Source organism: Oncorhynchus nerka, linkage group LG3 (assembly GCF_034236695.1).
Source record: "Oncorhynchus nerka isolate Pitt River linkage group LG3, Oner_Uvic_2.0, whole genome shotgun sequence".
NCBI classification, from domain to species: Eukaryota; Metazoa; Chordata; class Actinopteri; order Salmoniformes; family Salmonidae; genus Oncorhynchus; species Oncorhynchus nerka.
Genome location: NC_088398.1, coordinates 9,679,655 through 9,740,222, shown reverse-complemented (window position 1 = coordinate 9,740,222; position 60,568 = coordinate 9,679,655). Strand labels below are relative to the sequence as shown.

Sequence of the window (60,568 nt, the reverse complement as noted above, 5' to 3'; positions counted from 1 at the left end):
TGCCCTGGCAAGTATTCTTATACTTGCACGTGTAACCTAAAACATTATCCCAGTTTGATTGGGTGCTTGTGTACTCATTCCCATATCAGCTAAAAAATATAAGCCTATAAGGTCTCTGCAATAACTGTTCTCCTCTCTCCAGACCCCAGCTTTCTGTCAGTGAGTGAAGAGGTGAAGTTGAGGGAAGTGGTATCTGCCTCATGCTCGGTGTCTCACTCCTGCCCATCTTATCCCCCTCTCCTCACCTGGAACCACTCCAGAACACGCAGTGTCCAATCACAGCAGCTGACCAACGGCCAGTGGGAAGTGACATCATCCCTGACCTTTAACCCCACCATCAGTGATAACAGCCAGCCTCTGGTCTGCACAGCAGCATTCAGGGGAGGGAAGACAGTAAACAGGTCTAAAACTCTCAATGTCAAATTTAAAGTGGAACAATCCTGTGAGTTAACAACAATGTTTGGAAGATTTATACTTCCATTTCTGTGAAAACATAATGCTTCTGTGCAGATTTAGTGGTACTGAGTGTGAGTAATAGCCCTGACTAAAGTTAACATGGGGATAGGTACAGTAACAATCTTATAATATTTTATACTAATTATAAGAGATTTGACCTTTAGCTTCTGAAAACCTTTCAGTTTGGCAATGTAAAAAAAAATATTGTCAAAGATATTACACTTTAGGGGCTTAACCCTCAAGGGAAGAGCTAAAATCAGTCAGAGACAAAATACGGGAAGTCCAAAAATAAAGAAAAATTAAGAAACGGGTAGTGTAAGCAGGATGGTAATATTTCCTTTATATATCAATGCACTTTGTCTCTGTAGGAGGGTGGATATGAGACTATAGCAAGAAAGATAAAAGCAAGCAAGTAATTGGATTTTAGACATTGAATGTCTTGATTGTAATGTTAGAAATTCAATGGAGAGTAATTCTTTCCCTTTTCCTGCAGGTCCAGCACTAAGAGGAAGGGATGGGGATTGAAAAATTACCATGGCATTTTCTTACTCACTTCTTTTGGCTTGGAGGTAAGACAGTCACTTAACAGCACTATCAACAAGGCAGGTCATACAGGCCATAGTTTTGTCGAACCTTGACTACTGTTCAATCGTGTCGTCAGGTGCCACAAAGAGGGACTTAGGAAAATTGCAATTGGCTCAGAACAGTTTAGCACGGCTGGCCCTTGGATGTACACAGAGTGCTAACATTAATAATATGCATGTCAATCTCGCCTGGCTCAAAGTGGAGGAGAGATTGACTTCATCACTACTTGTATTTTTGAGACACCCATGCATACCTCACAAGACATGTCAGTAGAGGTCTCTTCACAGTCCCCAAGTACAGAACAGACTATGGGAAGCGCACAGTACAATCTAGAGCTATGACTATATGGAACTTTATTCCACATCAAGTAACTCATGCAAGCAGTAAAATTAGATTTTATTAAAATTACAAATACACAGCGGGGTCTGTGAACCAATACAAAACATAGGCACAGACGCATGCACACAAACACACGATAACATACGCACTATACACATGGATTGTGTGTTGTAGATATGTGGTAGTAGAGTAGGGGCCTTAGCACACCCACTTAAAAATAAAAAAGATTTCACAACATATTATGTATAAACTGCCTTTATTTTGCTGGACTCCTGGAAGAGCAGCTGCTGCCTTGTCAAAACAAATATGTACTGTCTGTAGTAAATCATTTGAATTTGATAGAATTTGTTCAAACTTACCAGCGTGGTCAGTTTAATGTCTAACTGCTCTTACTAAATTGTTTCCTACTGCTATTTCAGTGATGGGAGTTGATGCCTCGTCATGGACTGCTGAGGTGCCCAAGTCCGTCTCCGGCCTACGGGGCTCATGCATCGTGATTCCCTGCTCATTCAACTACCCAGAACCAGAGAAGAAGCCCTCCGAATTCACTGGCATCTGGTTCAAAGGCACCCATGATACTATATACCACCCAGACAGCTCCAACATCATCAAAGACTACAGGGGTCGTACAGAGCTGGTGGGAGACCTCCGGCAGAAGAACTGCTCTCTCAGAATCGACCCCCTCCATGACAGTGACAAAGGATCCTTTACTTTCAGGATTGAAATGGAAGACCATAACAAGTATTCATACAAAGAGGACACAGTCTCCATTACAGTGAGCAGTAAGTCCCCAGAGGAAGAATTGACAAGGAGAAATTAAAATGTTGTATTATTGTATCCCATTATTTACCCTAATGATAGCTATAGCTTCTTGTTGATTTAAATTATAGTCCTGAAAGCACAGACCCAATAACTGGTGGATGCATGCCTCAAAGGAACTGCAATAACTGTTATCTTCTCTTTGCTGATATCAGGCTCTCCAGACCCCCCCTCTCTGTCAGTGAGGGAGGAGGTGAAGGTGGGGGAAGTGGTTTCTGCCTCCTGCTCTATGTCTCACTCCTGCCCATCTGATTCCCCTCTCCTAACCTGGAGCCACTCCGGAACACACAGTGTCCAATCACAGCAGCTGACCAATGTCCAGTGGGAAGTGACGTCATCCCTGACCTTTAGCCCCAGCAGCACTGATCACAACCAGCCTCTGGTCTGCACAGCAGCATACAGGGGAGGGAAGACAGTGAAAAGTTTGAAAACTCTCAATGTCAAATGTAAGTGGACCACACCTGTGTGTTAACAACACTGTTTGGTAGATTTACACGTTCACTTCTGTGAAAACAGAGGCTATGTTTGAAATACCCATACTAACATACTGTATACTACATACTATATACTATTAGTTAATTTTAATATAATGTAAACAAACAGTATCAATTCAGTTGAGCATACTAGCGTTTCGACCTGTCTACCAGAAATGTATTATGTTGCTATGCAACCTCTGTTAAGTTCATGTTGTAAGTATCCCTATATTCCTGTTATTAACCTGTTGCGACGAGCAATCCCGTATCCGGGATCCTATTTATAGCCTCAAGCTCATTACAATAACGCAACGTTAACTATTCATGAAAATCGCAAATGAAATGAAATAAATATATTAGCTCTCAAGCATAGCCTTTTGTTAACAACACTGTCATCTCAGATTTTCAAAATATGCTTTTGAACCACAGCTAAACAAGCATTTGTGTAAGAGTATTGATAGCCTAGCATAGCATTAAGCCTAGCATTCAGCATGCAACATTTTCACAAAAACAAGAAAAGCATTCAAATAAAATCATTTACCTTTGAAGAACTTCAGATGTTTTCAATGAGGAGACTCTCAGTTAGATAGCAAATGTTCAGTTTTTCCAAAAATATTATTTGTGTAAGACAAATCGCTCCGTTTTGTTCATCACGTTTGGCTACGAAAAAAACCTGTATCCAGGAGTGTAATTATCTCCGCAAGCTCATTAGCATAACGCAACGTTAACTATTCATGAAAATCGCAAATGAAATTAAATAAATATATTAGCTCTCAAGCTTAGCCTTTTGTTAACCTCTTGATTCTAGCCATCCCGGATCCGGGATCGTGAATACAGCCTCAAGCTCATTACCATAACGCAACGTTAACTATTCATGAAAATCACAAATGAAATGAAATAAATATGCTTTGTATCCGTTCTCGTTGGACTTGGGCTGCATATTTTCTGCCATTTGGGAAGCCACTGGACCTAAGGAAGGCTTTTGATACTGTTAACCTCTTCAGTCGACCCTCTACTTTTTTGAACATTCTGTTAAAAATCGCGCAACATTTCAGCGCCCTGCTACTCATGCCAGGAATATAGTATATGCATTTGCTTAGTCTGTGTGGATAGAAAACACTCAGACGTTTAAAAAACTGGTTAAATCACTGCTGTGGCTTTACCAGAACGGCATTTACATCGAAAAGCACAGGAAAAACTGATCACTGAAAATGGGGAAAATATATCCATGCGCTACTTGAACCCATTGATAAACGTGAACCACAATTAATTGACTGAGGTTGCAGTACCTACAGCTTCCACAGGGTGTCTAGAGTCTTGTCATTTCCTTCAAGTTTTTCTTGGTCAAACACATACAGGACACCGTATCTAATCCGGTCTAGGACCGGATATTTTCGTTGAGTTTCTAGCCGGACATTTTTCCAGACGGACAGCTAATGATCTTTACATCGCCTCCTGATGAATTTTATTGCTTATTAACGTTTACTAATACCTAAAGTTGCATTACAAACGTATTTCGAAGTGTTTTGTGAAAGTTTATCGTCGACTTTTGAATTTTAAAAAATGACGTTACGTTTTGAAACTATGTTTTTTTCGTTTATCACACAGTCTACATATAACGATATCTAGGCTTTATATGGACCGATTTAATCGAAATAAAGACCCAAATAGTGTTTATGGGACATCTAGGAGTGCCAACAAAGAAGATGGTGAAAGGTAATGAATGTTTTCTATTTTATTGTGCGGTTTGTGTAACGCCGAAATGCTAATTATTTTGTTTACGTCCCCTGTGGGTCTTTTGGGGTGTTGCATGCTATCAGATAATAGCTTCTCATGCTTTCGCCGAAAAGCATTTTAAAAATCTGACTTGTTGCCTGGATTCACAACGAGTGTAGCTTTAATTCGATACCCTGCATGTGTATTTTAATGAACTTTTGAGTTTTAACTAATACTATTAGCATTTAGCGTAGCGCATTTGCATTTCCAGAGCTCTAGTTGGGACGCAAGCGTCCCGAGTAGAAGCAACAGGTTAACCATGAGATTCTCATCACAAAATTGTCCAAGTTCAACTTTTCCCCTAATGCCTTGAGATGGATGAAATCATACCTTGAAGGCAGAACTCAGTGTGTCAGAGTGAGCAATGAGCTGTCGCCCACTCGTAGCTATGATGTGGGCGTGCCCCAAGGGTCAATACTGGGGCCCCTCCTGTTCAGCCTGTACATTAATGATCTGCCTTCTGTCTGTACTGGGTCTGAAGTTCAAATGTATGCAGATGATACAGTGATATATGTGCATGCAAAGAGCAAACAACAAGCTGCACAAGAACTCACTACTGTAATGGTCCAGATTACAAAGTGGCTCAGTGACTCGTGTTTGCATCTCAATGTGAAAAAAACTGTTTGCATGTTCTTCACAAAGAGGGCAACAGATGCTACTGAGCCAGATGTCTATGTGTCAGGGGAGAAGCTCCAGGTGGTATCCGATTTTAATTACCTTGGCATCATACTTGATTCCAACCTCTCTTTTAAAAAGCATGTGAAAAAGGTAATTCAAATAACTAAATTCAATCTAGCTAATTTCCGATTTATACGAAATTGTTTTTTAATTTTTAAATTTTATTTCACCTTTATTTAACCAGGTAGGCTAGTTGAGAACAAGTTCTCATTTGCAACTGCGACCTGGCCAAGATAAAGCATAGCAGTGTGAACAGACAACACAGAGTTACACATGGAGTAAACAATTAACAAGTCAATAACACAGTAGAAAAACATGGGCAGTCTATATACAATGTGTGCAAAAGGCATGAGGAGGTAGGCGAATAATACAATTTTGCAGATTAACACTGGAGTGATAAATGATCAGGTGGTCATGTACAGGTAGAGATATTGGTGTGCAAAAGAGCAGAAAAGTAAATAAATAAAAAAACAGTATAAAAACAGTATGGGAATGAGGTAGGTGAAAATGGGTGGGCTATTTACCAATAGACTATGTACAGCTGCAGCGATCGGTTAGCTGCTCGGATAGCTGATGTTTGAAGTTGGTGAGGGAGATAAAAGTCTCCAACTTCAGCGATTTTTGCAGTTCGTTCCAGTCACAGGCAGCAGAGTACTGGAACGAAAGGCGGCCAAATGAGGTGTTGGCTTTAGGGATGATCAGTGAGATACACCTGCTGGAGCGCGTGCTACGGATGGGTGTTGCCATCGTGACCAGTGAACTGAGATAAGGCGGAGCTTTACCTAGCATGGACTTGTAGATGACCTGGAGCCAGTGGGTCTGGCGACGAATATGTAGCGAGGGCCAGTCGACTAGAGCATACAAGTCGCAGTGGTGGGTGGTATAAGGTGCTTTGGTGACAAAACGGTGACAAAACGGATGGCACTGTGATAGACTGCATCCAGTTTGCTGAGAGGTAGCAAAACTGTACTTCAAATCTATGATACTCCCCCACTTAACATACTGCTTGACTAGTTGGGCCCAAGCTTGCTGTACAACATTAAAACCTATTCAGTCTGTCTACAAACAGGCTCTCAAAGTGCTTGATAGGAAGCCCAATAGCCATCATCATTGTCACATCCTTAGAAAGCATGAGCTCTTGAGTTGGGAAAATCTTGTGCAATACACCGACGCATGTCTTGTATTCAAGATCCTTAATGGCCTGGCTCCCCCTCCACTCAATATTTTTGTTAAACAGAAAACCCAGACATATGGCAGCAGATCCACAAGGTCTGCCATGAGAGGTGACTGTAGTGGGCTCCGCCTGCACTTCAGACATCTCCATGGTAACCTGTCTGTGCATTGTGGACTCGGAGCCCCCCGGCTCTGTGGAGTGGTCTCTTCCAGATGGACCCCTGCCCAACCGGTCCAGTACCAGAGTGGAGAGGCATGGGTCAGTTACCATGGTGACCCTACAGAGGGCACTAGGCTTCTCCGAGACCGTCCACTGCCATGCCAGCAACACACAGGGCAATATCACCTTGTCCTTCACTGTGTCCACAAATGGTAAAGGAAACAGTGGGGGAAGTGCATCATAAATGAAGTATTACATACAGTATTAACATCATAAAGGATATCATTGGTACATTAATAAAACAAATGTATTTATTTTTGGACAGATAAGATGTCGATGCTCTACGTTTCAATTGGTATTGCTGCATTAGTGGTGGTAGTAATACTAATTTCCATGTCAGCATGCCTTTTGAACAGGAAGGGGTAAGTTACTATTTTATTTATTTTTGGAGGGAGCTACACAGATTTGTGTTTGTTTTTAGCTGTTTTGTTCTGTTTGTATAAATTGGCAAATTTTTCTCATAAGTGGGAGGAGTCATAGGGACCTGTCAGTAACCTGCAAGCAGGAAGTGCAAACAGCCAAGTGTGCTTCCTCAGATCCCTCAACATCAAGGTATTTTTCTACAGGCTGTTCTATCTGTGATCATAATGTATACATCCTGCTGAGTTGTTAAAGCCCATTAGCCTACATTTACTCTTGTAGTGTCTTATCAAATGACGGGAATACATCTGAGAGTTGTCCTAACTCTATCCACAGGAAAGAGCAGAAAGACACCAGCAGTGAAATCCACACAAACTACTACACCAACGATCACGTATATGGAAACATGGAGGTATGTACTGTGGTTCTACTGCAGACATTTACAGCTGCTGTAGAGATCGGAGAAAAGTTTGCTCTAAATTCAAAGGATATAAAAATAATAGAGGTGTTGTTGATGATATTTCTGATCTGGTTTCCTGTAGATTGAAGAGGATGGGGACCCATACGAGTGTGATGGTGGAGACGAAGCAGTCTATGGTAACATGTGAACACAACAGGAAGCATGTGGAAGTCAGCTGGCCCAGAGGCCATGGTGTTCAGTCTCTCAAAGGTTCCGGTAAAATATTAACATTTTAACCCAATGTAGCAGAACATATTATATATATTATGTATATATATATATATATATATATATATATATATTATATAATATGTTCTGCTACATTGGGTTAAAATGTTAATATTTTAAAACCAAACTGTTTATCATATATATATATATGTATAATATATTATATTTGTTAGCTTGATGTAGGTTTATGGTACTATTGGCTAAAGAAAATGGTACATTCTTATTTGGGCTGTGGCTTTGTGTTATATCTTTTACAAGGCTTATGTTTATTATCTATGGCTTGGATAATTTAGAAAGGTTTTTACTAAATGTCAATTATACACAAAATACTAACCAGTACTTAACAATAGCTTGTTTCACACTTCCCCAGTTGTCTATTGCAATTGTGTGTTGAGGCGGCAGGTAGCCTAGTGGTTAGAGCTTTGGGCCAGTAACCAAAAGGCTGCTAGATTGAATCCCTGAGCTGACAAGATAAAAATCTGTCGTTCTTCCTCTGAACAAGGCAGTTAAACCCACTGTTCCTAGGCCGTCATTGTAAATAATACTTTGTTCTTAAACTGACTTGCCTAGTTAAATAAAGGTTAAAATAAAATAAACATTTCAAATCTGAGGATAGAATACGTGTGTGTGAGCTTTCATTGTTTCTAAACTTGGGGTTGCTCTTTTATTTTTTGAGATTTTCAGCATCTATTTATTTCCCTAGGGTTTGAGCTATTTCAAAATACTGATTTTGTCAATATACATTACCGGTCAAAAGTTTTAGAACACTTTCTTTATTTTTACTATTTTCTACATTGTAGAATAATAGCGAAGACATCAAAACTACGAAATAACACATATGGAACCATGTAAAACCATAAAAGGGTGAAACAAATCAAAATATATTTTTAATTTGAGATTCTTCAAATAGCCATCCTTTGCCTTGATGACAGGTTGGCATTCTCTCAACCATCTTCATGTGGTAGTCACCTGGAATGCATTTCAATCAAAACAGGTGTTAATTTCTTTCCTTCTTAACTTGTTTGGGATAGGGGGCAGCATTTTCCCTTTTGGGTGAATAGCGTGCCCAGAGTGAACTGCCTCCTACTATTATTAATTTTGGATGAAAAACACTCTGAAGTTTCTAAACTGTTTGAATGATGTCTGTGAGTATAACAGAACTCATATGGCAGGCAAAAACCTGAGAAAAAATCCAAACAGGAAGTGGGAAGTCTGAGGTTTGTAGTATTTGAATTCACCCCTATCGAATACACAGTGGTATATGGGTTATTTTGCACTTCCTAAGGCTTCCACTAGATGTCAACCGCCTTTAGAACGTTGTCTTAGGCTGCTCATGTGAAGGGGGGCCGGATGAGAGCTGTTTGACTAAGGGGTCTGCCTACAGCCTCATTCTCAGTCAAGCGCTTTCACTTGAGAGGCAGCTCTCATTCCATTGCTTTTCTACAGACAATGGAATTCTCCAGTTGGAACATTATTGAACTTTTATGATAAAAACATCCTAAAGATTGATTCTATACTTAGTTTGACAAGTTTCTTAGACCTGTAATACAACTTTTTTAACGTTTCGTCCGAATGGACCAGATCGCCCTTTTGGATTTGTTTACCAAACACCCTAACAAAATAGCTATTGGACGTAAATGCACATAAATGATGGACATTATCGAACAAAACAAGCATTTATTGTGGAACTGCGATTCCTGGGAGTGCATTCTGATGAAGATCATCAAAGGTAAGTGAATATTTATAATGCTATTTATGAATAATGTTGACTACCCAACATGGCAGATATTTCCCTGGCTGGTTTGGGCTCTGAGTGCCGTTCTCAGATTATGCTTTTTCCGTAAAGTTTTTTAAAAATCTGACACAGCGGTTGCATTAAGGATAACTGTGTCTAAAGTTCCATGTATAATAGTTGTATTGTTATTGTTACGGATACAGTTATCCTGTGTGTGTGTGTATCCTGTGTGTGTGTTTCTTTTCTCTCCTTCTCCCCTCACAGGTGAAAATCATCACTCCCCAATCAGTCAACAATCAATCAGCAATCAGAAGACACACCTCCTCCTATTTCCTACCCTATCACAGTTCCTTCCCCATGGTTTAAAAACCCCATCATTTGTTTGCTCTAGAGCTCAATCTCTAGCTCAATCTCTCTGTAAATGCCATGTCTGTAGGTCTCTGTGTTTCACTCTCGCTTTGTGTCTTAACCTCTCTTTTGTTAAAGCACCTCCATAGCACTTTGTCATCACCTGTGAGTATTGTTTTTGGTTATGGTGTTTGTTTGTTGCTGGTGGGAAAAGGGGGAAACCAAGACAAGTCGCCCATGGGCATACACTACCCGTAGGTGAACTTTGTTAAATACACTAGTTAGAACTGGGCGGACCACCCACTGTATTTTTGGTTAGTTAGTTAGCTGTTGTTAAAGTAGGCTAGTCTAGCTTAGGGGTGTTTTTGAATACTTATTGTTTCTTTCCTTGGGTCCAGCTCAGCCCCTTTTCCTGCTCCCCCCATTACTGTGTGTTTATAAATAAACCTAGAGTTTGACGGTAGATTTCTGTTGTCGTGGTTATTTCGTTCACACTTTTACTTTGTCACAATAATAATTTGCATGAGTTATGTTACGGGTCTCATTACCATCCCCCCTAGACTGTCGGGCCAAAAGGGATTCGTAACATAAGTGGGGCCTCGTCCGGGATCTGTCATAACTAACACCCATGCCGCTCATGTAGATTGTTGTAGTGGTATAGTTCAGTGTTGAGCGTCATAGCTGAAGTAGCATTAGTGTTTGCTATTTTCTTTGGCACTTGTGAAGTAGTGTAACATGACTACTTTTGATTTGAGATCCTTTTTGGATAACCCTTCGTGGGAGGTTGTTGACAAATGTCGTAGAGTTGATTCAATGACCTTGGCTGACCATTATTCAGTATCGATTCCGCAGAGTTTAGTTAAGGCGGAGGTTAAACAGCTAGTATTAAATGTATTGTTGGAAGAGCAGGTGCTTGTGTTACCGCTGCCTGAGCCTACTACCCCTGTAGCGGATGTTGCTGCTCCTTTAAGCCCATTGGTGTCTGATAATGAGGGCGAGGCTAAAACACCAGCCACATTGTCCCGTTTTGATCCACTCTCCTCACTGTCAAATGGTGATGCCAGGAGGGATGTCCGTTTAGCACAGTTCCAACTGGAGGTGGAAGAGAGAGCCCAAATTAGGCAAGAGACTCTCCAGATGGAGATATGTAAAATAGAGGCAGAAAAAGAACGAGAACAACGGCATTTGGAGATGTGTAAAATTGAGGCAGACAGAGAACAAAGGCAGTTGGAGTTCAAAATGCGCCAGATGGAACTGGAGGCAGAGACAGCGAGGCTAGCCTCCGGTCCTACTGTGCCTGTTTGTGAGCTGTCCTCACCTACTGTGTCCTCAAACACGTTTGACATTAGTAGGCAGATTGCCTTAGTACCTTTGTTCAGAGAGTCAGAGGTTGACTCCTATTTTTGTGTATTTGAGCGTATAGCCGTAGCATTGAAATGGCCTGAAGAGGTATGGTGCCTATTACTTCAGTGTAAATTAACTGGTAAAGCCCAAGAGGTTTTGTCAGCGCTACCTCTGGAGGACAGTTTGAATTACGAAGTGGTCAAAGCTACTGTTCTTCGTGCCTATGAGCTTGTGCCTGAGGCATATCGACAGAGATTTAGGTCTCATAGAAAGTCTTCTAGTAAGACTTATGTGGAATTTGCTAGAGACAAGGGAAATCTGTTTGATAAATGGCATGCTGCTAGTAAGGTAACTGATTTCAACTCTCTCCGGGAGTTAATCTTGTTGGAAGAGTTTAAAAATTGCTTACCCGAACGCATTGTAGTTTACCTAAACGAACAGAAAGTATCCTCCCTGGCAGAAGCGTCTGTGTTGGCAGACGAGTTTGTGTTGACGCACAAGAGTGTGTTTTCGGCTCAAACTGAGAGTAGAGCCACTGAGTTTCCTACCTTTAGCCCTAGTCGGCCAGCAGTAGTATATCAAGCACGCCAGAAGAATGAGCGTCCCTGTTTCTATTGTCATAAAGTAGGACATATGATTAATGATTGCTTCCTGCTTAAACGCAAACAAGGGATGCCTCTTCGTGCCAAGCCACCAACAGGTGTTGCTCTAATTCGTACGGTTGTGAGGTCTGCAACAAAACAGGTGCCTCAGGGTAACTGTAGTTTGAAAGTCTCAATCCCCGACCGCAGTTATGAACCATTCATTTTCGGGGGGTTTGTGTCCCTAACGAATGACGAAGCGTCTCAACGACCGGTTAAAATCCTTAGAGATACTGGTGCGGCGCAGTCGTTTATATTGTCTGATGTGTTGCCCTTATCTGACGATACATACTGTGGTTCCAGTGTGTTAGTGCAGGGTATTGAAATGGGTTTTGTCCCAGTGCCATTGCACTTTGTGAAAGTGCACTCTGAGTTAATCAGTGGAATATTCAGAGTGGGGGTACGCCCTATGTTGCCAGTGAAAGGTGTGACCTTTATAATGGGTAACGATATTGACGGAGGAAAGGTAGTACCCGTATTGGAAGTATTGGATAAAAGTGACCACTCTCTCTATAATGAGCTGGCACAGAGTTATCCACATGTGTTCCCCGCTTGTGCTGTCACTCGTGCTCAGGCACGACAAGAGGGTGACGAGATAGATTTGTCGAACACTGTTCTGTTCAAAGAGGTTGGTCATGGACAGGTGCGCCCTGTTGATGCCAAGGTCTTGGCCATAACTGCATTCCCTGCACCTACCACCAGACAAGAGCTGCGCCGCTTTTTAGGGATGGTTGGCTACTACCGTAGCTTCTGTAAAAATTTATCTGCGGTAGTTGCTCCATTGACCGATTTGCTTAGTCCGGCTAGATCATTTGTGTGGTCCCCTGATTGTAAGAGAGCTTTTGAATCAGCGAAAGCACTCTTATGTAGTACACCTGTACTTGCTGCTCCAGATTTTGAACAACCGTTCAAACTTGAGGTAGATGCTAGTGCCAGAGGTGCTGGTGCTGTTCTACTGCAGCAGGACGAGAGTGGAGTGGATCATCCCGTTTGTTATTTTTCACGTAAATTTAATAAATGTCAAACAAACTATGCGACAATAGAACAAGAAGCTCTTGCTTTGTTGTTGGCTCTGCAATACTTTGAAGTATATATTGGTTCCAGTGCCCTACCCGTGATTGTATATACTGACCATAACCCCTTAGTTTTTCTCCACCGAATGTACAACCAGAACCAGCGCCTTATGCGTTGGGCGCTGATTGTACAAAATTATAATTTGGAGATCCGCCACAAAAAGGGTTCTGATAATGTGTTGGCAGATGCTTTGTCTCGTGTGTGAATATGATTTCTGTATGTTTTGCAATTTTGTTGCTTTGATGTGAGTATTCATTGAAATACTGTAGTCGCAACCCCTAGGGTTGCTCTTTTAAGGGTGGGAGTGTTACGGATACAGTTATCCTGTGTGTGTGTGTATCCTGTGTGTGTGTTTCTTTTCTCTCCTTCTCCCCTCACAGGTGAAAATCATCACTCCCCAATCAGTCAACAATCAATCATCAATCAGAAGACACACCTCCTCCTATTTCCTACCCTATCACAGTTCCTTCTCCATGGTTTAAAAACCCCATCATTTGTTTGCTCTAGAGCTCAATCTCTAGCTCAATCTCTCTGTAAATGCCATGTCTGTAGGTCTCTGTGTCACTCTCGCTTTGTGTCTTAACCTCTCTTTTGTTAAAGCACCTCCATAGCACTTTGTCATCACCTGTGAGTATTGTTTTTGGTTATGGTGTTTGTTTGTTGCTGGTGGGAAAAGGGGGAAACCAAGACAAGTCGCCCATGGGCATACACTACCCGTAGGTGAACTTTGTTAAATACACTAGTTAGAACTGGGCGGACCACCCACTGTATTTTTGGTTAGTTAGTTAGCTGTTGTTAAAGTAGGCTAGTCTAGCTTAGGGGTGTTTTTGAATACTTATTGTTTCTTTCCTTGGGTCCAGCTCAGCCCCTTTTCCTGCTCCCCCCCATTACCGTGTGTTTATAAATAAACCTAGAGTTTGACGGTAGATTTCTGTTGTCGTGGTTATTTCATTCACACTTTTACATTGTCACAATAATAATTTGCATGAGTTATGTTACGGGTCTCATTACCATCCCCCTTAGACTGTCGGGCCAAAAGGGATTCGTAACAGTTATCAACATTTATTATGAGTATTTCTGTGAGTTCATGTGGCTCTCTGCAATATCACTGCATGTTTTGGAACATATACAGAAGATAGCCCTATTTTGGTAAAAGACGAAGTCCATATTATGGCAACAACAGCTCAAATAAGCAAAGAGAAACGACAGTCCATCGATACTTTAAGACATGAAGGTCAGTCAATACAGAACATTTCAAGAACTTTGGACATTTCTTCAAGTGCAGTCGCAAAAACCATCAAGCACTATGATGAAACTGGCTCTCATGAGGACCGCCAAAGGAATAGAAGACCCAGAGTTATCTCTTTTGCAGAGGATAAGTTCAGTAGAGTTACCAGCCTCAGAAATTGTAGCCCAAATAAATGCTTCACAGAGTTCAAGTACCAGACACATCTCATCATCAACTGTTCAGAGGAGACTGCATGAATCAGGCCTTCAGTGTCGAATTGCTGCAAAGAAACCACTACTAAAGGACAGCAATAATAAGAAGAGACTTGCTTGGGCCAAGGAACATGATGGACATTAGACATTAATGTCAATGGACATTAGACCAGTGGAAATCTGTCCTTTGGTCTGGAGTCCAAATTGGAGATTTTTGGTTCCAACCACCACATCTTTGTGAGATGCAGTGTGGTTGAACGGATGATCTCCGCATGTGTATTTCCTACCGTAAAGCATGGAGGAGGAGGTGTGATGGTGTGGGGGTGCTTTTCTGGTGACACTGTCTGATTTATTTAGAATTCTAGGCACACTTAACCAGCATGGCTACCACAGCATTCTGCAGCGCTACGCCATCCCATCAGGTTTGGGCTTAGTGGGACTATAATTTGTTTTTCAACAGGACAATGACCCAACACACCTCCAGGCTGTGTAAGGGCTATTTTACTAAGAAGGCGAGTGATGGAGTGTTGCAACAGATGTCCTGGCCTCCACAATCCCCCGACCTCAACTAAATTGAGATGGTTTGGGATGAGTCAGACCACAGAGTGAAGAAAAAGCAGCCAACAAGTGCTAAGCATATGTGGGAACTCCTTCAAGACTGTTGGAAAATCATTCCAGGTGAAACTGGTTGAGAGAATGCCAAGAGTGTGTAAAGCTGTCATCAAGGCAAAGGGTGGCTATTTGAAGAATCTCAAATTTAAAATATATTTAGATTTGTTTAACACTTTTTGGGTTACTACATGATTATATGTATATGTTATTGTATCGTTTTGATATCTTCACTATTATTCTGCAATGTAGAAAATAGTCAAAATAAAGAACCATTGAATGAGTAGGTTGTTCTAAAACTTTTGACAGGTAGTGTACTGTAGCTTTAGTTAGTGTACTGTAGCTTTTTTACCCTCTCTATAAGAACATACCAGTAACAGGCATGATTAAGATTATGATTATGAAGAATTTGTGTTAGGTTATGATTGTAGCTCTGAATACATGATCAAATCTGAATAAATAAACATTTTATTTTGGAACAAATCCTTCATATGATTTGAAACGCATAGAAATTGATTCAGTGTATTGAATTGTGGGCTTGGTGTGTTCTCCTACCTACGTCATTGAGAGGATGAGAAACATAGAGATAGTATCAAATTATTTTAATCATTTATATTTTAATACTATTCTAGTATTCTTTTCACAATTCCTAATTATATGGTGAGAAAGGCCTCCCCATACTCATTCCTGGCAGAGCAGGACATTGTGTTCTTATCCTCAAACTCCCCCTCCACTAAAACTGTAGAGGTTGAACACATTGTGAAATTGTTGACTAACGTTACAGACGCACTTGTCCAACTGATCTGTCTTTGCAGTGGGGTGGGCATCCACAACAAACTGACAAGTCAAATGTCTGCTTTTCTTGGTTCAGCCCAAGTAATTCGCATACACTTCTGGAGGGTCTGTTGGGAGAATACCATACCATTAGTTTACAGCCACAAAGCATATTTTTTACGGACCACTTACAGAAGTGCAATGAGCTCCAATAACTCTGGACCTACCCCCAATTACTGTTATGTTCAGGAAATACCCCTGTTAATTAACTTGTCATGACAAGAAAAACTAGTGAGAAACATTAATGTTCCAAGTGTATCCATTACTATGAGGCGACTCTTAAATGACTACCTGGCTAAAGGAGAAGCTGAGTAATACAAGTTGTAAAGTCTTGGTCCGTATAATCTACTGTGATTGTCCATTCTCTGGAGCACCCATGTCCCTCTTTGCTGATGGCAGTGCAGTAGAGGGCTTCGGTGAGTCTGGTCAAAGTTTATTGGTCATGTACATACAGTTGAAGTCGGAAGTTTACATACACTTAGGTTGGAGTTAAAACTCACTTTTCAACCACTCCACAAATTTCTTGTTAACAAATAATAGTTTTGAAATGTCGGTTAGGACATCTACTTTGTGCATGACACAAGTCCTTTTTACAACAATTGTTTACAGACAGATTATTTCACTGTATCACAATTCCAGTGGGTCAGAAGTTTACATACACTGAGTTGACTGTGCCTTTAAACAGCTTGGAAAATTCCAGAAAATTACGTCATGGCTTTAGAAGCTATAGAAGTCTGGTTCATCATTGGGAGCAATTTCCAAATGCCTGAAGGTACCACATTCATCTGTATAAAAAATAATGTGCAAGTATAAACACCATGGGACCACGCAGCCGTCATACTGCTCAGGAAGGAGACGCGTTCTATCTCCTAGAGATGAATGCACTTTGGTATGAAAAGTGCAAATCAATCCCAGAACAACAGCAAAGGACCTTGTGAAGATGCTGGAGGAAACAGATGCTGTCCCAGATGCTTCACGGGGGTGGCAGCATGTTTTGGGGGTGCTTTGCTGCAGGAGGGACTGGTGCACTTCAAAAAATAGGTAGAACCATGAGGTAGGAAAATTATGTGGATATATTGAAGCAACATCTCAAGACACAAGTCAGGAGTTAAAGCTTGGTCGTAAATGGGTCTTCCAAATGGACAATGACACCGAGCATACTTACAAAGTTGTGGCAAAATGGCTTAAGGACAACAAAGTCAAGGTATTGCAGTGGCCATCACAAAGCCCTGACTTCAATCCCATAGAAAATTTGTGGGCAGAACTGAAAAGAGTGTGCGAGCAAGGATGCCTACAAACCTGACTCAGTTACACCATCTCTGTCAAGAGGAATGGACCAAAATTCACCCACTTATTGTGGGAAGCTTGTGGAAGGCTACCTGAAATGTTTGACCCAAGATAAACAATTTAAAGGCAATGCTATTGTCACAACTTCTGCCGAAGTCATTCCCTCTCCTTGTTCGGCGGTCGACATCACCGATCTTCTAGCCATCCCTGATCCATTTTTCATTGGTTTTGTCTTGCCTTTCTTCACACCTGGTTCCAATCCCATCAGTTACATGTGTATTTAACCCTCTGTTTCCCTTTATGTCCTTGTTGGAGATTGTTTGATTGTATGTTAGTGCTAGTATGTGTTGGTGCGTGGTGGGTTTTGTACCCATTTTATAATTTTTTCTTTATTTTGGTTTTTGGAGTTTGTGAGTTCTTATTAAATGACTCCATTTATACCAAGTTCATTCTCCTGCACCTGACTTCCCTGCCACCAACACGCACACCTTACAGCTACCAAATACTAATTGAGTGTATGTAAACTTCTGACACACTGGGAATGTGATGAAAGAAATAAAAGCTGAAATAAACCATTCTCTCTACAATTATTCTGACATTTCACATTCTTAAAATAAAGTGGTGATCCTAACTGACCTAAAACAGGGAATTTTTTACTTAGATTAAAAATCAGGAATTGTGAAAAACTGAGTATAAACGTATTTGGCTAAGGTGAATGCAAACTTCCGACTTCAACTGTAGTTTAGCAGATGTTATAGCGGGTGCAGCGAAATCCTAATAATACCTAGCTCCTAACACAAAATGTCAAACAGTACCCAAATCATCAAAAAGTACAATAAAAAATAAAGAATTGTCAGATTCCAATTAACAACAAAAATAGCACTGTCCCAGTAATCCAATTGCAATCTATACTTATATACACAGGATGACGTAACACAAGATATACTAAGAATGATTTGTACAGCAGTAGATATATTAGAGTGAACTATGTCAATAATCCAGTGTATAAATGTGCTGTGGTATAAACAGCCTGACTAAAATGCAATGTACAGTAGTAATATTAGATGAGCTATACTGAGAATACAATATTTAAATACACACAATATTTAAGTACAACACCCCATGGCAAAATGGATAGAATTGCAGGAAATTAGCTTCCGGACCAGAGTCCAGCATATAAATATATGTCATGGCTGTTGAAGTAACTGGACCAAGGTGCAGCGTGGTGAGTGTACATTTTCTCTTTTATTTGAAATGACACAGACAAAACAATAAACAATACAAATCGTGAAGCTTCAGGCTATGTGCCATCAAACAACGTTAACTTCCCACAAACACAGGTGGGAAAAAGAGTACCTAAGTATGGTTCCCAATCTGAGACAACGATAGACAGCTGCCCCTGATTGAGAACCATACCCAGACAAAACATAGAAATAGAACATCATAGAAACACAAAACATAGAATGCACACCCCAACTCACGCCCTGACCAAACCAAAATAGAGACATAAAAAGGATCTCTTAGGTCAGGGCGTGACATTATATATACATATATTAAGCTTGTGTTTGAATATATTTATTTCATTTCATTTGCGATTTTCATGAATAGGAAAAGTTACTAGGGGTATTTATGTGCGCTGCGTTATGCTAATTCGTTTGAGGCTATGATTACGATCCCAGATCTGGGATTGCTAGTTTCAAGAACAACCCAACTATTTGTCCAACCAAAATTTAGAATGACATTCCTCGGTGATTCAAATTGGTCTTATCACTCAAAGTAAAAAAATCAATTTAACACACATTATATTAGCAGAATTTACATTAATATTAACATTCAGTATAATTATCCCATAATTCTACTATTAACTTTTTAATCATGATTATAATACAGATCAGTATCTCAATGCATTCTTAATCTAAATTACTATAATTTTACATGGTGTAGACCTCTACAATCAACCTGATACCACAAAAGTCTAAAACAATTTTATTGGCACAGTTGACCAACCCCCTCTCTCAGGCACTGATTCTTCTGGCATCCTTTTCCTTCTTCTTCAGATAGCTTTACAGTTCAAAGTGGATGGCCAATGATAATGTCCCAATTTCAATGTCTCATCTTTACACCATCACCTTTACCACCCATTATGTCTTGTCCATTCGTCAACCAATATACCAGCAACATAAGAAAAGTTTAGAACAGATCTCTCTCCATGCTCACTCCACGTGGACTCCTCTCACACTTCCGAGAGAAACATAAGAGAAAGGCAGTTGATAGCTTAGATCGGATACTGTACACCGATTTCTGGCTTGGTTCCTTTCTCCCGGTAGAAGTGGTCCGGAAGGGCCTTATTCAACACCTTTGTCACTCTTCTTCAGCCAGTTAGAGGGGGTTTTGAGGTATACACACTATTCGGTCCAATTATCTCTTCCATAAATTAAGATACCGTCTGATGTCACTTTTCATGATCACCTCGAAAGAACAGATCAGAACAACAGTTTAGTTCAGTTCATTAACTACATTATAAATTATAAATTTTACCAATTATTCTTAATACACATATCTAAACATGTTTCAAAGAGAATATCCACACATTCTATTGAAACTATTCTTTCAAATTGGCTTACACTCCCCATCACACTGTCAACTCCATCGTAGAGACAAGGATCAAGAAGTTAGACCTATATCTCCTCGGGAAAAGAACAAAACAAACACAACAATACAATACACTCAACAATACAATACATTCCTTCACATAGCTTGCCGCCATTGGAGTCTGGAACAGTGGAAACACATTGTCTGGATTGATGAATTACGCTTCACCATCTGGCAGTCCGACGGATGAATCTGGGTTTAGTAGATGCCAGGAGTACGCTACCTGCCCCATTTCATAGTGCCAACTATAAAGTTTGATGGAGGAGGAATTCTGGTCTGGGGCTGTTTTTCATGGTTCATGCTCGGCTCCTTAGTTCCAGTGAAGGGAAATCTTAATGCTACAGTGTACAATGACATTCTAGACGTTTCTGTGCTTCCAACTTTGTGGCAACAGTTTTGGGAAGGCCCTTGCCTGTTCAGCGTGACAATGCCCCCATGCACAAAGCGAGGTCCATAGAAAAATGGTTTGTTGAGATGGGTGTGGAAGACCTTGACTGGCCTGCACAGAGCCCTGACCTCAACCCCATCGAACACCTTTGGGAGGAATTGGAACACTGACTGAGCCAGGCCTAATCACCCAACATGGGTGCTGACTTTACTAATGCTCTTGTGGCTGAATGGAAGCAAGTCCCCGCAGCAATGTTCCAACATCTAGTGGAAAGCCTTCCCAGAAGAGTCGAGGCTGTTATAGCAGCGAAAGTGGGGACCAACTCCATATTAATGCCAATGATTTTGGAATGAGATATTCAACTCGCAGGTGTCCACATACTTTTGGTCATGTAGTGTATGTTTGTTAACTATACATGTGACATAACTCCACAATCCTATTCATAAATAATGTTATTTTTGATCAATTAGTATATTGGAATTTAACCATTTTATTTGTTGTAATATTTGTTCTGTCTTTTCTGGAGGATGAAACTGGAATTGCAACCAGCTCTGTATGGCTTGTTTTAGAAAGAGCAATATTTTGAATAAAGGTTCCATTTTCAAGTAAGTGAAAGTGAAAGGTTGTAATCTGGATAAAGGGAAAATTGCATTTTTTTAAAAAACAAATCCAAATAAAACAATTTAATAATTTTAGTGCCCCGAACTCATATTCATTATATGACTAAGCACGTTTTATTTTGTCTGGCTCTTTTTCTTGTTCTCCTGGTTTTACCCTTGCCTGTCCTGACTCTGAACCTGCCTGCCGTCCTGGGCCTTTGCGCCTACTCTGGATTACCGACCTCTGCCTGACCTGACCCTGGGCCTGCCTGCCGTCCTGTGCCTTGGCCCCACAACTCTGGATTATCAACCCCTGCCTGCCTTGAGCTGTCGTTTGCCTGCCCCTGTTGTTACAATAAACATTATTTATTCTGCACTTGGGTCTTACCTGAAACCTGATAAATTCATATACTTTTCATATTTTTTAATTTACAGAATTCATCTTGTTCATCAATTAGGCATTGCAAATACATTAACACTGTACACATCCAGTGACATATTTAATTTAAGTATAGTTCTGCCATGTTAAAAATGGGATTCAAAAGCCTTTTTTATGTTGTACAGAATGATGTTAAAAACTTGTGAAAGCTAACAATGCCAATGATTTGAAACAATGTGCAAACACTTGCTTATACTGGCAGATGCCTCACCAAACATCCATAACTCACTGACTCACAGGGCCTTGAGGAGAGAAGAGGATGGGTGTGGGTGTGTTTAGGGGTTATGGGATGGATGTAAACTCAGCAAAAAAAGATCTTCACAGATCTTCATTGTAAAGAGTTTAAACACTGTTTCCCATGCTTGTTCAATGAACCATAAACAAAACCTGTAGAACGGTCGGTAAGCAACTAAGTTCACAGAAAACTTAGGACACTAAAGAGGCCTTTCTACTGACTCTGAAAAAAACAAAAGAAAAATGCCCAGGGTCCCTGCTCATCTGCGTGAATGTGCTTTAGTTTCACGAGAATTTTGCTATCTCAATGGTTGAACTCAACTATCACTCAAGCTTTGACCAATTCCCAGAGGTTGTACGGCTCTGGTTAATGAAGAATTAGACAAAGTCTCAGTCTGCAATAGATAAATACTTTATTCAGAGAGTGATCTTCCCCTCAAATGTAGAGCCAGTCTTTTAATACACATACAAACACAATTTCTTATCATAGGCTACTCCCTGCTTAGACAGGCAGTACTTGTTTTCCCACTACCCTCATCCATAGTTATCTCGTCTCACAGTTGCTCCCTGCTTGCATAGCTACAAAATAATACAATGCCCTAGTTATAATTCTAACCAAGCTACACACATCATCAGATTATATTCTTATGATTCTAACACATTTCACACAGTTATACAGTTCCAGGGTGGAACACTTTTGTCATTATCTTAAACATACAAATTCTTCTATCACTTAGGCATGCTCCAAGGAGGCCTGAGGACTGCAGATGTGGCCAGGGCAATAAATTGTAATGTCCCTACTGTGAGATGCCTTAGACAGCGCTACAGGGAGACAGGACGGACAGCTGATCATCCTCGCAGTGGCAGAACACGTGTTACAACACCTGCACAGGATCGGTACACCCGAACATCACACCTGCGGGACAGGTACAGGATGGCAACAACAACTTTTTTTGCTGAGTTGCTGAGTCCATCAGTGCTCAGACTGTAGGCTGAGAGAGGCTGGACTGGGTGCTTGTAGGCATGTTGTAAGGCAGGTCCTCACCAGACATCACTGGCAACAAAGTCACCTATGAGCATAAACCCACCGTCGCTGGACCAGATAGGACTGGCAAAATGTCTGGGAACTTGCAGGTGCCTTGGTGGAAGAGTGGGGAAACATCTCACAGCAAAAATGGGCAAATCTGGTGCAGTCCATGAGGAAGAGATGCACTGCAGTACTTAATGCAGCTGGTGGCCACACCAGATACTGACTGTTACTTTTGATTTTGACCCCCCTTTGTTAAAAGGGACACATTATTCCATTTCTGTTAGTCACACGTCTGTGGAACTTGTTCAGTTTATGTCTCAGTTGTTGAATCGTGTTATGTTGATACAGATATTTACACATGTTAAGTTTGCTGAAAATAAACTCAGTTGACAGTGAGAGGATGTTTCTTTTGTTGCTGAATTTGGTGTGGGTTGTTGTGGGTCTGTTTTTTTTTTGAGAGAGCTGTCCCTAAAATGAAATGGCTGTAGTGCATTCCACAGGTGGCTGCAGCATTACACTAGTGGGGGTGGAGGGTTTGAGTTAATCCAACACAATGTGACGCCCCAATTTAGCATCTATTGAAAGGGTGGGATGGAGTTTTTGTCCCACAGCATGACATCAGAATCTGATCTGGTTATTCTGACCAATTACCAGTCTTTTATTTGCAAATATCAAGAACAAAGAAAAGCATTTGATTCTTTTCAAAAAAAGAACAGGTTCAGTATGCTTAGTGTGACCGGTTGGACACACACATCCACGTGCACTCTTTCTGTCTCACCCGGGGTCTTAGTAATTGACTAGGAACAAGAAGCACCAGGTGGGAGAGAGAAAGGGCACGCTAATGTGTCCAACCGGTCACACTAAGCATACTGAACCTTATTTTTTTTTATATAAATACTTTTGTTTGTTCCTGTTATTGCCTTTTATGTGTTATAAAAAAGTGCAGATTGCAACACTTGATTGGTAAAATAACTGTTGTAAGACAGAATTAAATATTTGACATTTATCATACAGTATCATAGTACAGAATCAACTCCATCACCAGTTGATTTCAAAGGTCATAGCAACACAACAAATGATAGTCTAATTATGGAAGCGTTATTTCCTTGAATGCAAAATATCTTGCAGAACAGGAATGTTTGGAGGACGAATATGTGTGTGTGTGTGTGTGTGTGTGTGTGTGTGTGTGTGTGTGTGTGTGTGTGTGTGTGTGTGTGTGTGTGTGTGTGTGTGTGTGTGTGTGTGTGTGTGTGTGTGTGTGTGTGTGTGTGTGTGTGTGAGTTTTAAAAAACCTGCCACTGTAGATGGACAATAAAGACTACTTTATGTTTGGCCCAACATCAGTGAGAATGATGAGTTAGTAAGACATATTGCAGAAGCACTGGAGAATGAGAATTTGACCTCAGCTGCAGGCAAGATTCAAAAGTATTTAGAGGAGTTGAGTCATGTGAGGCTGGATATTGCAGTCACAGGGGAGTCTGGCTCTGGTAAATCCACCTTTATCAATGTGGTCAGAGGCCTGAGGGATGAATAAGGGTCTGCTGACACTGGTGCAACTCAGACCACTCTGAAAGCAACACCTTACCCACAGTATACAAAGGTCAAAATGTGGGATCTCCCTGGTGTAGGCACTCAAAATTCCAAATCCAGTGGATTACCTTTAACAAGTTGGATTTGAGCGCTATGATTTTTGTATCATAATTTCATCAGAGTGTTTCAGAGTCAATGATGTTACACTGGCAAAGGAGATCCAGACAATGAAGAAGTTCTACTTTGTTCGCGCTAAGATCGATGACACCATAGATGCAGAAATTTCAACCAGGATGAGAGTCTTGAGTATGCACTGCAAATTTACATTACTCCCAAATAAACACAATTTCACCACAACTATCTGGTGTATGTGACAATAAAACATATATTTTTTAAATGTACAAGGAAAATGGTAATTTCATATTGGAAATAGAAAGGATTTTATACTCTTTCAGAATGTTCTTATAGTATTCTAATGTTACTACATCAGAAGGGAGAAGGGTTACTACATCTGTTTAATGTTAATGATTACATCATATTTTTATAAATTATTTTCAAGTTGCAGAAGTGTCTTGTCCTGAATCTCAGCTCCATCTTTACATAATACTTTAGACAATCACATATTTTGAAATTAAAATGAAGCACCACTGTATGCTTCAACTAAATATTACTTTCACCATTTGCATCATGTTAGTCAGAATGTATCTTTCAAAGTCATTTCATTTCTGTACCATCTGCATCTTCTGACACTTAACAAGGTTATTTACTGTCACATTGACACCTGAATCTGATCAGCTGTCCCCTTTCTCCCTCTGTTACAAAGCCAGAGCCACCAAAGTTGAACTGTTGAACTATCTGTAGTTCCATATGTTCCCAATGAGATGGACCTCTCCTCAACATCAAGCACCTCATATCACCACTGACTGAACCTGTGAGCCCAATAGTACTGGCACTGTCCATCTCCAGACCCACCTCTCTCTCTGTCTCTTCTGGTCCTGATGTAGGACAGGGACATCCATTTCCTCCAGTATATTCATAACAGGTTGACAGTGCTGCTAGGCAGGTAGACGACTGTATTCAGACAGGGCTGAGGACTTCTTCACCCCGGCTCTTTTCACAATTCCTGGTTCTTAAAAGCGTAAGTAGCTGCATGTGGTTAGACACACTTCCGGCAACAGAAATGCCAATGGCGGAATCGAGAAACAGACGGCATCCCTAGGCGCATCCTCAGAGTGAAGGGTTAAAATTGATTTGGGGGTCTTCTAAAGACCTGTCGTGGAAATGTCCTTAATTACCAAATGATGAGAGAGGAAATCACACACCAGTCAGAGTTATGTTTAATCTTCACCTTTAATAATAATTAAGCTTTTGCAATAGCATTTTGACTTTCAACAGTTCAGTATCTCTAATGAAAAGTTGAGAGTGGTCAACATAATGGCAACTGGGATCCTTTATAGCAAAGATCCACTCCCCGCTAGACGACATGACAAACCACAGGTCTTAGGAACTTACACAAAGAAAGACTTTACTTCAGAGAGGAATATCCCCTAGCCAGACAGAATTGGCTATAAATTATCGTTCAGTTTGGTCTACTAAACAAATCTCTTATCTCGTCCTTGGTACAAAATGGTACCAAGACATTACCCCCACCCAATTCTGGACAAGCTCACGGAGAGAAAAGTGAGCCTCTAGGTCAAGATAGGGGCAACGAGAGAGGGAACATAGAATGGTTCCAGACACTGCCATCCTCCTCTCCCCGATGGGAAAAGTAGGGAGTGACTGGCACACAGACACAGTGGAGCCAAGAGATAATTGGTTCTCCATCAATCATCCCTTCACATGGTTTAAAAGTTATGTTTACACATGATGACACCTTGACCTCTCCCCTCTCTGCGGCCCAAACAACTTAGTCCTGACAGAGAACAAATAACTGCAAATGGCCACCACTATAGTACAACAAAATACATTCTCATGAGAAATAACTCATAAGCATATCATGAAAATAAAACATCTTATCTATGTTACCCAACTAATTCTGATTAATCCCCAACAGACCCTACCATTGAATATGTTGTTATTCATTTGCTTCCGTGCCATTGTACTTATGCTCACTGTATAGCTGAATATTGAGGCTTCTTTGTGTCTAGCTCTCTGCCTAAACCCGCAGCCCCACATTTGTGAGAAAAGGTGAGAAAAGGGACTGAGGGTGATAGTGAGACACAGAGAGACAGCGTCTGTTTTTCTCTGAAACAAGGGCAGACACATGCAGGTTTTGACATAGAAGATCACACCACAGGCTGTGATCTTGGGTATATAAGATCCTGTCTTTCTTTTGTTCGGGGCAGAACTCAGGAGAGACATCAGTTGTATGTCTGATGTTTGATCTTTGACTTCTGTCTACAGCTGTATTTTGATGAAAATGTGTATGATTTCTAAGTACACATTTTGAGTGTTCCTTATTTGTTAAGTAAATAATGGGAGCCCAGAAACGGAGCCCTGAAAAGTGGAACCAACATTTGGGGAGCTAGCCAGGAAGGAGTGAGTGCAACGATACTGAACGGAACCTGAACCCCCTTCTCTGATCTCCAAATTGGTAAGGTAAGCAAGGTAAGCAGACACCTGTTATATCGAAGTCTGTAATTTAAAAGAAGTGGATGTTCAGTGTTTTGCTGGTATGTAAAGGCACCGCCTCCGTCTTGTAATTATAAAAACAAAGTAACCTAAAATGCGCATGTATAAGTCAATGAATGTGTGGTAATTGTTGTATATCAATGTGTGTTATATATGTATTTAGAACAGTAGCACGCCTTCTAGCGTGTTGGGGGTTGTCGTGTCTTTACTAACTGAAGACTGATAGTTTTTATCAAAGATTCTCTGTAATTAGTTACTGCGCGATCAACTGATTAATCATGTGACTAATTAACTAGGAAGTCGGGGTACCAAGGAAAAATATTCAGATTACAAAGTTATAATTTCCTAAAATAACTTTTCAGATATTTTATCTGATCAATTAGTCTTCAAATTAATGAATTATTTACTGTACCTCACGTTAGTCTCATTCCAAACGTCGTAAATTGTTGGTTATCTGCACAAACCCAGTCTTCACTATGAGTCATCCATAGATCAATTGTCTTAAATCATTCATTTATTACTAACTAAGTAATTCACAGAAATGCATAAACAAACAAGGTAAATGTGGTTACATGAAATGATAGGAGAATGTGCCCTAGTGGGCTAAACCGGCATGGCGGCTTGTTGGGCAAAAGGGGAAGTGGGGGCCGACTAAGAAGTCACTACAGAGTGATAATTATAACAATTGAAATGCTAATCCTTCACACATGAACACTCACTCATTCGGGAACAATTGCAATCAAACAATATATTTACGCTCAGTGTGTCATCTTGATTGCTGGTGAAAAGTTTGTGTCTTTTGTAGAATTGTCCGTCTCTCTCCCTCTCTCTCTCTGTCTTGGTTAGAGGGGATAGTTCAAAGTGACATTCGTTGTAGAATGGATGTTTCGGTGGTTGTCGTTCTTCGCGTTCAATGATACCTAATTCCTAGCTGCAGACTAGTAGTTAGTATCAAAGACTTGTTCTTATTCTGTCGGTATCAATAGTCTAAGAGTTAAACCACGTGGTATGGTTAAAAGATTCAGCAATGGTCTACAACCTTTGTCCTCCTAATGGAGAAAAACATGGTCTGCAACCTTTAGCCATCTCGTAATTGAGGTAAGCTTGGTCTGCTGATCGAAAACCCGAGTGGGAGTTTGATTCGGAAGGGCCGGAGAGGACTGTCCCAGGATGTCTGACCCTAACTGGGCTCAGGGGCGGCCCTCTGATTTAGTTCAAATCAAAAGGGAATTGTATTTTTGTTCATTAAACAGTCCAAAATCATATTACACAATTATACAAACAGTATCATACTCACTCATTCATCTTATACAACAATTAGATGTAAACGTCATATCTGAGGCTATTACATAAACAGCGTTATGGTAATGTGGCCATACCGTCTCCCATGAGCTTTCCCAAGTTGTGACAAACGGACTGATCTTTTATACTTTCTCCGGCATATGAAATTTGTTCGTACCTCAAGTTCTGTGAGGTGGAAGGATTTCCTTTGTCCTCTATGAAAGTTTACTCTCTCTCTACTATGTGTCCATGAGGAGATCCTCTCAGGAATTTACGACGTCTCTCTGACCACAGCAACCTAGTTGAAGGAGGAAAGGGGGAGCCAGGGAGAGGGGGATAGGCTTGCTATACCCAAAGAGGCCAACGTCATGACAGGGTGCTGGGGTAACTTCCGGAAGGGTACTCAAGAGTAGATAGGAACAGAAGCTGTATCTAGCTTGAACAGTTCTGAAACAGGCGATAAGTTGTTTAGTTAGGGACAGAAGCTGTATCTACGTGAACAGTTCTGAAACAGGCGATAACCTATGGGGCACCTGGAAGATAGATTGTTTAGTTAGGGATGAGAAGATGTATCTAGCGTGAACAGTTCTGAAACAGGCGATACCTGGAAGATAGAAATGATATGTTGTCTATCCTTATGTGTTTGGTGTGAGTGAAATGTGCAGTGCGTGGGGAGATAAACAAATCGAGAATTGGTTATTTGGTCTGAGGACTGAGAGCCGTTATAAGTGGATTCTTGATAAAGAGGAGGATGAGGAATAGTATATAGATAAAGGCATTAAATTGGAACAGTATAAGACAGGGATTTTTGGAAGTGAAGACGGCAGGATGGTGTTCTGTCATTGTATAAGAAAAGGTGGTTTTGATTAAGATAATACCTACAAAACATATAATAGCCAAATATTAGTTATTTTATTTTATAGAGGTAATTCAACGACAATTACCTGAAAACTGGTTTATTTTTATTTTTGTAGAGGTAATTCTGTGAAAATTACCCAGTAATGAGTTGAGTTGTTTATCAAATCAAATCAAATCAAATCAAATGGTGGTGTAGGTGTCCTGGAGGGCAGGTAGTTTGCCCCCGGTGATGCGTTGTGCAGACCTCACTACCCTCTGGAGAGCCTTACGGTTGTGGGTGGAGCAGTTGCCGTACCAGGCGATGATACAGCCCGACAGGATGCTCTCGATTGTGCATCTGTAGAAGTTTGTGAGTGCTTTTGGTGACAAGCCGAATTTCTTCAGCCTCCTGAGGTTGAAGAGGCGCTGCTGCGCCTTCTTCACGATGCTGTCTGTGTGGGTGGACCAATTCAGTTTGTCTGTGATGTGTACGCCGAGGAACTTAAAACTTACTACCCTCTCCACTACTGTCCCATCAATGTGGATAGGGGGGTGTTCCCTCTGCTGTTTCCTGAAGTCCACAATCATCTCCTTAGTTTTGTTGACGTTGAGTGTGAGGTTATTTTCCTGACACCACACTCCGAGGGCCCTCACCTCCTCCCTGTAGGCCGTCTCGTCGTTGTTGGTAATCAAGCCTACCACTGTTGTGTCGTATGAATAGTGTGTTGTAAGTTTTATTTTATTTGTTTACTCTACACCTTTAACTTGTTAGGGATAGGGGGCAGTATTCGGAATTTGAATGACTGAGGTTTCCAAAGTAAACTGCCCTCTACTCAGGCCCAGAAGCTAGGATATATATGCATGGTAGTATTGGATGGAAAACACTCTAAAGTTTCTAAAACTGTAAAAAAAAATGTCTGTGAGTATAACAGAACTGATTTGGCAGGTGAAAACCTGAGGACCATTTTTTTTCTTCTGTTGACCTGCCAGCCAATTCCATGCTATTGTAACCAAAGACTTCCACCTCCCAAATTGCAGTTCCTATGGCTTCCACTAGATGTCAACAGTCTTTATACATGGTTTCAGGCTTGTATTCTGAAAAACCAACAAGAAATAGTTGTTTATCCTCAGGAAGTCCTATGGCAAAACTAGTCTCATTGCGTTCTTTTCCTTTCCTATTGAAAATAGTTTGCTCCGTATGAAATATTATCATTTATTTATATATTAGAGTACCTAACAATGAATTAGAAACGTTGTTTGATTTGTTTGGACGTTACTGGTAACTTTTGGAACTCCTATGTCTGCATTCTGAACGGGTGGATTACTGAACTCAATGACGCCTGCTAAACGGACTATTTGGGATATAAAGAAGGAATTTATTGAACAAAATGACCATTCATTGCATTCCTGGGACTCTTGTGATTGCGATCAGAGGAAGATCTTCAAAGGTAAGTCACTTATTTTATTGCTATTTAGTATTTTGTGAAGGCTATGCTTGTTTGGATAATATGCTGTTGTGGGGCGCTGACCTCAGATAATCGAATGCTGTGCTTTCGCCGTAAAGCCTTTCTGAAATCTGACGATGCGGTTAGATTGCCAAAATTCTAAGCTAAAGAATCGTGTATGACACTTGTATTATCATGAAGGTTTAATATTACGTTACCTGTATTTTGAATTTGGCGCTCTGCAATTTCACCGGATGTTGTCGAGGTGGGTCGCTAGCAGGACCACTGCGCCAGAAAGGTTATTAAGATATAATATTAGGAATTGAAGTTTATTATGTGGTTGTCTCTGTGAGGCCCGTGTGTGAAATATATTTGAGTTTAGTAGAACCATTTACTATAGCCTGGATTAAGTGGGAGTAGAATTGGGATTACAGTATCAGCATAGCTGATGAGGCGGCTAAATTGGCTGCTTCCCGTTGTCATACACATGCATTTTATTTTTAGTCGTTTGAGTCATTTTAAACTACTGATCTTGAGAAACAGCAGCAGGCTGATATTCTCAATCACCAAGTGAGGAGGGAGAGAGGGGGTGCTCTCTGTCCTAGGTCGGGTTTATGGCTACATCTTTTGTCTGGCATGCCCTGTTTACCATCAACCATGATCTGTACTATTTGCCGATTGGCTCATGGAGTGAGCCATTCGTCGAAGGGGGATATGGAAGAGAAAATTTAGGAGGAAAAGATTTCGTCCCAATGGTTTTACGAAAATTTGAATCAGGAAGGAGAAAGTGCAGACTGGCCGCGGAAAATAATTTCTTAATAATACTTTTCAGGAACTTATGAAGAAGTACAATGTCGTACAATCTGCTACAGGTTCGGATTTGAAAGCTTCAGTTGTTGAACGCTTTAACAGAACTTTGAAGGAGAGGATGTGGAAATACTTTACGGCTCACAACAGCCATAGATATGTAGATATAGTTAAAGATTTAGTAAAGGGTTACAACTACAGCTACCATAAGAGTATACGGATGAAGCCCTCCGAGGTCTCTTCTGAAAACTCTTCTCAAGTCTTTAAAAATCTGTATGGTTTGTTCCCCCTTCGCCTTAAGAACTAAAATGATTTTAAATTCATAGGGGGACTTGGTACGTATATTCAAGTTGAGGGGTGTTTTTCGTAAAAAATATGAGCAAGGTTACAGCGATGAGTTGTTCAGTTACTGAATGTCTACCACGTATACCCGTCTACAAGTTAAAAGATTATGACGGGCAGCATATAGAGGGTTCCTTTTACGAGAAGGAAGGTACAGTTGGCTAAAGACAAAGTCTTTCACGTGGAGGAGATTCTGGATCAAAAGAGAGAAAGGGGTCAAAAATGGGTGCTGGTCCGCTGGAAAAACTGGCCCCAAAAGTTCAACAGTTGGGTATTAGAGCACGATGTGGTGGAGGCAGCGAGGGTTAACTTAAACCCTCATGCATGATAAAAACATCATCGATTTCGAGTGTACACAGGAGTGCATCCTGGATTCTACCTGATTCTCCCCAGTAAAGCGTCTGCACATATATTTATGAATAACCAAAGTTCGAATTATACAACCAATTTTCCAAAGCCTATAGAGTTATCAGAGGCCTGGGAAGTAGGTCTCAGTGAGATTACATACCCACATAGTTGGTATAATATCAAGGATGAGGACCGTGATTTTTATTGCAAAAGGATATCGGAAACCCCAAAACTTATAAAGCTTAAAAAAGGGTTTTATAGAACTGTAGAGAGGATTATCTCAGAGTTGAACGGACTCCTAACCCTGAACAATATGGAAATACTCTTGAACTACAACCCTATTCATAAACATGTACAAATTTTTACATTTACATTTAAGTCATTTAGCAGACGCTCTTATCCAGAGCGACTTACAAATTGGTGCTTTCACCTTATGACATCCAGTGGAACAGCCACTTTACAATAGTGCATCTAGGTCTTTTAAGGGGGTGAGGGGGGGGGTGAGAAGGATTACTTTATCCTATCCTAGGTATTCCTTAAAGAGGTGGGGTTTCAGGTGTCTCCGGAAGGTGGTGATTGACTCCGCTGTCCTGGCGTTGTGAGGGAGTTTGTTCCACCATTGGGGGGCCAGAGCAGCGAACAGTTTTGACTGGGCTGAGCGGGAACTGTACTTCCTCAGTGGTAGGGAGGCGAGCAGGCCAGAGGTGGATGAACGCAGTGCCCTTGTTTGGGTGTAGGGCCTGATCAGAGCCTGGAGGTACTGAGGTGCCGTTCCCCTCACAGCTCCGTAGGCAAGCACCATGGTCTTGTAGCGGATGCGAGCTTCAACTGGAAGCCAGTGGAGAGAGCGGAGGAGCGGGGTGACGTGAGAGAACTTGGGAAGGTTGAACACCAGACGGGCTGCGGCGTTCTGGATGAGTTGTAAGGGGTTTAATGGCACAGGCAGGGAGCCCAGCCAACAGCGAGTTGCAGTAATCCAGACGGGAGATGACAAGTGCCTGGATTAGGACCTGCGCCGCTTCCTGTGTGAGGCAGGGTCGTACTCTGCGGATGTTGTAGAGCATGAACCTACAGGAACGGGCCACCGCCTTGATGTTATTTGAGAACGACAGGGTGTTGTCCAGGATCACGCCAAGGTTCTTAGCGCTCTGGGACGAGGACACAATGGAGTTGTCAACCGTGATGGCGAGATCATGGAACGGGCAGTCCTTCCCGGGAGGAAGAGCAGCTCCGTCTTGCCGAGGTTCAGCTTGAGGTGATGATCCGTCATCCACACTGATATGTCTGCCAGACATGCAGAGATGCGATTCGCCACCTGGTCGTCAGAAGGGGAAAGGAGAAGATTAATTGTGTGTCGTCTGCATAGCAATGATAGGAGAGACCATGTGAGGTTATGACAGAGCCAAGTGACTTGGTGTATAGCGAGAATAGGAGAGGGCCTAGAACAGAGCCCTGGGGACACCAGTGGTGAGAGCACGTGGTGAGGAGACGGATTCTCGCCACGCCACCTGGTAGGAGCGACCTGTCAGGTAGGACGCAATCCAAGCGTGGGCCGCGCCGGAGATGCCCAACTCGGAGAGGGTGGAGAGGAGGATCTGATGGTTCACAGTATCGAAGGCAGCCGATAGGTCTAGAAGGATGAGCAGAGGAGAGAGTTAGCTTTAGCAGTGCGGAGCGCCTCCGTGATACAGAGAAGAGCAGTCTCAGTTGAATGACTAGTCTTGAAACCTGACTGATTTGGATCAAGAAGGTCATTCTGAGAGAGATAGCGGGAGAGCTGGCCAAGGACGGCACGTTCAAGAGTTTTGGAGAGAAAAGAAAGAAGGGATACTGGTCTGTAGTTGTTGACATCGGAGGGATCGAGTGTAGGTTTTTTCAGAAGGGGTGCAACTCTCGCTCTCTTGAAGACGGGAGGGACGTAGCCAGCGGTCAGGGATGAGTACAAATCTCAGGGGATGCTGATGGGGTATAAAGCCTACATGTTGGGGAGGAGTTCCAATAAATGGACGCATGTGAGAGATAAATTATTCCCATTCCCTGCGGATATAGATACAGGGTTTTACAACATATTTGTGTATACTGACATCATATCCTATCAAAGGGTAGGAGACAGTTATGTGCCCCTCTTGAGAACAGTTTAAATAGAGGGAAAGGATGTAGTCACTGTTAACTATGACAAGCCACACTATGTACCTGTAAGCAAGAAATATATTGAAAACATTCTGGTTGAGATTAAAAAGGATCAGAACGAAAATATTGAACTTACTTGTGGTAAAACGATTGTAAAACTCCACTTTAGACCCACCAAAACCTCTCTACATATCTAATATATTATTAGTATTATATATTTTTTCTAAACATAATACAAATGAATTAAAATGCTTATGGTACACAACCACCATCTCGATCCTAACCGCTATGTCTCATACTATGTTGCTCAAGTGGGTAATGGATTACCCGGCCATCACGGATCCCCGACCATGTACAGTTTGGGGATAGGAGGCATATTTCGTAACCTCTTTAGGATGGTTTTACCGTCTATGAAGAGAGGTCACAGCATAGCCAAACCACATTTTAAATCAGCGGCTAAAAATATAGTAAGTGAGGTTGTAGCCAATGCTATGACCAGAAGGGCGTCACCAGATGTCGAGCGTCAAAAAGGCTCGGGGCTTATGCTGTTGCCTCGATGACCAAAAAAGAGACCTCTGAGTATAAGACGCAGGCCAGCCCCTAAAAAGCGGAGGTTAACCGTTAAAAGAAACTCAGTAAGTCAAAGACGAGGTAAAGTGAGGAGGTATGGACCAAAAACGGAAAAAATAATACTCAGAAGTATTTTCTAAAAGAACAAGCACTTTTACACCGCATGTCCTCTGAAGCTATAAAGACAGAGCTCGATCTTTTCACGGCCCCCTTAACCCAATTTTCAATAGATAGGTCCTGTTATGTGGCCCCACTCTCTGCCATTACAGACAACGTTCCTATAGCGTTTTTCATACCAGGCCATGGTGACAACGACCTGGACCTCAACAACACCTTATTGCATTTACGTTTCAAAGTGACCAAACGAGATGGTACAAATAGTGCAAACGAGGCCAAAGTGACATTTGATGATCACATCAAATGTTTCAAGAATGTCACAAATTTAAGTTGTATCATTTCTGTTCAAAATATCCTTCATCGCCATATCCAAGTCATTTTCCGCTGTTTGTCTGATATTTTCAGGACCCTGTAATTGCTGTTCAAGTCTATCCAACTCTTGTTGAGGCACCAAGTACATTTTATTTGCCATTACACTCTGTGTTCAACCCCACGTCTGGCAGCAATAAGGCTGGTGATGAAGGGCACTGCTATACTTAGTAAAGGTAGAAGAAAACCCCCAGATTGTTGTATGGTATGTCTTTTCTTTTGAAGACTGGCCCTTTTATTGGCAAAGAGTTTGATTGCGGTCTTTTTTCTCTTTTATTTTTTTAATTGGGCCAGGGTGAGTGGAATGTGTCCTTTGAGATGATTCAAAGCAATCTCACATCGGGATAATATGAGATCTGAAGAACAGTGACCCAAGATGGCCTTCCGTTCTTTAGGGGTAGCCCCAACTAGGGTTCTCAAGAGCGGTAGGTTTCTTTTTAAATGCAGAGACATATCGGTTACTTTTTAGGAATGTAAACCGCCGGCCACTCCCACAGAAACAAGCCGGTTCGGAGCCTCAGGTGTCGATGATGACTATATTGTGTAAAAGCTCGGGCAATTTCAGGATGTTCGCTACCGGCAAATAGCATATCATCCTAAACCTGCAGATTGTTTTTATGAGGAGGTAAAAGTTCATCATCAGACAGGGATGCGGGTATTCCTTCAACAAACTTGATTTTTATTATCTTCAACAGCTCATCATACAAAGGTTGATAACATGAATAACACCACACAATACTGTCAGGTTTCTGAGAAGAAACATGTTCAGAATTCTCTAAAATACTTTTTACAAAACAAGTTTTACCGCTATTGGATGGGCCTGCGATTAATAAGGCCGTAAATGGTAGTTGCAACCTGGGATCAAAACCTTCTACAGCAGCCATTATAACTTAAGGTTTAAGACACACGCGGCTTGTAACATAAGTCAGCAACCAAAGGGCAAGGTGGTCTATGACAAGAGATTGCTTTTAGTAAGTGGTGCATTCCTTAGATGGAAACCCTTTTTATCCCTAAGAGTTCAAAATTTCCAATTCACTATTCTGGTCATTTATGAACCCCTCGACCAAGCGTGTGATTGATTCCAAGTTTACACGCGGGGCATTTTCATAGTTTTGAGTCATGCCTTTGACTTGAAACACCACGTGATTGTCCTCTATCTGAACTACATTATGCTTTCATTATTTTGCATAAAACCTTTATTAACCTTAAATGATTATTGAATATGTGTAAAACTAAGTGTTTGTTGTTTTCTAGAGTGTACAAAAATTATTCTTATGATTGAAGTTATATCAGCATAGACGTTAAGCTGACTTTTAAAGAACATACGAGTTAGTAAATTAAAATGCCGAAGATAAAAAGGGGCTTCTTCTATAGAAATAGGTCAGGCCTCTTGCTTAGTAGTACAAAGGAGATCATTCAATCTATGTTCTTACTGGTTTTAGACGATGTTGAAATAATCAATATGAATGCAGCAGTCCCTTCATTAAAGCCTTTAGATGCATTTGACCATAGAGCACTTTGTTTTATTATGGGTACAGGTTCAGTACACCTCCCTGCATTCTCTATCCTAAAGTAGGTTGACCCTATTTTATGGTCCGGAGGTCAATTCATTGCTCTCTTTGCATTTATAAAGCTCTTTTACATACTGTAAACTCCCTCTGTAGCTAACATCTACAAAAACCATTAGACATATGAGTCAGAGTTATCATACACAGTGTCAGGGATTGCTAACTGGAAATTCCTTTGGTCTGTACAGAGTTAGGTAAATCAGCTCTTTGTCCCTTGCATGTTGAATAATCTCCAAGCTTCTCTAAACATTGATGTTTTGGTGTCTCAAGGTTAATCTCTAGACTGATGAATGATGCCTGTTACAACTTACTTACAAAACCTTTAACTTGTTAGGGATGTGGGGCAGTATTCGGAAGTTTGGATGACTGAGGTGCCCAAAGTAAACTACCTGCTACTCAGGCCCAGAAGCTTGGATATGCAGTAGTATTGGATAGAAAAACTCTAAAGTAACTAAAACTGTTAAAATGATGTCTGTGAGTATAACAGAACTGATTTGGCAGGCGAAAACCCAAGGATATATTTTTTCACATACATTTTATTTGGGTCTTTTTCATTTAGCCTGTTGCACACAAAATCTAATATATTAATTCCAAATCCTCACCTTCAAAATTGTCCATGTGTATAGGCTTGCAGAAAGGCAGGAAAATACTTTTCAGATGAGCAGCTGTGTCCTGACAGAGACAATGTATGTAATAAATGTACAGACCTGGGGGATTGTTTAAAAAAAAAAAATTGACAACCTGTGTGTAAATGACCCTATAGTGTCGATATTGTTTAGAATAGACTGATTCTATGCTGGTTGGTGGGATTGACTGTTGCTCCCTACAGTCCCAGGAAATAACACCTGCTGTTTTTGGAGACAACCTGTGTGCAAATGACCCGATAGTGTCGATATTGTTTCAAGCACAATTGTCGAGACACACACACACACATAGACACACACCTTTTGATGGGGGTAGACAGATATCTAGATAGAGAGAGAGAGAGCCTGATATTTCAACCTCTTTGAAGGTAAATGAGAAACCCTGGAAAAATGTCTGTTTTGAGAGGCTTATGTGCAGATGACCCCTAATTTTGAATTGTTTCAAGCACAATTGTCAAGACACACACACACACACACACACATAGACCACACCCCCCGAAAACCCCTTTGTTTTGAAACACACACACACAGGCCTGCACATGCACACGCACACACACGTCTTTCCTGAAAGCCTTTCTCTGAGACACACACACCTAGAGAGAGAAAAGACCGATTCCTTTCGTTAAAGGTGAAATACATTTTTAAAACCCTTTATTTAATTCAAAATATTTAGTACAGACCTTTTAAACATGTTATAATTAGTTAAAACAATTTTACAGCGCAATATTTAACCATGCCAGAATGTTTTTATACACAAAATTTGTTATACAACATATATATTATAACAGCACAGTACCAAACTTGAATACCCTTTAAATTCTTAGATTTATAACTGTCTGTTGTAGGAAAGACTGTATTCATATAAAAATAAAAAAACATTGTTTTAAAACAACTGCAGAGACACACCCCCACCCGAAAAACCCATTGTTGTGAAACACACACACACATCTTTCCTGAAGCATTTTCTACGAGACAGACTGAGAGAGAGAGCCTGATATTCCATTCGTTAAAGGTGAGATACAATTTTAAAACCCTTTATTTAATTCTAAATATTTAGTTCAGACCTTTTAAACATGCTATAATTAGTTAAACAATTGGACTATTCCTTTCTTACAGATAAAGGTGAGGCTATATGGTTAACCCAGGCACCTGTCCGTTTCTAATTCCGCATCTTCCAGACAGGGTCTCTTCCTCGCAAGATATCCCACACACTCCACGTTCTGTAAGTTTTCTTTACCAGGATAGATCAAATGTCTTGCATTTAGACCCTGGGTCTGTCTTAAAGATAGAAGCGCCCAGCAATGTAATTGTTCACTATGTTGGAAAAGATTATCCAGCTGTTTCATCATGGCCAAGAATATATGATAATCGCTCCACTTAAAGCTAAAGACAGGCACAAAATAGTTCACATCCTTGCAGGCTTTGGAAAATACATACGATCTAACAGATTTTGTAGCATTTGAACTATTGAATTGGGCACATGCTAAAATTGTCACTTTGGAGTCTGGCCTATACGCCATCGAAGAGATTCTTATAGCTTTCAAATCATCTCACTTCCTCTTCCAGCGCATACCCGGGCAGCGTTGTCCCACTCAGGGCTTTTTCGATCTGGCATAGCCCGAGCCGTATCTTAAGCCATTCTCTCATATGCAGCGCAGGTGAAAAAAACTCTGGATTTGTTTGATAAAGGGGGCTGTGGCAGCTGTCTGTGAAAATCTTCACAGTTGAATCCTTCGGTTGGAAAATGAAACCCATATGTCCCTCACTCATATCCAGCACTCCATTAAAACATTCAGGGGCCTTACACAGAATGTCCTCAATGTTTTTGTCATTGTGTTCTTGACACAAGGCACAAAATACACCTACAATTGGCCTAGGAGACATGTTTATTTGTTATTTCATGTTCTGGGCTTATTTTAATTTCTTGTTTAGTGTTCTGGGGTTTATCGAGGTCACTTGTGGTGTTCAGCTCTTATTTATAATGTGGCTGCCCCCAATAACCCCGGACATTCCTGTTTTATAGACAACAGCCCTAAGGTCACTACAACAGGTGGGGCATACTCTTTGAAATGTTCAAACACATCCCCCAGTTCAACAAGGTGCAATGCACTATCTGGTTAAATAAACACTCACTCTAAGGCATGGGAAAGGAAGGCAGGATGTCCTGCAGGATGCCCATATATGGGCATACACACCTGACCCATAAAGTAGGGTCATAAATCACACGTTTGATGTGTGCCATCAACTGTATTCTCTCTCTTACAACCTCATGCTAGTAACATTAGCCTACATTAGCTCAAACATCCCACGAGGGTCCCACCAATCATGTAGAAGTTAAAAATCATTCTTTAACCTGTCTCCTCCACTTCATCTACACTGATTGAAGTGTATTTTACAAGTGACATCAATAAGGGATCATAGCTTTCACCATTGCTTTCATGGAAAGAGCAGGTGTTCCTAATGTTTGTTCACTCAGTGTATATAATATATGCCACAACAGAGGACCAAAATGCTTCAAGCACCTGGTGGAAAGCTGCTATATAAATCCAATCCACTGTTGTTGTTATTAACTACCTGTTAGAGCATGTCAGGACTTTGTTGTTCCATGTTCTGATTGGGAGCTATTCCATGAGAAGATGCACCTGACAATCTTAATCTTCTCCCTCTACTTCTTCTAGCCTAAACTAAACCCTGTTTCAGAAGTGCCAACATGCAATGCCCATTTATATATCTTTATATACCCTGCTCCCAACTGTTTCAATTTGACCTGCACCTGGTTCAAGGTGCTCCTCCCGAATGTTATTCATATAATTTATTGTTGGCAGCAGGGTGTGTCTATCACTCATACAGACGTCTTGTATTGGTACATGACACAACAGTCCCTGCTGACCAACGTGTACTGGTATTGTAAGTGCCCTTTATACTTTTCAATAAATGACACTAAAAATTTGATCTCCATGTTCCCAAGACTTATAGCTAAAAGTCTTGAACTTGTCTCAAATATATCTATTCTGACACAAACCTGTCTTCTCTAATGGGGGAAGATTTCTGCAGTTTCACAATAAATTGAGTTTTCACTTCTGTTCTCGATCCAACAAGGATCATTGAGGTTTAGAATATTCTAATAATATTTCTCCCAGAGATGTTATGAGCACTCAAGAAATCTGACCACCCATGTAATCAAATAACAATAATGTTATTTGTCTGGACAAAAAGTAAAGTGAATTTAAACACTTCACCCTAGTTGTTCCTGTAAGTCACTCTGGATAATAATGTCAGCTAAATGACTGGAATGTAAATGTAATTTTCCCAATGGAACATAATTGAACAGACATACGATACAATGTTTTTCCTATGGTTGCATTTCCAATGATTGCATTGGAATTTTATTGAAGTGTCTGTGCAGAGCATACACCGAATATACACAGAATATGCACAGTATTTCATCCTAATGAGTGATGAGTGGACAAAGACACAGGACAGGAAACCAAGTAACACAAACACAAATAACACTTTGCCCTTGAACTGAAGGTAATATGTAAAAGATTTACAAATTATTTACAATTGATTTGGTTGGTGGAATTAGTTTGTCACGCTCCTATTTTTTACTTTCATTTCCTCTGCAAATGAGTCCTTAGGTTTCTATTCCTTTAGTTATATTTTCAGTCATAACCTCAAACCTCATTTGATAGGCCCTACTTTTTAATTGATAAAGCATGATGACTTTCATTTCCTCCACTGTGTGGTCTATAATCCACCTATTTTTAAGATTCTATTTCTCTCAGTTATGTTTTGTGTCATAAGCCTATTTCACAACTTCTCGCAATAAATAGCGGGCTTTGTCTGTGTGGCTCCTATTTGTTCATGTTTGATTCCGGGAAAACAATCTGGATCCCAGTCAGAGGAACACACCTCCTATGCCTGAGGGCGTTTAACAGTTTTTCTCCTCCTGTAAAAGACACGTTAGGGAAATTGGCTGCTCTGTGGTTGGGTGAGAATGAAAGGCTTTTTCAAAACCCATTACCCTGGCAGTGCCAACTTCACCTTTTCACCCTTTCATAATCATTCCAAGTGTATTAATTAACCTACATTGTATACTGCCCTGTCATTATTACAGTGTATGTAAATTGACCCAAAAAGCAGATAGACTAGGGATCTGATTCTTGAATAGAAATTAATGATGAAGGTAAATAATATTGACTGAACAATGAATCAAATAAAATGTTATTGGTCACATACACATGGTGAGCAGATGTTAATGCAAGTGTATTGAAATGATTGTGCTTCTAGTTCCGACAGTGCAATAATATCTAACAAGTAATCTAACAATTCCACAACAACTACCCAATACGCACAAATATAAGTAAAGGGATGGAATAAGAATATATACGTATAAATATATGGATGAGCGATGACCGAGCGCCATAGGCAAGATGCAATAGATGGTATAAAATACCATATACACATGAGATTGTCACGTCTGCTCTCGCTCTTCCCTTCTCTGGCGCTTGAGGGCACCAGATTACCCTGCATCACGCACTCCTGCCATCCATCACTCACACCTGCCCTCCCTTGTCACTCGCATCAGCGTTATTGGACTCACCTGGACTCACTTATCACATGTTCTTTTCCTCCCCTATATTTGTCTGTTCCCAGATCAGTTCCCTTGCTCTGTTCCCCGCTGCTGCATTGTATTGTTTTTGTCTTTTGAATTAGTTTCTGACGCTGTTTCTGTCTCGTCTCTGTCCGTTATAATGAAATGTTTTACTCCCAGTACCTGCTTCGTCTCAACAGCGTGACAGAGATGAGTAATGCAAGATGTGTAAATATTATTAAAGTGGCATTATTAAAGTGACTAGTGGTCAATTTATTAATGTGGCCAATGATTTCAAGTCTGTATGTAGGCAGCAGACTCTCTGTGTTTGTGATAGCTGTTTAACAGTCTGATGGCCTTGAGATAAATGAGATAGATGATGAGATAGATTTTAAAAATACTACAATAAGTGCCAACAGGGTTGACTGTGAAACAGGGAGGGGCAGTTTTTGGGTAACAAGGTTGAGGTGTTGTGCTCAACCAACTCAGTTTCCACCATAAAACACCAGAATATTGCCCCAAAAAAGAACCAGCTCACTTGCTTTTACACAATGATTTGACAATTAGATGTGTGTGCGACTCTCTTTGTTTTTCTAGCTTACAATGTTTATTTTGAGAGAAAAAAATGAATGGGCAATGCAGGCAAAAACATTAATTTCCTGTTTTTAATGATATTTCCACACTATGAGTTTGAAATAACACTCAAATTGTGAAAATTATGATATTGCCCTTTCAGTGTAAGAATAAGATTTAGAACCTAACTTCTCAGCCGTCGATTCGGCACGCACCAATTGTGTTCAGAATAAGACTCTGCAGCAAGCCCCTTCAGGCAAGCCCCTTCAAGCCCCTTGCGGCAAGCCCCTTCAGCAATTACCTGTCCACCATCATCCCTGGTCCCATATTTCCCTGGACTATGTCACTGGGCTCCCTCCGTCTGATGGCAACACTGTCATTCTGACGGTAGTGGATCGGTTTTCCAAGGCAGCCCATTTGATCCCTCTCCCCAAACTGCCTTCTGCCAAGGAGACAGCCCAGCTCATGATGCAGCAAGTCTTCAGGATCCACGGACTCCCGGTGGACATGGTCTATAACCGGGGTCCTCAGTTCTCATCTCAGTTCTGGATGGTGTTCTGCACCCTTATTGGGTCGTCGGCCAAACTGTCCTCTGGATTCCATCCTCAATCCAGCGGCCAGTCGGAGCGAGCAAACCAAGATCTGGAAACAACCTTAAGATGCCTTGTCTCGACCTATGCCACTACCTGGAGCCGACATCTGGTCTGGGTGGAGTATGCCCGGAACACTCTTCCCTGTTCGGCCACGGGACTCTCCCCTTTTGAGTGCTCCATGGGGTATCAGCCTCCGTTCTTCCCAGAACAAGAGCAGGAAGTCAACATACCCTCGGCCCAGATGTTCGTCCGCCACAGTCAGCGTACCTGGAGAAGAGCCCAGGCAGCGTTTCTCAAGACCAACTCCAGGTATCATCAGCAAGCGGACCGCCGCCGGACTCCAGCTCCTATCTCATTGGGCAGAGGGTAGGGCTCTCCACACTGAACCTGCCCCTTCTGGCGGAGTCCCGCAAACTTTCCCCCTGATTCATGGGTCCTTTCCCCATCTGTAGAGTTCTTAGTTCCACTGCTGTTCATCTTTTCTTACCCCGTACCCTCCGTATTCACCCTCCGTATTCATCCTGTCTAGGATTAAGCCCGTGTCTCACAGCCCTTTGTCTTCTGTTTCCAGGCCCACCCCTCCACCTCTTGTCATCGATGGTTATCCAGTGTACACGGTGAGATGCCTCCTGAGTGTTCGACCGCGGGGCAGGGGTTTCCAGTACCTGGTTGACTGGGAGTGTTATGGCATCCTGGACCCAGCCCTCATCGCCGAATTCCATAGATGGGGGGGTACTGTCACCCATCTGGTGTCACCCATTATCCCCTGGGTATTTATACTTGTGTTTTCTGTCTGTGCCAGTTTGTCTTGTTTTTTCAAGTCAAACAGCGTGTTACTCCGGGCTCCTGCTTTGTCCTTTTCTCTATTTTTCATGTCCTCCTGGTTTTGACCCTTGCCTGCCTTGACTCCAGCATTTTGGCTCTGCCTTGAATTTGGCTCTGTACTCCAGCATTTTGGATTTGAGATCAAATATTTTATGAGGCGGCAGTACAGAATGTCACCTTTTATTTGAGGGTGTATTCCATTTAGAAGTTAAAGCACTTTACACATCTAGTCCCCCTATTTGAAGGTGTCAATTATTTTGACAAATTCACTTGTAGCGTATTAAAGTAGTCAAATGACTACATCAAACTTGAGACTACAAACTCCTTGGATGCATTTGTAGTTTGTTTTGGTTGTGATTCAGATTATGTTGTGCCCAATAGGAATGAACGCTCTAATGCCAGCCTAAAAATAATGAAAGAAAAACCTCAATGTAGCCTATACACATAAATTGCAAAATAATGATACATTTTTTAAGGAATTGTTTTCTCTTTATTCAACCCTTCATGACCCTAAACCCGCCTGCACAGATATAACAGCGGGGACTGCAGGTTTTGAGTCAACCTACGCCAGTGGCGTGTATTAAAGGATGCCAAGAGAAGCCAGGATTCCCCAAATATTTGACCAATAAAAACATGTAAATTATCAAATGATTTATCTTACATTTCTCTGTGTTTTGAATAATTGTCCATCAATATGCAGCCTAGTAGGTAGCTAACTTAGCTGGATCATTGTTTCCCTTGTGAGGAAGTTAAGCTAGCAAGCATTTTAGCTAGGTAGTCTGTGAAATCTAAAACTAAAAGCATACTGTATGACAGAGCCATAGACTTTTGCCAACATGAAAGGGAGGAGGATGGCATTGGTGTTTTAACTAGTCTACAAAAGGGTCAGTCAACTTTCTTTCTTTTTTTTTTTACATGTGTGCACACACACACACACACACACACACACACACACACACACACACACACACACACACACACACACACACACACACACACAGACAGACAGAAACAGTACCATGGACAGCCACATGATATTTAGCAACATTGATTGGACTAAATTGTTTTTGGTATCTTTAAGTTTGTTTTTAGTGCATTTAACGATTGCCTTTTTAATTTGTTGATTTTTAAATATTTTCATTAAAATGGTGCTGGAATAGCGGAGCCAGTGCTCCTTTTCTTTGTGCTCACTTGCAGGAACTCTGTGGTTCTAAATCAGTAGTTGTTGAAAACGTTAACTTGCTTGACCGTGCTCTACGGCTTTGTGATGAAACATGTGTAGTTGAATTTATTCTGGCACTGTGTGACTGTGGTCTTTTTGTTGTCACAGCGTTTTTGTATAGCACGGTTATTCTGTGTATTCTTAGGGAGTTGGTTTTCACACCACCCCTTGCTCCCTTTCATGGTCTGTCTATGTAACATATCTGATATATTCATATTCTGGGTACTGTAGTCATATAGTCAACAGGTAAGCTTGACTTCCATGTGCAAAGTGGAGATGTTCAGGATATTCCAACTCCAACGAATGAGGTGAAAAAATTGCCAGTGTGTACATATTAACCAAAATATAATTTTAATTCTGAAAATTTCCTTTTTCCTTCAATTCTACAAATGTAACATGATTAAATAGAGTAAACACAAGTCTATAGTAAGTCTTGACCTAAAGACATTTGCTGTCTCGAACTTTCAATGTACCAACAGACTCAGAAATGATTTAGTTAGATTCCTCCAGAGACGCACAGGGCCTGTTGCATATATTCACATAATATTGGAGTCAGATTGATGAATGTAGTTTATTATTATATTCAACATAATTTCTACATAATGGCTGGATGATTTCTACACCTAACATTGGTGCATTAGGATTGTTCACATTTTAGTCCTCTACTCCTCTTGCTCATCATTCCTATTTCACAGAAACATATACCTTCTACAAACCAACAGGAGATGTGGTGATTTACAGAGGCCACCACGGAATGAGAATAGCCAAACAACACAGCCAAAAAGTCAAAATAGTCTACCATAAAAAATGTATAAGAATAAATAATTGACTTTTTGGTCTTCATATAAGGTTAGGGTTAGGCTCAAGGTTAGGTTTAAAATCTGAAGAAGAGAAATTGTAGAAATAGGAGGGGTTTATGACTTTGTGGCTGTGTTAACTAGTGACGACAACTGAGAAGAGGTAGACAAGTGGAGACAGTAGCTCATTGGTGACTAATAGTTACTGCTACTTTACCTTTACATTCTTTGAGTACTTGAAGTTGATTTATGAAGACATTAGATGTTTGTTTTCCCCCACACAGCAGTTCAATGAGAAGCAGAGTGTCCCAGTAAGAACATAAACTGTGGTAGTAAAGGGATGAAAAATAACTCCATAGTAGATTGGGAGATTCAGGAACAAACGTTACAGACTATATTAAAATGCAATGAAACACGTGTAATATTAAAATGTGTCAACTTGTAATTGGTTGCATTCTATCGTCGTATCATACTGCACTATGATTGGTAAATACCACCCAGGTCATGAGGGCCTTTTTCAGTTGATCATGGCTGGGGACACATGAACATACAGCATTTTTAAATGTTGTACAAAGCGTGCAAAACAAGACATGGTGTCAGAGTAAAAGGACTAAAAGATTAATTTTGCTGGAGTTCCTTCACCTCGAATGGACTGGGGGTCAACAAACGTACCCATAGCTTTTTCAAACAGAAATGTGCATCCTGTAGCTCTAACTCCAAAAAGTTCTGGGACACTAAAGGGTCCTCCCAGCTGCCCACTGCACTGAGGCTAGGAAACACTGTTACCACCGATAAATCAATGATAACAGAGAATTTCAATAAGCTTTTCTCTACATCTGGCCATGCTTTCCTCCTGGCTACCCCTACCCCAGGCCCACAGCTCGGCACCCCCCACAGCTACTTGCCCAAGCCTCCCCAGCTTCTCCTTCACCCAAATCCAGATAGAAGAAGTTCTGAAATAGCTGCAAAACCTGGACCCATACAAATCAGCTGGGCTAGACAATCTGGACCCTCTTTCTAAAATTATCTGCCACCATTGTTGCAACCCCTATTACCAGTCTGTTCAACCTCTCTTTCATATCGTCCGAGATTCCTAAAGATTGGAAAGCTGCTGCGGTCATCCCCCTCTTCAAAGGGGGAGACACTCTAGACCCAAACTGTTACAAACCTATATTAATTCTGCCCTGCCTTTCTAAAGTCTTTGAAAGCCAAGTTAACAAACAGATCACTGACCATTTCGAATCCCACCGTACCTTCTCCACTGTGCAATCCGGCTTCCGAGCTGGTCACGGGTGCACCTCAGCCATGCTCAAGGTACTAAACGATATCATAACTGCCATCGATAAAAGACAATACTGTGCAGCCGTATTCATCGACCTGGCCAAGGCTTTCGACTCTGTCAATCACCGTATTCTTATCGACAGATTCAACAGCCTTGGTTTCTCAAATGACTGCCTCACCTGGTTCACCAACTACTTCTCAGATAGAGTTCAGTGTGTCAAATTGGAGGGCCTGTTGTCCGGACCTCTTGCAGTCTCTATGGGGGTACCACAGGGTTCAATTCTCGGGCCGTCTCTTTTCTCTGTATATATCAACGATGTCGCTCTTGCTGCAGGTGATTCCTTGATCCACCTTTACGCAGACGACACCATTCTGTATACATCTGGCCCTTCTTTGGACACTGTGTTAACAAACCTCCAAACGAGCTTCAATGCCATGCAACACTCCTTCCGTGGCCTCCAACTGCTCTTAAACGCTAGAAAAAACGAAATGCATGTTCTTCAACCGATCGCTGCCCGAACCCGCCCGCCCGACTAGCATCACTACTCTGGACATTTATGACTTAGAATATGTGGACAACTAACCAGACACCTAGGCATTTGTAGACTGTAAACTCTCCTTCCAGACTCACATTAATCATCTCCAATCGAAAATTAAATCTAGAATCGGCTTCCTATTTCGCAACAAAGCCTCCTTCACTCACGCTGCCAAACATACCCTCGTAAAACGGATTATTCTACCGATCCTCGACTTCGGCAATGTCATTTACAAAATAGCCTCCAACAGTCTACTCAGTAAACTGGATGCAGTCTATCACAGTGCCATCCATTTTGTCACCAAAGCCCCATATACCACCCACCACTGCGACCTGTATGCTCTCGTTGGCTGGCCCTCGCTACATATTCGTTGCCAGACCCACTGGCTCCAGGTCATCTACAGGTCTATGCTAGGTAAAGCTCCGCCTTATCTCAGCTCACTGGTCACCATAAAAACACTCACCCATAGCACGCGCTCCAGCAGGTATATCTCACTGGTCATCCCCAAAGCCAACACCCACTTTGGCAGCCTTTCCTTCCAGTTCTCTGCTGCCAATAACTGGAACAAATTGGTTTAAATAATGCAAAAACAAAGTGTTGGAGAAGAAAGTAAAAGTGCAATATTTGCTATGTAAAAAAGCTAACATTTAAGTTCCTTGCTCAGAACATATGAAAGCTGGTGGTTCCTTTTAACATGAGTCTCCAATATTCCCAGGTAAGGAGTTTAAGGTTGTAGCTATTATAGGACTATTTCTCTCTATACCATTTGTATTTCATATACCTTTGACTATTGGATGTTCTTATAGGCACTATAGTATTGTCAGTATAATCTCGGGAGTTGATCGGCTTAAAGTCATAAACAGCGCAGTGCTTGAAGCACAGCGAAGAGCTGCTGGCAAATGCAGGAAAGTGCTGTTTGAATGAATGCTTACGAGCCTGCTGCTGCCCACCACCACTCAGTCAGACTGCCCTATCAAATATCAAATCAGATCATTAATTTTAATATAATAACACAGAAATATGAGCCATAGGTCATTAATATGGTCAAATCCGGAAACTATCATTTCGAAAACAAAACGTTTATTGTTTCAGTGAAATATTGAACCATTCCGTATTTTATCTAACTTGTGGCATCCCTAAGTCTAAATATTGCTGTTACATTTCACAAACTTCAATGTTATGTCATAATTACATACAATTCTGGCAAATTAATTACGGTCTTTGTTAGGAAGAAATGGTCTTCATACAGTTCACAATGAGCCAGGCAGCCCAAACTGCTGCTTACACAATTTCCATAGTTTAAAGAAAATCATGTTAGCAGGCAATATTAACTAAATATGCAGGTTTAAAAATATATACTTGTGTTTTAATTTTAAGAAAGGCATTGATGTTTATGGTTAGATACACATTGGTGCAAACGACAGTGTTTTTTTTTGCGAATGCGCTTGTTAAATCGTCACCCGTTTGGTGAAGTAGGCTGCGATTCGATGATAAATTAACAGGCACCACATCAATTATATGCAACTCAGGACAAGCTAGATAAACTAATATCATTAACCATGTGTAGTTAACTAGTGATTATGTTTGATTGTTTTTTATAAGATAAGTGTAATGCTAGCTAGCAACTTACCTTGGCTCCTTGCTGCACTCGCGTAACAGGTAGTCAGCCTGACACGCAGTCTCCTCGTGGAGTGCAATGTAATCGGTGTCCAAAAATGCTGATTACCGATTGTTATGAAAATTTGAAATCGGCCCTAATTAATCAGCCATTCCGATTAATCGGTCGACCACTAGTCCAGATGGGATAGGGCAGTGTGATGGTGATTGTGTCGTCTGTGGACCTGTTGGGGCGGTATGCAAACTGAAGTGGGTCTAGGGTGGCCGGTAAGGTGGAGGTGATCCTTGACTAGTCTCTCAAAGCACTTCCTGATGACAGAAGTGAGTACTAAGGGGCGGTAGTCATTTAGTTATCTTTGCCGTCTTGGGTACAGGAACAATGGTAGCCATCTTGAAGCATGTGGGGACAACAGACTGGGATAGGGAGAGATTGAATATGTCCGGAAACACACCAGCCAGCTGGTCAGCGCATGCTCTGAGGACGTGGCTATGGATTCCGTCTGGGCCAGCAGCCTTGCGAGGATTAAAATGTTTAAATGTTTTAATCATATCGGCCTTGGAGATGGAGAGGGGTGGGGGGGGCCGTCCTTGTTAGCGGGTCGCGATGGTGGCACTGTATTATCTTCAAAGCGGACAAAGAAGGTGCTTAAGAGCTTTACACCCCTGGATTGTTCAATAATAATATATTATTATTTTCATAATTGTTCAAGCTCTGTGAAGATGTTGGTGCTCATGGGTACACAGCAATTTTCAAATCCTGCCATAGATTTTCAAGCAGATTTAAGTCAAAACTGTATCTTGGCCTTGTGTTGTAGATTATTGTCTTGCTGAAATGTACATTCCTCTCTCAGTATCTGCTGTAAAGCAGACTGAAGCAGGTTTTTCTGCTTAGCTGCATCCCATTTCTTTTTATCCATAAAAACTACACCTGTATTTGCCAATGTCAAGCATGCTCATACCATGATGCAGCCACCACCATGCTTGGAAATATGGAGGCAGTTACTTGGATTTGCCCCAAACATGAGGCTTTGCATTTAGGACAAAACATATATTTTTTTACAGTATTACTTCAGTTGCATACAATATGTTTATTTGCATTAATTACTTTCACTGTCATTTAAATCATTATTGTGGAGTCACTACAATGTTGTTTATCCATCCTCAGTTTTCTCCCATCACAGCCAATGAACTCTGTAACTTTTTTTCAATCACCAATAGCCTAATGGTAACATCCCTGAGCAGTTTTATTCCTGTCCTGCAGCTCAACTCAGAAGGAGGACTGTATCTTTGGAGAACTGTATCTTTGATGTGTCTGGGTGGTTTAATACATAATCCACAGCAGAATTATTAAATTAACAATGCTTAAAATATTTAATTGCATCAAGAAGTTCCTGCAATTTGTACCTCACACATGTCTTTCTGTACAGCTGTTAATTGTATACTATTATTAGGGATACAATCATTACAGTTCATTTAATTTAGTGGAAATGGACGAGACTGAAAAGAGAACATATACTTTAAGTACTTAGCTTCCTCTTTCAAAATATCATTTTGTGAATCATGGTTTATGTCAATTATTTTTGGTAACATTTCTATGTTGAAGATACAAAATATAAATTCTTCACCCATTTCCATCCAATTTGCTTTATTTTTTATAATAGTTTATACTTGATTGTTGCCGAATAAGTTCCTAAATTTATTTTTGTTTTTCCTCTAACTTATTCTGTGCCTCTATGGTACAGTCGTTATTGCTATCCATTTGTACTGTTTCTTCAACTTCCTTTGTTAATATGAACTCTTTGAGCAATTTTTGGGGGTTTGTTTTAAAGATGAATATTGAATTGCATGCAGGAATAAGTCAGTTATAAAATGATTTGTCTTAGTTAAAAACAGGTTGTCATCCTTTAGGCTTTGATTAAATTTAGAATATCCTCGCCCATGTGGAAATTCTGTAAGAGTAATGTGGATGATTGTAATGGTGGTGTGGGGGGGGGGGGTTATGGTACACTGGCTCACACATGACTAGAGTCATATTACTCAACCATATACATTATATTACATGTACATTACATCAGATCCTATTACTCCTCTTACTGTGGTATATCATAGACTTAAAGAGCATGCCACAGACACTTTCCAGCTTGAAATGCTACAGCAGTGTCACCGGACACATCAAATATTATTTTGTTAACTGTTCTGTGATGGTAAATGACTGATTGATAATGTAAAGAGTCATGTTACTCTACCATCAACATTATATATGAGATCCTATAGCTCCTCTTACTGTGGCATGCCACACGGGATAAAAGAGACCCTCCTTTTAATACTGTAAGCTCTACAGTAGTGACCAAGGACACTAGTAATGTAAATTATGTTCTGTGATGATAAATTACTGATATGATTGACAGACTGATAGTGTAAAGAATCAGGTAAATAAAGTGTTCTTAGCATTCTGTAGCTACCCTACAGTGTTTGGCTGTAAGAACTCTTCAAAGCTCCCATATGTTCAGCTTGGTCTCATAGATTAGACATAACAGAGTAAATGTAAAGCCGTGAACCTCAAATTAGTATGTTATGATTGGTATTGTTACATAAGACCGATGGTTACTTGATAGAGGAATTTTAGATTCCTCTATGCTTTAATTGCCAAAACCAATTAACACTCATTTCTAATTCATTAATGAATTGTAAGTTCATTAATTATGCATGAAATAGATTGAGACCAGTCTTAAAAACCAGGTAAGAGCGTTTAATTCCAGAGAGTACTGAATGCTTACACACATTTCCACAGGTTATAAACTGAAAATGATGTCAGCGTTTTCCAAACGTTCCGTTTCACAAACAGAGGGCCCCACTAACTTTCAAGCCTCCACGTTATCAGCATGAAGTCAAGGCCAGTCAGCATAAATCAACATTCCCGACCATTTGGAGATGGCCCGTTCCCACCACCTGGAGATTTGTACAACTGAATGAACTAAGGAACAGACCTATTATTGTTACTAACTCCTGACTACATTATATACAATTGGGAAAGGGAGCAAGAGGGATAACTCACATGTACCGTACATTATAGCATTTGGACTAGTCAGTTTCTGATTGGAATGTATACATAATTAGTCATTTCAACCATATTTTCCTCTATCAATCCTCCCTTTGATCAAATATTATACATTCAAATCTACAAAATAAAATTATTATTATAAATGTTTACCCGACTTTTCACCCATCATTAATCAAATCTAACCTTAACTCCAACTGTTTTTAAACCTACATCAGAATCATAACTCCTCTTTCAGGATTTTTTTTTTCTTTTTACAATCTTTATTAAAAAACAGTTTAATCATTGAAACAAAATACAATCTAATTCCCCTTCATCTCAACACTATTCTCATCAAACATAAATTCCCCACAAATGACAGATCCAGATTCGTCCACTTCCTCTGTAGACATGCCTTCAGTCCTCCATGGGTCAGAACCTGGAATCGGCCCATAACGCACCATCTGTAGTGTCATTGATCTCTCCAGAGTCCTGGAAACAATAACTTTCATACATACACGCAATCAACCACGTACGTACAAGACTAACACAGTCACACCGGTTAAGGTAGCCCATAACACCACATTTTTCCATAAATACTGTCTACCCAATTTAGTTCAGAGAATTATCCACCCCAGAGTTTCTGCCAATCCGTGAGCTAGGGTGGTCAAACCAGCTGAGGCTTCGGGCACTGATTCGTCCGGAGCTGTGCTACCTGGGATGTAAGACACGGTCCTGATTACCACGCCCACTTCCTCCTTTTATCTAATGCAATTCTATTCTGTCAGGTCTTCCAGCTGATTGCTTCAGTCTGTTCTACAAACCCTTTAATAACCCTTCTGGTAACTATAATTAATCCAGTCTACATTCTTATTGAGAGTAGACCACTCTAATCCTGCCAGTATCTGATTTCTTGCCTTGAACTCATCCGGCACACCTCGTGGAACCCCCATGTTATCAATATATACTCTTTCGCCAAAGGACCTAGATGGAGCATCTCTTCTCTCTCTCGTTTTGGCTAACTTCATGTCTTGGTGTTGTATGAGTGTCCTAACCAGTCCAATCAGTCGGCAATACTGCACAAACTCATTCCCCCGCACAACCACCAGATGTTGACACTGGCCCATTTTATTTTATTGAAGTCCCCAGAGTTCAACCAGCCTGTCAATTCAGACATGGTCTAAATCAATGGTCATATTCTCTGTACCAACTTGGTTCCTGGGGATATAAATAGTGCAAATCAATACAACTGTCATTATTTGGCATTCCTGCTTTCATGAACAGCTTTACCATACATGCCATTCCCTTAGGGGAATTAATTCCATTCAGTGGAAAAGGGATAGTTGTTAACTGGGGTTTAGCGTTCACACAGGCATAACATTCTTCTTTAGCCACTGATCTGGCCGTATATTGAATCCATTCCAACCATAAGTTGGACTCCCCAAACCAGTCTCCACCTCTATAACTTAACTGGTTGAAGCCCACATACCATAACCCTAGGTCCTGAGTATTGACCGCCTTAATGTTAATTCGCACCTTTATACAATACTTCCTTTGCTCGGGAACACAGTCCAAAACGCCAACCCTTACTATCCTCCACCTGATCCCAAATTGAGTGTATGGGTTTACGTAGCCATCCCTTTCAGTGTGAGCTATGACCTGTGTCCACGATCAATATGGGAACCTGCACTGATATCTCTTCTATTTTGGAACAAAATCCTCACCGTCTAAACCATGGGTCAAATTACCACTCTCCGCATCTCTAGTAGGGCGTGCTGTATCAGGAATACGTCACCCACGATAAGACAGCTCAGACGAACAGCTTCCATGTGAAACCCCACCCTTTCCCCGAGAACACATCACTTTAGCAAGAGCCAGATACAACTTCACTTCTATGAACAAAAACAGGGGTGACAGGACAGGGAGGGTTACTTCATTCGAGAGATGGCCCGCGGAATTCTGTTAATTCCAGTTCTCCTCCCGAACACTGTTTATTTGTTCGACAGAGATATGTATCTTACCCCCCCGCAGTGCGATATGAATCCGGGTGGCCCACGGGACTGGATTGAGTGTCTTCACCTGTAGTTCACCTGTAGTGCATAAACTCTTGGACATACAGGTTTGGTTAATAAAACAGTTTCTTATTCGTCAAACCAATTAAAAAAAAAAATATTAGTTAATTATCCGGTAGGTCACATCCTATTCTAGAACACTATTTACCCATCCCCCTTTTGTTACCTGGCTCTGCCCAGGTAACAACCTTGCCTTATTCTTATACAATGACTTAGATAAGATTTAGTGAATTATCCTTATGTCTGAAATTCCATTTAGGAGTGTCCCTTTCATTTTCCACATGTCCAATTCTCACTTTTGTCTCCACTCAGTAACTTATCTACCCACTATGTTATCTTTGCTCGTCCTGGCCCCCCTTCTAAAGCTTCTCTGTTCTCCAACCTTCAAGGTCTCTGCAGTGCGGGGGAGGGCTCCTCTGTATGTTTCTCATGTTTTCCAAATTTGAACTACATGTCTCACTATTTGGCTCCATCCAAACCACTCTTTTAGAAAAAAAACATATCTATGAGCGGCTTTTCTCCAAATTCCTTAATCAATCTATCTTAATCCTAACAATAATCCTAACTCCTCATAGATGTCCTATATTCCTGTTAAATATAATACTATTTAAAAACTTGTAATCTAATAAATGCTAACCATATTAAAAATCCTTCCTACACTAACAAGCCCTCTCCTTGGGGACCCTCAGTATTCTATCTGACAATAACATGGATTTAATGTGTTGCAAAGTGTGGAATAAAACTTTGGTCCTGTAAAACAGAGTAAAGCAGAACAAAGCATTCTTATAACCCATCTGGTCCTCTCAGCTATTCTTATCCAGCACCAGGTGGGCACCATGCCACCCTTCACGACAGGGAGAACAAACATACATGGGTCATCCTCAGTCAGTCTTATCCTCCCCTCAAAGCATGCTTCACCTCAGCCTCTCCAACTGGAGCATCAAGCAAAGGCATCATGCCTGAAGCCTTCACCACATCTGTAACAGACTTCTTAAAACACGGTATGATGCAAGCAGCACATCACATCAATAACAAATAATACAAGAATTAGGGTCAGAAATCCAGTAACCACCATACCAGTATACTTACCAAACCAGTCTCCCAACCAGGTGGACAGTCAGACTCCTCTACCCCCGCCATGGTCCTCATCTCAGCAGATAGTGCATCAAGCCCATTTAAGGCCCTTAGATATACTACCATCTGGACTGGTGTTATTAGGGATATACGTACAACATTGTTCACCGAACATCTTGCAGACTCCCCTCAAAGCATGAAGCATATTCTAAGCAAGTCTATTCTGTATAAGACAGCCACAAATTGTCCCTACCATCAAAACCAGTCTCCGTGTCTAATTGATCAATAGCTGAATAGTCTAACATTAATTACCCGAATGGGATTTTTAGCACAGTGGTGGCAGGTTCGGTCCAGGGGTGGTAGAGGAGTGTGTCTGGCCCCCCCGGCTCGTCTGAGACCTCTGTTTTTGGCAGTACCTTAATAGAAAACACACCCACCGTGTCTGTCCCGGTCCTTTGTAGTCCGGGGGTGTAAGTGCCTGCATCAGAGAGCTTAATAGTTTTGATGGTTAGTAGGATTTCATCACCTTTTCAAAGTTCAACAGTACTCCCAGGTTTCCCCCATATCATGGGAAACCTATCCACATTTGTGGGATTCCCTATGCCATAAAGATATCCTCTTCTCCAGTCCCAGAACTATCCCAAGTTGGTTATCATGTAATCCCCATACGGACACCCTCCCCCATTACACAGGTAATGTCCCCCGTCTTTTGACACTCCTGTACACGGGTGTTAAAATCAAATAAAAATACCTCAATTTCTTCCCTGCCCTGTTGGCTCAAAATATGTTATCTTCCCCTATTTATTCTCAATGATGAATATGACTTTCTCTCTGTTACAATACCAACTCCCTAATAGCCCATTCAAAAAAAAAAAAACTTCACAGCTAATGTTATAAGACAGAATCCCGAACCACTTTCTCATTTGCGGTTCAAACAGTAATTCTAAACCCTCAACCAAAACTGCTTAATTTCTAATGAATTTACCTTAAAACAAGTAACTCAATATGACCCCATTCATTATACAAATGACTCTCCCCTGAGGCTGATCAGACCTCAGAAGTCAGTCATGATAAGGTCAAAAGGCCATACCATATTAGACATAAAGATCCCTTTATCCTTACAATAGAAATAGTCACCTGTATGATTCAAACCCCCCCCCCCCCCAAAAAAAAAACATCTCATAAGGTTCCATATGTGAGCGTGCCTCTTTAAAATCTCCTTGCACTAAAACAAATCGTTCTAACAGTTGTTTTATATATATATAATTTGCAGACCTTTTTCAATTTGGTCGTTTAAAGCTGCACTCTCCCCCAAAATTATAATCCCAAGAGGCCTCTAAAAGTGAGCCACCACATCCCTAACTATCATTCACTAATGCTACCTCGAATCAGAAACTCAATAAGTGAACTATAACTAAAACCTAATGATAATTCCCCTTTGACTCAAATCAATAATCATAAGTTTTAAACATCGTCTACGGATATGTTTACTTAAATGACCATGCTACCTTTAGATACAATTCACCCGATAACATTATTATCCAATGCATTACTTTTTCTCTCTGCCGCAATGTCGTACATTTCACAGTGTAAGGAATCCGTAATTTAATCCCCGATATTTAATAAATATGCATTTTCATTCCCTCATGGCTCCTTTAATTTACTTACTTATGGGTAACTTTCATCCGTTCCGGAACAAAGAGTTCTACCTAAACCCGCCAGAACACACTGTTCAACTAAGTTAAATCAAACCCAAAAATTGACTATAACCAATAAACAAATAAACAAAACACTTTTATCTCAACTTCTGAAAGGTTACTCGAAGCCTCGATACACACACTAACAGCCATACAGTTTGCTCCGTTATTCCCAGTCTCTGGTGACAAAAGTGTCTCGCTAGTGACGTCATCATCAAGCGCTCAACCTGCCAATTCGTAGCGACTTCAAATGGATTGTAAATAATTCTTGTTCGATTAACCAAACCTAATTTATCACATCTGTTCTAATCCTGAATTATAATTTACCACCCCAACCAACATCTCTAAATTCGCCAATTTTATAAAAGCTTTTCGATGGGCATAAACCATAATTGTCTCTTTGTTATCATTTAGAATCCATTTTGCTCTAAATACCTGTCTCGTCTTTGACTTAGTATTTTAATTACAACTCTATTCCCAATACGTTATTCACTTGTCTAATTACAACTCAGACCAGCATTAGTGAGTGCTCGCCTTAAAAATGCCTTGTCTCTGGGAACAGGGAAATCACCTTAACCCAAACATTTACTCCTACAATGACACCCAATAATTCTTATGATCCCTTCACGTCGTTCGTTTTAAATCTCTTGATGTATCATGTAACTTATTTTTCTCTCTTCGAATTGTCGTCCCACAATATTTTTTCCACTGTCATACACTCAAACCACTGTGATTACCGTGCACTGTCCCTTTAAGATAAGGCTTTTCATTTGTTCCCCGCAACGAGAACGGAAATCAGATCATTTTTAGAATACGTTACTTTTTGTTCAAATTCACTGGTGTTACCTTAACCAAAAATCAATAATCAGAAAAACAATCACAACTTCTTACGATTCAACTATTCTTACCTAATTTATAGTCCAAAGCGTTGCACTATATAGCCCCATTGAGTGTCTAGCAATTCCGTTGCTGGCCATAGCCACAAATCTGCCCGCCTTTGTAAAATATATATTCCCTATTCAGATTGAGTTCCCCCCATTTAACTTTAGGTAACTCTCTCTCTTCTATGATACATCTATTTAATTACGACTCCTATCTCAATACATTATTCCACCAGATCATTTTGGGCGAAATAGCGTTTTACATCGAAATTGTTTCGTCGTTATTTTTAATGACTTCTTTTATCAATTCTATCTGGAACACATAATATCCGTTCAGTTATATCTTTTGCAAACACTGGCGACCGTATTTTTCAGGCAAAACATGCAAGTAGGTCGATTACGATCTAAAATCAATTTTAGTTAAACCCTCGGCCGGGAACCGAACCGTGGATTCCCGTTGGCGAGACTGTTGCTCTCGCCACTATACTACCAGCGCTCTGAATTTGACGGAGACTCTCCGCAAATATACCAATTTTTACGGTTATCTGAAGTTGTTACTCCGACATCTAGACAACAGAAAATAGGCCAAATTTAAACGCCCATATCTCTTTTATTGGAATCCTCATCTACTAAAGTCTGACATTAAGTCTCACCCGTATACAATACATTACTGTTCCTTTAGGACTTTTACTAAGATTGTCGCTCCAAATCAGCCTACTTGTAGGGTTGACCGAAGACAAATAGACCGAGTCTCAAGAGTCTCCGTCCACTCGTCGTTCAATCTGATATTAGTTTTCACCCGTATATAGCGATCACTACAGTAATTTACAGTAATCCCTATTCCTATAGGACTTTGAACTAAAATATCGCCCCAAATATAGCTTAATCTGTAGAGTTGATTGAAAATGACCAACGGAAAAGCAACTCAGTTGTTCCCCATAATCTACAAGATCTATATATCTATGGGGTCACTTGTTCCGTCTTTCCGCTGGATACATTGTTCAATCTGACATTTAACTCACCCACACGATCACTTTTCACTATCAAGAACACTGACTACTAAAAACCGGGAAAGACCCCCCCATACATACATCACTCGATCTCCCGTCAGTTCTGGGGCTTCTTTCGAGGCATTTCTCCCCATTCTTAATCCTTACCGTTACTAGTAGCTATGGTCTTTAAACACTTATCTATGCCCTTCTATATAATTTTAAATTCTATGTGCGTGCAGTTCTATAAATTTGTAATTTACCGTTACTTAGTTACTTCTAGTTACTATTCTGTCTGACTACGTGTGTGTCCCTTTAAAAATAATCAGTATGTATTTTCCATCCTGTGAACCGCGTCCATAGAAGACTTTTGATCGGACATCATTTCCCCCATAGGATATTCCTTCTGGGACAACGTTAAATGTCTCAAATCTCACTTCTCTAGACTAAGTTGACCTCTCCTGTGAACCATGTCTATAGAAGACTTTTGATCGGACATTCAAATTTCACCCGTAGGATATTCCTTTTGGGACTTTCAACGTAAAATGTCTCAAATCTCACTACTATAGACTAATCACGTATCATTTGATATTAATTTCTTTCAGCATTGTACAGGTTCATTTATTCTGTTCGCCTAGAATTACCCTGCCTTCTCACCAAGCCTAATTTATCCTCACCTGTTTTAACATATCTATCTGCTACTTTCCACAGTCAGTTTCCCATATACAGATAGACTATTAGGTAAAAACTTTATTTAGGTATGTTTATTGAAGTATTGGCCATCCTATTTGTACGGAACAAGCGTCCTAATTCTCCAATGCGTACTATATCACTCCTTAATAATCCTTGGCTTGCAAAACCAGGCCGTATTAAGCTCTAGTTTATTTGTTGGTAGCGCACCTTACCTCAGGTCAATTTCGGACCTGCTTCCATTTTATCGATATCCTGGTTAATACCCCCGGTAGAAACCCATTTTATTTGTTCGGAATATTCAAGCACCTATTATTGATCAAATTCAACTCCTTCATAACATTTTAATCAATAAATATCCTAAATAATCCCTCCCAAATTCGAGAATAAAGGCTACTTTACCTGCTGCCGACTGGGATAAGCATTGTTCGTTTGAATCTAGTCACCCTCTCTGTCCTCTGTGATAATACGCAGGCCTGTTTCAATTTTTACCTCAATTCAGAGGTCAGGTCTTTAGTAAAACGAGTCAAAACTCGTCCGTGCACGATTTTCCAGTGTACTACCTACAGGCACAGAGAGGGATATTTTAGATCCGGCTCAAAGGACCAAATTGATAGAGGAATTTTAGATTCCTCTATGCTTTAATTCCCAAAACCAATTAACACTCATTTCTAATTCATTAATGAATTGTAAGTTCATTAATTATGCATGAAATAGATTGAGACCAGTCTTAAAAGCCAGGTAAGAGCGTTTAATTCCAGAGAGTACTGAATGCTTACACACATTTCCACAGGTTATAAACTGAAAATGACGTCAGCGTTTTCCAAACGTTCCGTTTCACAAACAGAGGGCCCCACTAACTTTCAAGCCTCCGCGTTATCAGCACGAAGTCAAGGCCAGTCAGCATAAATCAACATTCCCGACCATTTGGAGATGGCCCGTTCCCACCACCTGGAGATTTGTACAACTGAATGAACTAAGGAACAGACCTATTATTGTTACTAACTCCTGACTACATTATATACAATTGGGAAAGGGGGCAAGAGGGAAAACTCACATGTACCGTACTAGTCAGTTTCTGATTGGAATGTATACATAATTAGTCATTTCAACCATATTTTCCTCTATCATTACTTAATGCAAAAACAAAAGGAGGGTGGTTGGTCAGGGCGGATGGGTTGGTGTTTAATGCGAAGGTTCAGCAACCCAAAGGTTGTGAGTTTGAATCTCATCAGGAACAACTTCAGCAT

The 60,568-nt window shown here is 40.8% G+C and overlaps 1 protein-coding gene and 1 long non-coding RNA gene across 2 annotated transcripts; both read left to right on the top strand.

Moving 5' to 3' along the window:
- The first annotated feature begins 810 nt into the window (after positions 1-810).
- LOC115101777 (sialic acid-binding Ig-like lectin 14) lies at positions 811-8,177 on the top strand. The gene is made up of 8 exons (XM_029621247.2): positions 811-868; positions 950-1,025; positions 1,800-2,162; positions 2,355-2,645; positions 6,785-6,881; positions 6,985-7,071; positions 7,216-7,291; positions 7,422-8,177. The coding sequence occupies exons 2-8, from the start codon at positions 971-973 to the stop codon at positions 7,485-7,487; spliced, it is 1,035 nt and encodes a 344-aa protein (XP_029477107.2). The 5' UTR covers positions 811-868; positions 950-970; the 3' UTR covers positions 7,488-8,177.
- A 29,228-nt stretch (positions 8,178-37,405) lies between these two features.
- Positions 37,406-50,248, top strand: LOC115101952 (uncharacterized). Its single transcript, XR_003859379.2, has 5 exons — positions 37,406-37,468; positions 37,739-37,852; positions 37,957-38,062; positions 43,172-43,370; positions 43,954-50,248. It is a non-coding gene; the product is annotated as an uncharacterized LOC115101952 (long non-coding RNA).
- The last annotated feature ends 10,320 nt before the right edge of the window (positions 50,249-60,568 follow it).

What these genes read in the sequence shown, in the direction of transcription:
- LOC115101777 (XM_029621247.2), top strand. Translation starts at nt 971, where the DNA reads ATGGGGATTGAAAAATTACCATGGCATTTTCTTACTCACTTCTTTTGG. An exon ending in TCACTTCTTTTGGCTTGGAG is followed by an intron (nt 1,026 to 1,799) that starts GTAAGACAGTCA and finishes CTGCTATTTCAG; the next exon opens with TGATGGGAGTTGATGCCTCG. An exon ending in TGCCTTTTGAACAGGAAGGG is followed by an intron (nt 6,882 to 6,984) that starts GTAAGTTACTAT and finishes TTTTCTCATAAG; the next exon opens with TGGGAGGAGTCATAGGGACC.